We start from the raw sequence: 72,089 nt of genomic DNA, 5'->3' as shown, positions 1-72,089 counted from the left end.
TTTTGGAGCTACCCAGGAAGCAGAAGTAAGGGAGAAATGCAAAACAAAGTGTCGGGTTGAAGATGCTGAATTTAATGGTGCATGGAGTTTGAGAGCCTGCAGATGTCCCATGTCTTTGTCTATTGGTTGATGCCTTTGAAACTGATAGTCCGTCCATCCTTTTGTTCATTTTTGGTAACTAATTGATCTACCGCTAATTTCAGCTGCTGGCATGTTTTGGTCTATTTCTACCAATGCAGCCGCCTCTTTGTAATCGTTTCAACACGTTTATTACTTATGGTATCGTATCCTTTGTCATTAGCGCAGAAATTGAACGTACTCCCTTTCTTCGCCACATCTCTGTTCTCCTACTGTAGCTTATTTATACAGATTTTGACATCGTGTTTTAAGTGCCAACAATTTTTTAATGTATTTATTTGTTCATTTATTTAAATGTTATTTGTTTGTTTATTTATATGCCTTACAGATCTGCGTCTAGAGACTAGGCTTTAATTTTCTCACAAATCTCCTGTGTAATTGATATTTTGAATACCTTGATTATTTCATTATTTAAATCGCATTTGTTCACAAAGACTCACGAATATAGGAAGAGCAACCCATAGCTGAAATATTTGGTATGCAACATTTTGAAAGGGAGTGTGTCACTGTGTGAATACGGCAGATAAAATTGTCTTTGGAAATGGAACATATCTAATAGTTAATCCAAGTAAGTATATTTAATAGTTTAATATACAATAGTTATTATGAAGACTTTGACAATTTTATGTTTGCAAAAGTAGACGATTAAATTAATCCAAACAAGGGTTAACATTGCGTATGCTCTGAAATATGCATTTTAAATTCACAAAACCAGAATAATTGCTGTTTTCTCACCCGATTAATTGTATTTACTTAATATTTTCTTCATCATTTTGTTCTAGATTAACAAATTAACACATTCTTTTAGAAGTTATTTTTTTGTGAAAAATTCGTTTTGTTCCTATCTGCATGCATGCACAAGTTACCGCTTGACAATTTATGTTATTAGTAAGTATAGTATTATACCTAAATATATACTTTATTGACACCACTCCTCCACTTATAATGATAGAAACATACACAAGAAAACAAACCGTTTAAAATTAAGGAGCAGGCAGTAAAAGAAATAAATAATGTTGATGTTATTGTAATGAAAAATAAATTAAAATGCTGGAGCTGCTTCTAATGACGAGGAGCATATTATTTATATCCTTGTAACTGTTGATTTGTTGTATAATCAAAGTAATTAAATTCTCATATGTTTCATTCAATAAAGCCTTGCACATTATAATGCATTCAGAATCTGCAATCACAGTTTAAATGCCAATTGTAGGGTGGCACAGTGGTTAATAATTCTACCTGAGATCAAGAAGGTTTTAATCAAGGCGAAGCACTGTGTCTCTCTGGAGTTATTGTTCTTGTATCTTCAAATATATGTAGTTTAGGTTAATTGCACTAAACTGACGATATAAGAGTAAATGCTTGTATACATTGTTGTGCCCTGTGATGGTCTAACTGGTTTGAAGATAAGCAATAATTCATCACAATTCAGAACTGAGTAAGTAGATAACAAAATGCATTATTGAATTAATGGTTTAATTTTCAAGATAACATACATTGCGCCTGGAAAAAATTAAAAGGCATATTCTGGCAAACTTTTTTTCTTCTACCCGTTAACATTTTGAATTGATGAATGTCACTGTGTGAATACTGGGTATGATAAGCTTATATTCGGAAATGGAACAAGACTAGTAGTTGATTCAAGTAAGTACATTTCAAAAACTATTGGTGTTGGTAGCATTTTTAGTTTAAATTAAACCTTTACATATAATGTCATGATTTTAATTCAAAGTAAAAATAGTGCTGATTTTTTTTAATTGAAGTGGAAGATATGACTTTTTCATATATTTAATTGCCTTATATGTAAAATTATTGCAAACATTTTTATCATGGAAGTCAATTAAGCTATTTTTAAGACCTTGAAAGTTTCTTTCCAAGCGATTTTTAAATTTTATTAAAATGTTTCTTACCAAGATCATCCAAATTTGCATTTACTTTTACATATCAATTTAGCAACCTTAGAATTAAAAATATAATCTGTCTAAACAATATTGTTAGAATAAGTAGTGAAATTATTGGTTTGCAGTAACCCTCTGTTATTGAGTTGTGAAGGTGATTTTTTCAAACAGTATCCATCTTCTGTTTGCTAAATTTCACTTGTTGCCATCAGATTGCAGATTTAGATTTCCAAGGGTAAAGAGGAACAAATATAGTAACTCTTTCATTCCTAGAGCTTTAAACATTTTGAACTTTAGTACGGATCCTGCTGAATTCTGAATTATTATTGTGTAATGTTAAAGGTATTCTTATTTGCAGAACTCTAGTAGGTGTGTATACTGATTTCAATGAGTGTTGCCATCTGTTGTAACCGTGGCTTATTTTCTTGAATCTGTTATTAATTAATTAATCCATTAATTAATTTTTTGCACTTCCTGATGCAAACAAGTTAGAGATCCGTGACGTCCGGTAAAAACACTGAAATGAATGTCTGAAAGAAACAGTATTTACTTGATTTCTCGAGAAAATATGGCACATATGTATTTTATCATTTTCCGACTTAAACATAAAAAAGTATCAAACAATTTTTAATTCTGTTTAAAAACATTGTATATATCATGTGTTCAACTTTTTAAGATTTTTGGTTAGGTAACCTTTAAAAACATGCCAGATGTTGAAGTTATTTAACAGAGTGAATCAGCAATAAAACATGGTGCATAAATCATTTAAAGGAACATTATTGCAACTCATGTGAACACATGTATGCAAAATCATTGTAATCTGCACACATCCATCCATCATAGTTTTCAGTCTTGGGTCCCTGGATCCACAGTGACTGCAGACGTTTGTTTCAACACTTTTTTTAATGTAACTTAAATCTTATTTGCAAAGGGGACGCCTTTGATTACACAGCTTTTACCTTTCCTATAGTTTTCCTTTATTTTTGCAAACAACATGGTAGAAAACAGCTAATCAGTTTAATCTACCCTTAGCTTAATTTTCACCTCTGTGTTTTCTCATCTTTAATGACCTCTTGTTATTTAAATTGTTTTTAAATTTAAAACCTAATGATTATAACAATCGGTAAAATGCGAGGGAATATTCGACTAAATGGTATGTTCATGAAACCGAACGAATTGGTTTTTAGAAATGACTGGACCAAAAGGAGTGGGTCAGAGATAGCAGATATACAGAAACAGGGCCGAAGAGACTATGCTGAATATAGGTACTTTGGAAATGTACAATTATTTGTTGTTGAAAGCGAGATTTCCTATAAATTTTCTTTTATGGTATAAATCAACATTTTGCTATTACTGATGTATTAAGAGCCGATACATTAATGTATAAGCAATATAAATAATAACAATGAACGAGGCTTTAGTTTCTTCAGTAATGATATTGGGACAGTTTTCGTTTTGTTCTTTTTCACTGTGTGTCTCAGAGTAACTACAAGCTTATATTTGGCAACGGGACTCAATTAATTGTTAAACCAAGTAAGTTTTATCACTTATTTATCTTTATTTAATAAATTTGATTTTTTTTTTTATTTCGGGCTGTCACTGTTCCTGTGGTGTTTCAGTGTTATTCCCCGTTGATGTAGATTTTCAACGTGTACTCTGATTTCCAGTCGTACAAAAGCTTGCGTTTTTAGGTTGATTACTGATTCTACATTGGCCCGGGATTGGGTGAGTATGGGGGGTTGAGTGAGCCCTGTAAATTATTAAACTGGCATCCAGTCCCAAAACTGGTTTGAAGTAGCAATAAGTCAAATGTCATAAGAAGCATATTAATTTATTGTCTAATACTTCTCTTCGTCCTGTTAAAATACGCACGCAGAATTTGAGCCCCTAAACTACTTCAAAACGTGAGCTGCGGCAAGAAGCCTAGTAATTTAAAATACTACTAAAATTCATGCAATTAAGGAAATATTTTCACTAAAATAAAATGTAGATATTCTTCTCATGATAAAGCCAAATTATACACACCACTCAATCGTTTGGGTATTTCGATATATATATATGATTTGATATACTTTTACACATAGACTGAAACTGAAATACAGCCACATTTGTATATTAATAATAAATATAAATAGATAAGTATAAAAATAAATATATAGACATATCTACATACACACAATAAATTATTAACAAATATAAATGAATACGTTTTACCAATGCATTTATTAACAATACCACCAAGTAATTATGCTGTTTGAAGCAGCATTTAGTATTTAGTTCCTATTATTTGTCGAAGTGCTGGTTGCTGCAAGTTTACTTTGTGACAGTGAACAATTTTTTAGAATCATAAGATAAACTGAATTATTTGATTGGTTTATTTCAAATTACGTTATGCTCTGTCATTATAATGGTCTCCAAAAATGATATTATTATATATTGTTTAATTATTATATTATATATTATTATAATATTATCTCTTTATAATGAAATTGCTGTAAATGGCAACATGCACAGTTAGTAATAACAGTACGTTATTATTGTTTGTATGCAGGTTATGTAAAATATTATTGCATTCTGTAGTTAATGAATTTTGAGTGATGTGCCAAAGTATTTGCTCAACACCATTATACTGTGTGTATGACAACAGGAAAATTGTATTTGGTAATGGATCTAATGTTGTGGTTGAACCAGGTAAGTTATTTTGTTAAAATTATTAAGGTCCATTTAATACAGCTTTACAGTCTTATAATATGCATCAGTAATAAAAAAAAATTACAATAAAATAAAAGATACAATGTATGAATTAAAGCATTTGTGTTCTCAAAAATATCTAGTGGTACTAGTGAATAGTAAATGGCAATTTAAAATTGGTACTAATACACAATATTGTACTCAATTTTAGAATTGTGGATATTTTTGTTAATAGTGGGATCAAAAATCTTGACACTAATTAGTAAACTTTAACAGTATGCTGAAAACCTTATCACTGAAACGTTTGCTCAGCAGCATATTGAATGAGGGTGTGCCATTGTGTGACAGCTGGTTATGAAAAGATTGTATTTGGAAATGGGACAAGGCTGATTATTAATTCAAGTAAGTGTATTTTGTAAAGATACTAATGTAGTATTGAAATCGAATGTTTTCAGGGTAAATACGACGGTATTCCTATTCAGTGAACTTCTCTTGTAATAGTTGATTTTAAAACGTTTAATTTAATATCAAAATATTAGTAATAATGGGTAGCTTGAGCCCATTAATTGCGCCTATAACAGACTATCTCTTGTATACCATACTACTTTGTGATTTACTTACTTATTTACATCCATTCTTCCATTGTTATATCCAATACACTTACTCATAGTTTTACAGTTAATTGTTAACATTAACATCTTTGGCATAGAGGAGAAAAAAATGCATTATGTTGGGATAAACAGTGTTTAAAGAGGAAAACTAATGGGGAAAATACCTGAACTTCCTTCATTATGTGTAATAATAATTTACAAGCAGAATATTTACCTAAATCAAGCCATTATCAATTCTTCCTTGAGCTGCAAAAGTTTTCTAACTGCAGCCTTAGCATTTGAAAATTTAAATAATTCTTTGGAAAATAAATACAAATTGTTTTGTGTTCTTAATCTGTATCAGTATTAGGCTTTTTAATTATTTTCATAATTGTGGTCATTGAGATCAAAGTATATTGTAAATACAATATGAATTGGTTTTATAGATACTCAATATGTTTTAACATTTAACTTCTACTAATAAATATAATTGTATTTTGATGTTGTCTAAGAATGGACAAGATAAACCATGACACATTAATTTTCTGTGTAGATTTATTTACAGTATTTTTTCTATGAAATTTATAATGTAAACTATAGATTAGATATATGCATTGTTTGTCACACTGTGTAACGAGTGGTGGAAATTGGAAGCTTATATTTGGTAATGGAACTCAATTGATCATAGTGCCAAGTAAGTACATTTATTTGATAGTTTTTATTCGGAGAAAACCTATTTGGCTACTTGTGTATGAAATAAGGAAAAATAAGTCTGTGATATAATAACAACATTCTCAAAACTGTTTAATCCAGTTCAGCATCATGAATTGGCTGAAGCCTGTCTTGGCAACAGTGGGTGTAGGGCAGGAGAGAGCACCAGTCCATTGCATCTTTAATATAATATTCGAAATATTTTTGTTTGCATAAGTCCTAAATGAAATATGTAGATGAAGGCGTTCAAAACGTTTAATTTGGAAATGTAAATTGTTCAGTAACAAGTAAAGAAAGTTACTATTACATTACAATATGTATACTTTTTACTGCTGCCAGTTATTTATTTTTATGTTTTTGTGAAAGTTTACTATTAACGTAAAGATATTTATGTATGCAGAATTGTTTTCCGAGTGTCTTAATTTGGTAATTTTAAGTATAAAGTATAGATTATCTAATTATAATGTGTACTTTCTTTAAAAAATTCAAATTAAATATTTCCTATAAGTGCTTTCCTTAAAAATCCACTGTAATCTCAAAATAAATTTCCTATGTAGAATAATTGGTTCTATTTTAGTAAATACTATTTTTCTTTCATGGTAAGTTTCAATTTTTAGTGTGGTCAGTGATTTCACGATTATAACTGCTATCATTTAACTCAGTTAGTTTTTAATGTGACATATATTAATGTGTGAATCGTGGAGGAAATGATAAACTCTTGTTTGGAAATGGTACCAGAGTAATTATAGAACCACGTAAGTCCCCCTGTATTTTTATAGAATATTAGAATTATTATTGTTGTTGTTCTTCTTCTTCTTCTTAATGATTTTATGCTGGTTCCATTGGCAACAGTTTATAGTAAATGGCTTATTATTCTTAACAATAACATACAATAAGACTGGCTTTATTGTAAATATTAATACATTTACTTGAAATTACGTCAATGCTTATTTTAAAGAGAGATGAAGTATTTTAAAAGATGCCAGATAAATTATTCAGAAGAGTATTAAATGTAAAATTCTATTTTGCTTTTTGTTGTTAAGTATTGCATGGGTGACACTTTAAAAAATATTTTTCTATTTCATGTTCTACTACATCCTACACATATTAACATAAAATTAAATGCTGATTAATATGCATATGTTTCTAGAATTCTGTGGTCTACTGCACATTTTAAAATATATTTTCATGATATCTGGAAAAGTATTTTTTATATGACATCAGAGTAGGATCTTAAAAATGTATCTGAAATAATCTAAAATTGTTGTGATGGGGAGTATGTCTAAACAGATTTTAAATATCTGATAATTGATAGAAATTTATTGTAAAATATGAAATATATCATGTTGCATTAAAGCATTTTATATTATGGTACAGTATCTCTATGTTCAAAAACTGAAAGGTTTTTTGAAAATGTGAAAAAAACTATTTATGAAGCAGACAGTGTCAGATGTATGATTAAATGTAGAACCTATTCAGTTTATTTTAATTTTATGCATTTGTATTTTTTAAAATTCTTTTCGTATGCATAATTATATTTCATGTGTCATAAATATTATAGTTATCTGTCCATCCATTCACCAACTTCATTATTTTTTTTGTTTGTTTCCCATGTATCTTTTATTTAAAACAGCAGCAGTATAAAATTATAATTCCCAATATAATTAAAGCAATCAAAAGTTGGAAATGTTAGTTTTAGTCATATTTAAAAATGAAACCAATTCCACTGGTTTAAAAAAATATAGATTTTTATTATTTTGAAAAAGCGATTTATTCATCTTTATATAAAGTGAACACCAACGTCCATTCTATCACTGATTGTTTAAGCACAACAAAATGAAACTTTTTAGAGGCTGCAGGTAAGATTCATTATAACACAAAATCAGTTGAAACAAAACCTGCTGCTGCTGATGAGCTATTTTTTTTAAATAGGATATGTCTGTTTGTCGTTCCTTGTGAGTTTTTAAAAGCACATAAAAAAGAGAAACATTTTAAAAACTAATAAAAATAATGAACAGTGCTTCGAAACTGTTTACCATGTAACATGCAAATTTCTCACCCATTAGTTCTAAATAGTCTATGTTTATTGACAGGCTGGTTTCTCTGAATTCATCTTTAGTAAAATGCTGAAATTAAACAACCTACAGTATACACTTTTAAGAAAATATTTAAACAATGTATTTAAATTTCAGGTTCCAGCAATTAATTATTACATGCGATACAAAGACTATGACTTGTTATTTTCAGATGTTAGGAAGTTAAAGAAATACAGAAGGTTGTATGAAGTCTAATAGTAACAAATGAAAAGTTTAGATCTAAGATATGCATGTATTTGGTGTCAACGATTAGGTTGAAATTTCCAGTGGCTGATTTTTCTTTTTTTCGTTGTATTCTATTTCTGACATCAATTGTGCTAAAAGGCAGTTTATTAATACTACATTTTAACAGCATTAGTGTGTATCTTATACTATATTTGAGGTGTTATGTTCTAAGATCATTGTTAATGAAATCCATCTTGTTATTTTAGAGCATAAAATGTTGAAAGAAAACTTTTTATTGTCCATCTATCCATAAATCTATCTATTTTTTTGCTTTGCGTTTACAGAAAATCAAACTCTAACCTAACATAATTGGTTTAGAACACAATTTAAATAGAAACCTCAGCCAGAAATCAAAACAATATTAGGTATTAGATGGCACCATCCCTTCCACATTGTACCACTCATAAAAATGGGTAATGCACTAAATGTATAAAAGACTGGACCATTCGCACTATGATGTTGTTTTGTTTTCTGCCTTCATCCTAATACACTCCCCTATGATTATTTTCCAAAATCGTGTAGTAATCATAATACGCATTTTTTTGCTAAGGACAGTAACACTGTGTGAATTATGGAGGTGCAAGCAAGCTAGTATTTGGCAATGGAACACAGATTATTGTAAAACCAGGTATTGACTGATTATTATTTCTTTTCTTTTACAGTGCAGTTTTAATTTTGAAAAAAAAGGCATTTAAATTACTATAAATATGTTTGACAAACCCTTTTGTTATAGATAATGTGACACTTTGATAAAAGTCACAGAATATGTTGTCATCAGTTTATACGTTTGAAAAATATCCACACTATTCTAAACTTGATATCATGATATAATTTGTAAGATGAGAGACACTGTGTACTCTGGATATAATAATGTTGAGGTGTGTTTTACATTAAGTACATCAGTTTATATGATTATATTGGAATATTTTATAACTTGCGAATTGTGTAGTATAAATAATATTAAAATACTTACTTAATAGATAGATATATTGCCAAGTTTCAGGCTGAAATTTTCACTGGCTACTTTCTTGATGAACATCAAGCTTACTTTTTTCTTATTCGTCTTTGTTTAACACTAATAATTCCAAAAGACAGTGTGTTAATATTACATTTTTGGAGTGTGCCTTATATCTTTGGGTATTTGTAAACCTACATTCTTTATGAAACGTAGCTGGTCATTTTAGAGAAATAAAGAACATTGCCTAAAGAGTGAGAAAGTTTTAATCAGATGCATTTCACTTTCTGTCTATCCACACAATAATCTGTATACCACATTGTTTGGACTTTGACTGGGAATAGGAAAATATGTAATGGCATATCAAACAAAGGGAATTAGAAACCTCAGCCAGAAATCAAAATAATACACTGACAATGTTTGATGGCATTAATACCTTCCATACTGTACCAGTCAGAGAAATGGCCAGTGCAAAAAAATTAGTAATAGATTGGACAATTCATAATATTATATTGTTTTGTTTACTGACCTCATTCTCCACCATCATGCTTTTCCAAAATTGTCTCTTGATGCTATTACACAATTTTTGCTCTGGATGGTAACACTGTGTGAATTATGGAACTGGAAGCAACAAGTTAATATTTGGTAATGGAACACAGCTTATTGTAAACCCAGGTATTGCCTGATTAATATTTATTTTCTCTTATAATGCAGTTCTAACATTAAAATAAAAAATAAGTATTTTAAAATACTAAAAATGTGTTTGACAAAGTCATGTTCTAAATGATATTATGACACCTTGATAAAAGCTAATCAAATTTTTAGCATTATAAATTAGTATTACTTATTTTTGAAAAGGTTTGTTTTCTAAAAATTCTAAATAATCATACGAATATGGTGCATTTTCTAAGATGAAAGCCACTGGGGATTCTGATGAAATTATTTTTGAAAGTGAAAGAAAACTAAGGTGTATTTTATATTAATAACAACATTTATAAAGTAAATATTTAAAAATATATTAATTATCTAATATTTATTTGATAGCATAACTTTCTCAAACACACTTAATGTATTTCAGAATCATAAAAGGATACATTTTATTTTAATTGTGGCATACTGCAAACAGTATTAATAGAAATTTTAGTTTTTTGTTTATTAAATAACATGTTACTCTTTCTTTACCATAATAGTATAACCTTTTCTTTCTTTTTTCTTTTCATGGGGTCATTCCATTTTTGATTTACATTTTTAAATAAATACAATACCTAATTAAGTCTTTAGAAAGTTTTCCACCAAACAAAACATTTCTGAAATAGGGACTTCATGTTTGTTAATTTCAAAACATGTAGCTCTGTGGATTTTTGTCCACATACAAGCTTGAGTGTAATAGATAGTGATTCAGTTAGATTAAAATATGATCGCAATGCAAAATATGCTTAGTTGTTGAATTTTACCTAAAGAGCAAAAGTATACAATATTTGTTAAGCACGATTGCACTGTGTGAATGATGGAGGCAGGAAACTTACATTTGGAAAAGGAACTCATTTAATTGTTGTCCCAAGTAAGTAATTTATTCCAAAAAGCTATTTATGTAATTGTATCAGTGGACAGTTATATAATCATAATAATATTTTCCAGAGAAAGTTGAATAAGCTGGTTAATAATTAATTTATTAATAAATTTATTAATATATTGGATTTAGTCCATCCGTCTGCCATTTTCTGAAACTGTGTTTTTTTATTATGGTCACAGAAAAGCAGCAAAACTTTTTTTCCTTCTTCTTCTTCTTCTTCTTCTTCTTCTTCTTCTTCTTCTTCTTCTTCTTCATATATGTTTGTGTATGGAGTAATTTTAACTGTTAAAAATGAAAGCAACCTGCATTTGTTTCTTCTTCTTGCAATGGTACATTTTTATGGTGTGGCTGTTGCTGCTGCCTTACATATCCACATGTAGTTTCCAGAGTTCAGTCATGCTCTTATTTTCTGTCTTTGTAGAATTTAAACATTGTTACTTTGTCCTTTTATTATTTATTTATTTATTTCCTGGTACAATGTTTTTAAGTCAGCTTGTATTTTAGGTTAGGTGACTAAACTCCATGGGCGTCACTGGGCAAGTGACTGCTCTGTCCACTGTTGGTTTCTGCTTTTTGCTTCACACAAGCCCTGGATACAAAAAAATCTGAATTGGAATGAGTTGCTTTAAGAATATTTGTTATTTTATAGTTCTGGTGTTTTAGGCAGTCAATAATAATAATATTAGAACTAATAAATGATTCACATATAAGTACATTTTAAAGATTATGATTTAGTTAATGTTTTACATTTTTAACTGGAAATCTATGTATCAATTTATGCTCAAACTAAAAATATTTATAATTAATCAAATTAGTTTTTAGTTTTGCTTAAATACAATGTACTATTAGACAAAACGAAGGAATCCCTTATTTTTCCAGCCATACTGTTATCTTTTCATAGACCAGTTTTATTTAAAGTAGTAAGAAATTATAATTTTTGAATCTTTTTAAATAAATAAAATTAAAAGGTTATTTTTGGTTGTATTTGCAAATGGAACAAGTTGAACAGGTTTAAAAAATTTCGTTTTTATTATCTTATTGTGACATTTACATTTTTAATGAAAACAGTCATGTGCACATCAAAGTATCAGTGAATACTGTTTTAATATATTCTTCATTGTTTACGTAAAACAAAATATAACTTTCAACAAAAACCTCATTCCTTTGCAGTGTGTGTACAGAAAAAAACCTGCTTCTGATTAAAATCAGTTGAAAGAAAAGCATGCAGTAGGCTCTCATTGTTATTGTCACACAATGTGATACTGTGTGAATGTTGGCAATAAGCTAACTTTTGGAAATGGAACACGTTTATTTGTTGTCCCAGGTGAGTTTGTAAAATCACATAAAGAAGAAATTAAAAAACTTCTTTATTTTCAGGGCTTCAAAACTGAATTACAATGTGGTGCACATGCTTGTCAGTCAGTTGCCATGTCATAGTCAGAGTTTGGTGATCTTTTGTTAAATGCTAAAATTAAGCGAAACATAAAATTGCTAAAAAAAATTATTTAAATAGTTTATTAAATTTTAAAGTTCAGGTTCCAGCAAATTTAAAACATCACCAATTAATAAATAGGAAATTTAACAAAGTGAAGCAGAAACTTCAACAAAAAATCAAAACAATAGTATAACAGTTTTGAATGGCACTATACATTCCACATTGTACCATTCAAAGAAGTGGTTAATGTACTAAATGTATTAAATATTTGACAAGTCACACTATGATATTGTTTTATTTACTGCTTTCTTCCTAATATAGTCCACAATGATACTTTTCTAAAATAGTTTAGTATTCCCAATACACAATTTTTGCTATTAATTGTAACACTGTGTGAATTATGGAGGTGGAGGCAACAAGCTAATATTTGGTAATGGAACACAGCTTATTGTAAAACCAGGTATTGACTGATTCATATTTCTTTTCTTTTTCAATGACATTCTAATTTAGAAACTTATAATTTAAATTACTGTAAATATGTTTGACAAAGACCTTTTCTTATAATATAATGCCTTTATAAAAGTAGCACTTATTTTTAGAAAAGAAGTAAGTTTTCAGCTCAGAAACACTGTGCTGACCATTAAACCAAATTCAGGTGTATTTTAAAAATATTTTTAAATATTTTATACCTTGTGAATTATCTAGTTTTTTTTTTTTTTTTTGTCTTCCTATAACAACAGTTTCTCATACACTATTAGTGTATTTCAGGATCATGGACGATTCATTTGACACTAAATATGACACACTACAAATAACGTTAACAGAGATTCAGACTTCTGCTTATTAAACAATGTGTTTTTCTTTCTAAATCATGAAAGTGTGACTATTTCATATATTGAAGTTTTTGATTCACACTTACACATTGTGTGTATCAGAATAACGTCAAACTTACATTTGGGAATGGCACTCGTTTAATTATTGAACCAAGTAAGTTTAACTGTATCTTTTAAACATATGTTTTCAATAAGAGCATAATTTCCATTTTATTTCTCCAGTTTTAAGATGTATAAAATTTATAGGTAATTCCAAATGTGTACCATTTCTCAGTTTCATTTGCAAATATCCTTAAGGTAACTAATGACATATTGCTGATCTAGAGATGTTTCCAGCCAAAAGGTTCTGAGACCCTACAACCCTGCATTTGATAAGAAAGTTTAGATGATAGGTAGACAGATGGATATTGTAATAAGTATGTCAAGTAAGCAATATATATCGAATATGCATATGCAATATACTGTACATAAGTCAGAAATGCATATGCAATATGTTTTAAGAATATGTTTTGAATCAAAACACAACTGTTAAAATTGTATACAGTACATTGAGTAAACATTTGACTCTTAATTAATTAAAATGAAATGACATTATATTTTGGAAATGGTGATCATTGGTATAACATCATTTACATGTCGAATCACAAAAAAAATGTTCCAAAAAGTGTGTTGTAATTACACTGAATTCATATTTACATATTAGTTACTGAAATTGTTTAAATGAGAGAATAAATAATTACTGTTGCTAAGAAGCATTTACTGCGGTGGGTTGGCACCCTGCCCAGGATTGTTTCCTGCCTTGTGCCCTGTGTTGGCTGGGATTGGCTCCAGCAGACCCCCGTGACCCTGTGTTTGGATTCAGCGGGTTGGAAAATGGATGGATGGATGAAGAAGCATTTAAAATGTTTAGTTTTATAAACTTAATTGGAAACACTAATCAGATCTTTGAAAATGTGGAAATGTGAGCCCCTAAGAAAATATTCCTGAAATAGGGACTTCAGTTCAACTGTAATTTCAAAACATGCAGTGCCCTGCATTTATTCAAATGCAAGGTTGAGTGTAACAGGTGGCCATCAATCAGTTAGTTTAATATATTATTCAAATATTAAATGTGTGCAGTTGTTGAATTTTACCTGAAGAGCAAAAGTATTTGTTGAGCCTGATTGCACTGTGTGAATGATGGAAGCGGGAAACAGACATTTGGAAATGGCACTCATTTAATTGTTTTACCAAGTAAGTTACTTCATCTGGGAATTTGTTTATGTAAGTTCATTAATGAATATTTACATTATTAAAATGTTATGTGTTAACCCAAAAACAGTATAAAAAGCTGAGTGATTCTAAATAAACATTAAGATGAAGGAGTATTAATAAGACTTTCTTTTAATGAATTATTAATGCGTGCACAATTAAAATTTTCACCTTAAACCAGAAATCAATATAATGGATGAGCTTGTTATATTTGAAATGTATGTATATTGGATTAATTACATTTGTTTTTTCCATTCTCTGACACTAATTTTTGATTAGAGTAAAAAACAAATGTCTTTGTGCTGGTGTTTGCATGTATGTATGGAATAACTGTAAATGTTAAAAGATGCAAACACACATTTGATTCTTTCACTTAATTATAGGTGGCTGGCCTAGTTTCCCGGGTTCAAATCAACTGTTCAGTTGTGGTGTATGTGGAGTTTTCACAGTTGGTTCCTGCCTTTTTCAATATGATAGGCTCTGATATTCTGAAAATCTCAATTAGATTGAACTGGTTTGAGAATGTTGTGTTATTTTACAATTTTGGTGTTTCAGAGAGTCAGTAATGATACTAATATTAAGACTAATAGGTGATTCATGTTTATGGATTTTTAAAGATGTTGACTTAATTCAGACTCTGAATGCATTCCTAAACTAAACGGATGCATTGTGAAAAATATGACAGATTTCTTATGAGTAAAACCACATTTCAATGCAGGTTATTTCTATGATACACTTTTTATAGTAGGTTGATGTAACACACTTTTTATAACCATTTGTGACTTTCACACCAAATCAATTTCTGAATTTTATTACAATGTTTCTAGCACAAGTTATACAAGTATTTCGAAGGCTGTTTATTGAATGGATATTTGTCTTGTAATGAAAGAAAACCATTCAATTCTACATATTACATATAAGACAATTAAGTACTTAAACATTTTAAATTCTAGCTTTAAATATTCAACAGTGTTTTGGTTATAAGATTTCTTTTTTTAAAGTAATATATTTTGAATATATAATATAAGGAGTGCATTAGGGTGGTCTCCTTTTAAAATGATTTAAAATGTGAACAGCTAACATTTTAAGGTTAGTTAGAGGAGGTGCAGCCTATTCATTAGTCAAAATATCTAAGTTTGCACTAGAAAGGTTCCTCAGATTATCTTGCAGTTTTACTTAAATACTATGTAGGAGAAATTAAGGAAAACCCACATATGCAGCAGTATATCCAGTCATTTCATTTTGAAAATATGAGATGACTTTAGTGATAGAATGTTTCAAATATACATAATGCATTATATAGTCATCAAATTTTAAATATATATATCACAATTATTTAAAAAAAATAGATTTATTGTTGAGAAGAAAAAATATCAGTAGTGTAAACAATGAAATGTTAGTTAAATGTATTAGTTGATACACTGTGTGATGAGTGGTAGTGGTGCAGGATGGAAACTCATATTTGGAAATGGAACTCAGCTGACCATAAAGCCAAGTAAGTACATTTCATTTTTGTACAATCAAATCTACTTAATTACACATCCAACCAATTTTTTACATTGTAGAAATCAATCAGATAATTTCAAGTTGGACACCAGAATAGAGTAATGCTATATTGATTAAATTTATAATTAAGATGATCTCCTGATCTCTATTACTCTAAAATTTAATTCTGAGGTCATGATTTTTTTTCTTTTGTCTTAAAAAAAGGATTATGGTTTGAACTTTTTGTCTTCTTTTTTTGTGTATTGGGTTTTTGTAGTTGGTTTTGACATATCCCAAAGTGATACAAAATTAGGTCAATTGGTTATTTTTTATTGTTTCTGTGCTGATGGCTGTGGGACCGTGTCCTGTGGCAGATTGCTTTGCCATCAAATGTCAAAGAGAAATCAACTTTTCACTGAGGACAGTCAATCACATTCCCACACTCATTTACTTGGGGCCAGTTTAGACTTCAAAATTAACACACACATGCTTGTCATATAGGAGAAAACAGCATTACCTAGAAAAATCTACACAAATCTCATAGGCACATATTTATATATACACTGTGACACAATCCCTCTCTTAATTAAATGTATGTGTATACATGTATGCATGTACTTCTGTATACATGTGTGTATTTGTATGCATGCATATGTATACCTTTTAAAGTGACACCATTACATTTATCTAAAAATACAGCCATTAGACATTACTATTGTTTTAATGGCTATTACTGCTTGAATCGATTCATTTTTAATTTATTATTTACATATGACTGCAAAGTTCCATTTTCAACAGCCTAATGGTCAACAACTTTGATTATCCTTAACTGTTCATGTTAAAGGCTAATTGGTTATTAGAGAAACCTGTGTAATTGCATTAACTTTTTTCATTTCTTTCTTTTTTTTTTGTACAGATGTATTCATGTGTATTAGTTGAGTTAAACTTCTGCATTATATATTTATATTTTAAACATTATAATTCTGGTCTGTATGTTATACTATGAATACAATCTTTTTCTTTAGGCCTATAGTTATTGATTCATTTGAGACTCTGACCATTATTCATCTATCCACCCCTTTGGGTTTCGTATGATGAACCAGAATATGACAGCACTGAAAAGGGTTAAATGTAACAAATAGTGCAGTATGTATGTGCAAAGTTGTCCCACGTGCACTCCATAATCATCCTGCAAATTCACCATGTAATGTGTAGGGCCATTCTCAGAGTAGGAACCGAAATTAAATATAATTCAATGTTCAAAAATAACAAAAGACAATTGCCTTTTTTTCATTTTAATGATGTATTTTTAATCTGACTCTCTGTGCAGGTACTGTCTATAAATAATCAAAACCAAGTCCCTTTGACTTTTTACTACAAAATGTCAATTCTGAAATCAAGCTGATTTCTATCTATTGATGTATTTGGAATACAGTATTTATTTTTTGTTAAATATTTCATTTTTCGTTCAACTTACATTCATGGAATCTCCAAATAAAAACTCATAAATAACAGAAAAGAAATGTATTCCTTAATGTTGTTCTAAGTAATAAACTAAGGAAGAATTTGTACATAGTGTTAATACTGTGGGCATACTAATTCATGGAAATTAGTATTTGGCAATGGCAGTAGGTTAAACGTGGACCCCAGTAAGTAGATTTTGTCTTGAATCTGAATTTTTATTTTACATTTTCTGCATATTATTATATTTCCTATTTTTATTTATGAATATTATGAATATTATATTCACCTGTTCAACTCTACAAGTTCATAATCATATTTTTCATTTCACATATATCCTTTATTTAATGCAGTAGCGGTAATAAAATTGTAATATTTGAATATATTTAAAGCAATAAAAGTCAAAAAGGTTAGTTATAGCCATATCTGCAAATGAAGCAAACGCCACGGGTTTTAAAAAATGTATTTTTATTGTCGTACAATAAATTTATAATAGTAATGAAAAAGTATTAGTACATCTTAAAGTATTCTTGATTGCTTAAGTAAAACAAAACAGATCTTTCAACCAGATTTCAACTTTCCAGTTTGTGTATTTATAAAAAAATCTGCTTCTGATTAAAATCAGTTGAAAGAAAACCATGCAGTAAACTATAATTGTCATTATCACAAACTGTGATATTGTACGAATGCTGCCAATAAAGTTAGAATTGGAAATGGGACATGTCTAGTTGTGTTCCAGATGAGTTTTTAAAAGCACACAAAGAAGAGGAACTTAAAACAAAAATAATTAAATAAACTAAATTAAAAGGCTTATGTGTTTTTAGTACTTCAAAACTGCTTACCATATAATATTCATGTTTGACAGTCTGTTGTCCTGTCATAGAGTTTTGTTTTTTTTTTAAATAAAGTGTTTTTTCTAAATTCATCTTTATTTAAATGCTTAAATTAAACATCACACTGTTAAGAAATTATTTAAATAATGTATTACATTTTAAAGTTAAGGTTCCAGCAAATTTAAAAGATCACCCATTAATATATGTCATATAAGTTATTATTCTCATACACATTCTAATATCACATTTTGTAATAATGACAATGATAGTTTACTGCATGGTTTTCTTTCAGCTGATTTTAATCAGAAGCAGATTTTTTTATGAATACACACACTGGAAAGTTGAAATCTTATTGAAAGATATATTGTTTTACTTAAGCAAAGAAAGTCAGTTAAAATAACACTGACGTTTGCATGAAGTTCAGTAGTAACAAATGAAAAGTTTACATCTAAACTATATACATAGTTGCAGCTACATTCAAGGTGTAATTTCCAGTAGCTGCTTCTTTCTTTTGTTTTTTAATTGCCACTTTTTCTGTTTCAGACACTAATAATGCTAATAGGAAATTTGTTAATGCCACATTTTAATAGCATTTGCATAAGCCATATCTGGATTAAATATGTTATAAGATTATTGTTCATAAAATCCAACTTGTTATTTTAGAGAAACAAAATGCTGATAGAAAAAAAAAGTTTCAACCAGAAAACCTTTCACTTTCCATCTAATCATACATTACATTTTTTGCGCTGGTTTATAAAAAAAATCCGAGCATCAGAATACACACAAGACGCAATCAATTTTAGTGCATACTAATACCACATTGTTTGGACAATTCCTGGGAAAAGGAACATTTGCAATGAAAAACTTAAAAGCAAATTGAAACAGAAATTTCAGCCATTGATCAAAACAATATTCTAACAATATTACATGATCCTATTTCCCCCATTGTAATGGTTAATGCACTACATTTATAGAATATTCAACATTTCACACTATTGTTCACTTACTTCCTAACATATTCCACTATCATGTAGTAATTCTACTATACAATTTTTGCTATGGATGGTAACACTGTGTGAATTATGGAAGTTCAGACAAGCTGATATTTGGTAATGGAACACAGCTTATCGTAAAACCAGGTATTCACTGATTATTATTTTTCTTTTACAGTGCAGTTTTAATTTTAAAAAGACATTTAAATTACTATAAATATGTTTGACAGGCCCTTTCTTATGAATAATGTGACACCTTGATAAAGGTTATAGAACATTTTGAGCATCTGTATTACTTATTCTGGAAAAAAAAATCATAACATTCTAAATTTGATAAACAATTTTAGTTCTCTAAATATGATGTAATTTCTAAGATAAGAGACACTGTGTATTCTGAATATAATATTTTTGATACTTCAATGAAATTCAGGTGTGTTTTACACTAAAAACATCAGTTTATAGGATTATATGAATGTATTTTATGCCTTGTGAATTATGTAGTATTAGTATAATTGCATATTACTATTAATATAAAGTTATTTTAGTATTACTAATACCAAATTAAAAAACTAATATTTGGGAATGGAACACAGCTTATCATAAAACGAGGTATTGACGGTTTAATATTTCTTTTCTTTTTTGTTTTTAATTGTTATTTAAATTACTATAAATCTGTTTAAAGCCATTTACTTATGAATAATATGATACCTTGATAAGTCATGCAGCATTTTGAGTATCACAAATTAATTTTACTAATTTCTGAAAAAAGAAAAAAAAATCTGGATATATCATTATTTTTGTATTCTGGGTACATTATTAGTTTTGACAATTAAACAAAATTCAGATATGGTTTATATTAAAATATTATTTCATAGGATTATATTCAGAAATTTTATAACTTGTGAATTATCTGTTGTTTGTATCATACCATAAGTCTCTCAAACACGCAATGGAGAACTACATAGTGTTAACACGGATTCAATGTTTTGCTAGTAAATGATGCATGTCTGGGTGGCAGGGTGGCGCAGTGGGTAGCGCTGCTGCCTTGCAGTTGGGAGACCTGGGGACCTGGGTTCACTTCCCGGGTCCTCCCTGCGTGGAGTTTGCATGTTCTCCCTGTGTCTGTGTGGGTTTTCTCCGGGCGCTCCGGTTTCCTCCCACAGTCCAAAGACATGCAGGTTAGGTGGATTGGCAATTCTAAATTGGCCCTAGTGTGTGCTTGGTGTGTTTGTGTGTGTCCTGTGGTGGGTTGGCACCCTGCCTGGGATTGGTTCCTGCCTTGTGCCCTGTGTTGGCTGGGATTGGCTCCAGCAGACCCCCTTGACACTGTGTTCGGATTCAGCGGGTTGGAAAATGGATGATGCATGTCTCTTTTTTAATCAGGAAAGAATATATTTTTTCTTTTTTGCTATATTGAATCAGTTTTTGATTAATTATATTTATGCATTGCGTATATCAGAATAGCATCAACTTATGTTTGGAAATGTCACTCATTTAATTATTGAACCAAATAAGCTTAACTACATTTTTTAATGTACATTTTCCAGTAAGAGCATAATTTCCTTTTTGTACAAATTATAAAAGTAACTAATGGCATATTTTATTATGGCTTTTTGCCGATCATAAGGTGTTTTCTACCTAAAGTTTCTGAATCACCAGAACCCTGCCTTAGGTATCATTTTCTGACACCATTTTTTTTTTCAACTGATTTAGTCCACAGTAGAGATTGGATGGCTGGGTTGTCCATTGCAGAACAAATTTGAGCACACAATCTTACTCACTTGAATTCAGTGAATTTAAGGCTTGGTATTTGAAAATATACAGACATAATAGCAGAGTGAGATAATGTTAGCAATATATCCTGCAATTAAAAATACAGCCAATTGCATCTATTACCAAAAAGATGGTGCTTTTAACTGTATTTCTTCAAATCAAACTAATGTGTCACTCTCAGCAATACCTAAAGTCTAAAATTATTATTATTATTATTGTTTAAATAAATAAATTATATTGAACAGAGGTGCTTAATCTTAAATTGTATGTCATATTGTTTTAAGAACCATTCAGGTTAACATTAACTGTAATTGTAACAGATATTTCTGAGACTCTACAATACATTGTGCTTCAGAGACTGTGAACCATCTCAGTTTCTGATGCACAACATTTTACTGTGTGAATGCTGATGGAGGCTATAAACTAATATTTGGAAATGGAACCAGGTTAATCATTGAACCAAGTAAGTTTGTCTATACAAAATCTGAAGAATGTGTAAATATCTTTGCTTTATATATTATTAATAGACATCTGGATGTTTTCCCAACAGTGTGATGTTTAGAAGGCAATACATACAGTTTTCTTTACTTTAGTTGTAATTCTACGAAGTTTACAGATTTGTACATATTATAAAAGTAACTAATGGCATATTTTATTATGGCTTTTTGTTGATCATGAGGTGTTTTCTGGGTAGGTTTAGATAATAGATACTGTAGATGTACCTATTTTGAAGAATATTTTTGAAATACAGCAAAATACTATTAATATTGCATACAGAACTTTGATTAAGAATTTGTGTCTTCATAACTAAACTGCATTGTATTTTGAAAATGATGATAATTGGTATGACATCTTTTTCATTTGGAGTCACAAAAAGAAAGAAAGAAAGAAAAAAGAAAGAAAGAAAAGTGTGTTCTAACTTCTCTGAATAAATATTTAGATGTTACTCAGTGCGATTGTTTAAATAAGAGAACAATTACAGATATATGGATTATTACTATTATTGGTAAATTAGACTTAATTGGAAACATTAATCAGATCTCAGAAAACATGGAAATGTGAGTCCCAGTACACACTAATCAGACAGAATTTTATGTGTTTTAAGAAATACAGCAATTATTCAAGACTTTGCAAAAGTTTTCTCGAAAGCAAATATTACAGAGATAGGGACTTCAAATTTGTTAATTTCATGTGTAGCATGTAGGATTTTATTCAAATGCAAAGTTGAGTGTAACAGGCAGTGATCATATATTCAGTTAGTTTAGAACACTAATTGAAATTCTACATGTGCTTAGTTTTTTAATTGTACCTGAAGAGCAAAAGTATTTGTTAAGTATGAATGCACTGTGTGAATGATGGAAGCTGGAAGCTTACATTTGGAAATGGCACTCATTTAAGTGTTTTACCAAGTAAGTTATTTATTTATGTAATTCCATTAATGAACATTTAAATGATTAGAATATGCATTTTGTACTGTATGCATCAACCCAAAAACAGTTTAAGATTATGTCGCATTCTATGAAAAAAATGAATGAATATTAATAACATTTTACATTAATGAACTGTTAGTAATATTGCAGTGTTACAATTTTTCACTTTAAACCAGAAATCAGAATAACAAATGGGCCGAGTAATAAATACATTTGAAGTTTATGTAGATTTAATTAATTCTATTCATTTCATCATTTTCTGATTTAGTCCAAAGTAGGGGTTGGATGGCTGGGTTGGCTGCCAGTCCATAACAGGACAAACCTGAGCACTCAATCTCACTCACTTGCATTCAGGGAATTTAAGGTTTGGTATTTAATGTAAAATGCATGTGTTTAGAAGGAAAGCAAAATAAAGTCCAAGGAAAATATACAGACATAATAGCAGAATGAGATAATGTTAGCAATATATCCTGCAATTAAAAATACAGCCAATTACAACTGTTATCAGAAAGATGGTGCCTTTTACTGTATTTCTTCAAATCAAACTAATGTGTCACTGTGAGCAATACTTAAAGTCTAAAATTATTATTATTAAATTAATAAAGTATATTGAACAGGGTGCTTATATATTTTTATATCATATTGGTTTAAAACTATTCAGGTTAACATTAAGTGTAATTGTAACAGATATTTCTGAGACTCTAGAGCACATTGTGAACCATCTTAGTTTCTGATGCATAACATTTTACTGTGTGAATGCTGGTGGAAACTTTAAACTAATATTTGGAAATGGAACAAGGTTAATCATTGAACCAAGTAAGTTTGTCTATTCAAAATCTTAAAAATGTGTAAATATCTTTGCTTTATCTAATTTTTAGGCATTTGGATGTTTTCCCCACAGTGTCATGTTTAGAAGGCAATACATACAGTTTTCTTTACTTTAATTGTAATTCTAGACATATTACATACAATTTTTGCATCTCGTTTCATGTCATTTAGTATTTCAGCATAAAGCCATTTGCCTCAATATTATCTAAAGTTTATGTAAGACTTGTAATAATACAGTAATTTTTGACATCACAAATACAATTCCAGCTTACTGAGGTATTTTTAGATAAATGGTATCATTTATACACATATACATATATAAGTAAAGTAAGTATGGCAGGAAATGCTGTGCTTTTTCTGATATCCCATCTAATCTTCAATTCTGCCCTGTGCATTGTTCTGCTGAGAGGTTCAAGTTCTATGTGTCTTGTAATGGAGAAAGTATTTATTATGGATAAAAGCATCGATGAAAATATTTATTATTAAAACATCATGTATTGTAAATCGATATATTACTGTACACAATATAGATCTTAATTATTACCTTAAAATAACTTTTTTCTGATTATTCTTATACAAAAAAATGATTATTTCAAACTGTAATTTTGACCCATGTGCTGAACTGGATGAGATGCCTCTAAAGAGGTCTTTGCTTACAGTTACTTTAACTGAAATATCCATCTATTTCCTAAACCCACTTTATCCTGAGCAGGGTCATGAGTGCCTATCCCAGCTAGCAAAGGGCATGAACAATACCTGGACAGGGCACCAAACCATCACAGAGTGAACAAAACACACACACATATTCAAACTAGGGCGAATTTAGCATTGCAAAACCTCCTAACCTGTATGTCTCTGAAAAATCACATGAAACCCACACAACCACAGGGTAGAACATGCAAACTCCATATAGGAAGGACCCAGGACGTGAATGCTGGTCTCCTTACTACCAGGCAGCAACACTTTGAATAGTATAATCACTTTTTTGTACAAAATAAACATTACTGTTTTTTTTGTAGGTTGTTCATTTGATATACTTTCATCAAATCTTAAAATCATAAAACTACAAAAAATTGATATTCATATTAATAGGATGTGATGAGGGACCACATGATGGGCCAGTAGTGAGCACTGCTGTCTTACTTGACCTAGCATGCTAGATTTGTATCTCTGCCTAGGTACAGTACAGGATTTTCTTCACATAGTCTCAGTATCATTGTCCTCCCACATCCCAGTCACTCGCTGACTGTAAATAGGACCAAACTGAGTAAGTATCCATGTGAATGCGTCCTACAATAGTCCACCATTTCTTCCTTTGGGCTGACAGGATAGACTCAAGCTTCCCAAAACATTTGGCTAGATTTAGCAACTTTGAAATTAATATTTATGTAAGAAGCCGAAAGATTACAAAAGTTTGCATAATGGGTGTTTTAGCCCTGCAAATACAGATGCATTGCAATCAGTATTTGGCAATGGCAACAAATTAAACTTGGAACATAGCAATTGGGCCCTGTTTTATTTATCCGCACTATTAAATAACTGCTTCTGAGGTTGTTCGCATGTTTTATGGATATAAATGGCAAAATTGTTAGGTCAATTGTGATATTTTGGTTTGGTTTAGTTCAGACTTGTTATTTAAAATATGAAATGTTAATAAAATGTCTGTTTTCTATACCATTTAACACAAATGCAATAAAACAATCTTCGATTTCCACCCTTCTTTCTATCTGATGCAGTAATCCTAAAAGTACCTCTGTAAGGCAGGCAATAATCAAATATGAAGCACCAGTCCACTGAATTCCAAAATGATAACTACTTGCACCAGCTGATTAACTCTGACTCTCCTACACTATCAAGTAACATATTTACCTTTTGGTTGATTTGTAGATATTAATAAAAGAAACAAAAACTCATGAGATATAATTGATTGTGTGTCTTTGAACAGTTATAAAGTCAGTTAATTATTACTTTTTTATATTAATCAATTTTTAATCTAAGTTTTTATTTATATATACTCAATTTTACAAGCAACAGTAGTACAAAGTGCTATACAAAGCAATTAATAGTATTGTACAGACCAAAAAATTGCAATTGTATCATTAATAGTAATAATTTAATGGTAATAATAGTAATAATCCACTATTTGACAATAATGACAGTTGTTCTTGAAAATAAAAATGAAATGTAGCACTAATTAAACTGACATTGCAAATAGTGTTGTCTCATTGTCATCGACAGACCTGTAGAGTTTAGATGTTGGAGGTGTATGAAAAATGCATGCAAAGAGACTGACTTATTCTAATGGACAGTGTCTTTGTTAGGCATAGAAGACCAGAAATAAAAAAAAAAGAATTGGACAATATGTAAAGATGCTTTATAGAATATACCCAAAAAGAAAAATGCCTTTTAATCATAAACAGAAACATTTTAAACAACTCCCAGTTATTATAAACCATTGAAAGTGGCAAAAAATTTTAAATCCAGTCTTCGCTGTTTAATAAAATGTACCATTAATTACAATTTCGATTACAGTAGGGAATAATTGGTATCCTATTTACAGTTACATGGAGTGAGAAACATGTTCTAGAAAACTTCAGTTATTGTTAGTGAGTATGACACTGTGTGAATGCTGCAGGCACTAAGTTAATATTTGGAACTGGAACACATCTAACTGTGGAACCAGGTGAGTATTTAAAAGTGCTTAATGAGGCAGATCTTTGAAAATAACTGATTAAAAAATCTTAAATTCATTAAAATATATGTTTCAAGATTCCATGCTACAAAATCTTTAATCTTTAAAATATTCTCTTTGACATATTGTAAAGCAATTGGAGCTACATTGTTTGTATGGAAATGTGCTGTATAAATAAATGTAAAATTATTACTACCATTAATGTAGCACCCTTCATACATAAAATGCAACACAATTCATATTCTTCTTCTCATATAGTTTTACAATAGTATTAATAACATTCATTGAGTCTACCCATTTAAGCCAAAATTGCTTGATAAAAACTCTAGCACTACATAATCTTAATTATTGTAAGATAATGTAATACTGTGTGACTACTGGAGGCTACAAGCTACTTTTTGGAAATGGAACACGTCTCTTTGTGAATTCAGGTATGTTTCCAAAAGCTCATAATAAGGTACAATTTTTCAAAACAATTTTCTATTTCTTTAATACTTCAGAAATATTTATTGTATCTTGTACTTGCATGTCAAACAATACCTATGTCAACAATTGTTACTAAGAACTTTTTCATATATTAATTGCTTAAATCAAAAATTTGTGTTGAAGGTATATAAGTACCATTACATTTAGCAGAAAGTGTTTTAGTCATACATTTAACAGTTTATTGCTTAGGGTAAGTAAGCATAAAAATTCTATGTATTTGTATTAATCTTGGCTAGCCATCTAATTTTATTTATTTATTTTTGATAAATTGGAAAAAAATGATATCATGTTGCACACACTGTTGTAAATGAGATGTATGTTTGATATCATGATAGCACAGTAGTAAGTTCTGCTGCCCATCAAATGTATAGACCTAAATTTGGCTCCTGGTTCAGTGACTGTGTTGTGGATTATGCATATTCTACCTGTGTCTTCATGGGGTTTTTTTCTGAGATACTTTTTTTCACATCCCTAAAACAGAAAGTTAGAAAAATTTGCAACATCAGTCAGAAACAAATAATATTCATTCTCTTGGTAGGATGAGATATTTATTATTATTATTATTATTATTATTATTTTTAAAATCTCAATTCTTATTGTGGGTTGTCTGGATTAAATGGATGGATGGATGGATGGATGGATGGATGGATGGATGGATGAATATATATTGTTTCATTCATTTACCATTTGAAAAGAATAATTTAATATGTAATTTCTTACCATTTATTTTTTAAGTTAATCAGTAAAGTTTAAGAGTAACACAAATGGCACATTGAAAATAAATACAAAATTCCTGTGTAGTACCTAATGTTTGCTGTTTAATGCAGCCATTTAATCATTAAACTGCTTAAAAACATTAATAGCAGCAGCCCTTTTTGTTCACTCTGATACTGGATTGTTTTTGTGTTAATCTGACTGACTGTGTAAATACTGGTGGAGGAATGAGAAAGCTAATTTTTGGAAATGCCACAAAATTGTTTGTGACTCCACGTAAGTCCACAATATTTTTAAGTATCAAAGGCATGCTAAAATAGTTAATTTGCATTTTTATGAAAGCTTTGTTTATAATAGCTGAGTAAAACTGCAAAATATATGGTGTATATTTAGGTTACTTTATAAAGAATGTTTAAAATACAAATGCATTTTGGCACAGATTGTACATATTTTAGAAATGTAACTGCTTCACAACAACTACAAAAACAAAAAGAGCAATAAAACAAAAATAATTTGGATGAGAATAAAGTCTATGGTAAGGAGCTAATTATTATATTTTTAAGAAATTATCCATTTTTAACTTAAACTTTGGGGAATTATTGTTATTAGTTTGATTGTCAAATATGTATAAAAGACTTCTTATTATAAAAAAGAAGCTGATTAGATTAAAGTGTTTTGCAGGGTACATTGTATTTTTCATGGCAGGAAAGGTTTTTTCTAATCAAAGAATTTTGTTTTTGTCTCAGAAAAACACAATTTATAAATAACAGATTGGCACTGCACCTTGAGAAACAATATTAGTCTAATGATAAATATAAGACAGTACTTCTTTTCTTGATTTTGCGTAACAGTATATAGTAGAGTATAAAGCAGTAGAGTCTATATACAGTTGAGTATAAAGCAGTACATGATGTATTTTTAATTACTGTATCTGCCATTAATTTATCTGGCAACCTGTCCAGGTTTGATTTCTTTGTTTTGTCAGATGGTGCTGAAACAAGCACAGGCATCTGAAACCATGAACTGGATTAAGCAGATCTGATAATGAATAAATGGTTAATGTTTTCATTATAGCTCATAACTTACATAAGAGCAAAAGAGTCAAAACAAAAACTGAAGTAGGACTTAATTGAACATGAGGAGAACTTGTCCAGGACTCAGTAGCAGGATTAACTCTCACATAAGTAATTATATTAGCAAGTCTCTGGTTAATTTGCAGGACTGTATACAGCATATTATTAATTTGGCTCATATTTTAAATAAGTATAAGCTTAAATGATTGGGTACTACAAATTTGAACATGAGTGTCCATACAGAGCTGATCATGCTATTAGGTGACATAAGCGTCATCTGTGGAAGACACACAGGTCATCAAAGTCTAATAAAATCACCCATCCACTATGAACAAAGAGGGGCAACACCCGTCCACCTCGCCCGAGGCTCCAAATGGGCTTCGACCAACACAATGTCCATAGTACAATGTTTTCAGACGTTTTCAGTGCAGTATATTTTGACATTTCATTGTTGTTGTAATTGAACCCTCATTATTGTCAATTTAAATACAATTTGTAACTTGTAGTAATTTCTAATACAAATGGCTTAGAGCTAGAAAATGCCATCAGAACCAATGTCTGTTCAGTTTAATCTCTTTGGAAATATTCAAAGTTGAATAAAAAAGGAAAAGGAAAGTAATCTTTATGTATTTGTAAACTTGACAACTCAATAATTAAACAGTTAAGGTAATTATTGTTGAAGAGTGAATCACTGTGTGAATAGCCTAAACAAGGTCATCTTTGGAAATGGGACCAAGTTGATTGTGACACCAGGTAAATATGGCAGAAATGGTTCAAAATATTGTGTAATTCCTATGTAATATAAATTAAAATTTGCTATATGCATTTTAAACCATTTTGATCTGATTGAATGACAGTTGTGGAGGCGCAGACTAACATCTTGGCTGGGTCATCTTTAAATATGAAAGATATATTTAACTTTCTATAGGTTTCCTTTTTCTATGATATTAATGAATACTACATTTTAAGAGAGTTTTTGGGTATCCTACATGAAACACACAAAAAAAGTGCAATTTTATAACAGGCTGGGATGCATAGTGATGTAGTTGTTATTGCTGCTGCCTCCCAAGACTTGAATACTAACAGGGCTTCTTTCTTTGAAGAGTCTGTCTTCTGCAAAATCTTTCTTTCTTTCTTTCTTTCTTTCTTTCTTTCTTTCTTTCTTTCTTTCTTTCTTTCTTTCTTTCTTTCTTTCTTTCTAGTTTCTCTAGTTTCTCTAGTTTTACCTGAGCAGCCCAAATATTTCCAAGTTAGATTAATTGTCAACAGCATGGATAAGAATACCAAAAGATAGACAAGCACCAGGGTTAGTTTTTGTTTTTAAGCCAATTCTGCTAGAATAGACTCCCAACTGTTTGTGATCTTAAAACTGGATTAAGATAAACAGATATTAACTTCTTGTTAATCATGCTTTCATCTCTCTAACCTTCTTTACTTATCTTAGCCTAGCCAGGATTATGAAAGAGTAATAGTCTTTACCTAATAGTACTAGATGGAAGCTTATCTTGCTCAAGGTGCCATATCAATACAGAGCAAGCTGTTCACATATAAGTGGCAATTTGACCAGACAGCATTTGTATCCATAAAATAGTCAGGAACTGAAATGCTGTCTAAATATTGTAAGGTGCATCCACCATCCTCCACACCTTATAGAGTACTTTGGTTGTCTAAATGTATAATATGTTATTTCCAAAAATATGAATTTTATTGTGGCCGTTGGCATATTTTATTCATTAGAGAATTTCCCTTTAATGGCAAAATTTACATACTTCACAAGTGATATTTTAAAGTTTTAATCCAAATATGTAGTTTTTGTCAATGGTTATAACAGTGTGTGGATTCTGGAACAGGATTCAACAAGTTAATATTTGGTAATGGAACCCTACTTATTGTACAACCAGGTATTGTCTAATTATGACTTTTATTCTCTGGTAAAGCACTTTGGGAAGTACATGTTAAGTGCCAAGTATGGTATTTTTTAAAATAGTATATAGTATGCAGTTAAAAAAATGTTAATATGAAGATTTTTCTTTTCTTAGTAGACTTCATTGAAGGTGTCAGTGCAGATTATACATAATTATAAAACTCAACCTTTGAAAACACTGGCATGTTTGATTTGTCAGAGATGGAATCTATATTATTTTCTGATTATTTGTAAAAATTTCAATAATGATAGCTGGAGAGTTTTAATTAATAGATTGCAAAACCCAGCAATTACCCTTAAAGTCAAATGTTTGAAAAAGTAATAAAAAATTGAAATAAATGGAAATGAAAGGAATACACAGTAATATTTTTTCAAAAATTTTAGTTAATAAAATTTTTTAAGACCAAACCATTTTTCAACAACTGCTAGCAAAGTGATATTTGCCCATACCAACACATTTCCTTTACATCCTATACTGTAAAAGATAGTTTGATATTTTTTTAACATACTATAAAATTTTTAAATGTAAAGTCTCTTGTGATATTGTGCTACAGTATTTTAAGTTATGTAAATTGATCAGATGTCTGTCTGCTTTTTACAATAATAGGGAGAGGCATCCTACTCAACAGGCATAAAAACACATAAAAAAACATGAGGTATTCATTTGTTATCATGGTCACAGTTATGTAAATATTGAAATAAAGACTAAACTTTCATCAGTGTTATTGACCTAGGTGTTGACAGTAAAATGAAAAACTGTCATAGCAACCAGTAACAAAGGAAAACATCTTAAAATGTTAACTTCACTCTAAATGACTAAGAAACTCTGAAAATGTCCCAAGTGGTACTTCCAGTCAAGAAGTATTTATTTTGTCCTTATGGAAAATTTTCTGCTGTGTTTTTATTACAGTAATAAATAAGGAAATCTTCTAAAGCATAGTTAAGAAAACATAAGAAAGCATAAAAAAAACATAGTCATTGGCTTTAAAATCATCTGAAAACTTCCTTGTTTAGGATTATTGTAACATCTGAAAAAATAATAATAAATTAAAATACAGTGTATAAAGATGTAAAAAAATAAAGATTTTTCAATAGAGTGCAACAGAATATCTTTTTGATCCCAAATGGAAATCTGAGTTGGGATGCCTTTCAGATGTTTACACACCCCTTTGTGTGGATTTCACAAAGACAGCACTGTGAAGTTCACCATTAAAAAACATCAATGGTGCTGTATATTTTCTTTCTTCCTTTTTTTCTTTTCAAATTTCAGTCATCCATCCATTTTTGGATCCAGCTTTTACATTTGGTAGATGTAGGACGTCAGTGGCTTATCTTTTATTACTAGACAGAAAGCACAAACTAACCCATAGACAGAGAAACAGTCCATCACAGAGTACACTCATGGATATTCATTCATACTAGTGCCTAATTTATAGCTCTGTGAGGTATGGGAAGAGAACTGATTTACAAATCATACACAGACACGCAATCCAATATAAAGTACACCCATGGCAAGAAAACAGACTAACTGTAGAAAACCGTAACCTTATTTATGAAGAACATGAAAACTTCATATATACAGCTTCAAGGTTCAAATGGTAATTGAACACAAGTCTCTTTAGGTGTGAGGCAGCTGTACTAACACTGTACCACACTACAACCCCTTTCTATTAGTATCTTATTTTGAAGAAAATTGCTGATAATTGAAAATATAAAATACTTAAGCATTCAATCTATCAGTTATAATTTGAATGAATGATTCTGATGTGTAGTTTTTATTAAACATTCTAACACTGTGTGAATGTAGGAGCAAGCAAGAAAATATTTGGCAATGGAACACAACTTTTTGTTAACCCAGGTATGCACTGACCATTACTTATACATTTGTCTTTATATATATATATATATTTTTATTTTTTTTTTAATTTAAAATAACAAAATTTCTATGAGAATAATCTGCTAATCTGATTGATCTTCTAGTTACCATTAATAGCATTCTGTTACTAAATGTTTAAAATCTTAAGTATGGTTTGTGCAAAAAAAATATTTTGAATAAATTTCCATTGAGATTTGTATATGCACACATACTTTATTAATATTCTGTCATTACTTAATAATTAAGTACATTAGTTAGTCTGAATCTCAAGTTATTGCTAAGACTAGAAACACTGTGTGAGTTCTGGATATAAGATTATATTTGGCAATGGAACAAAACTTACTGTATTGCCAGGTAAGGTATGTTTTTAAGAGTGAATAATGGTATTATTAGTGTCCTTTATGCAATATTTTGATTTTTGCAGTTGCAAATGATTAAGCACCATACATGTAATTTGGCATTAAACTGATTATTATCTTAAGAGATATTTAGGAATACAGTACATCAATGGGCAAAAGTATAATTTGTCTATTAAGTCATTATTATCAGCATTGTGTCTACTGCAGTTTTACTGAAGTGGACCGACGACCCACTGAGAGTGCAGGCAAATCAAGTAAACGATCAGCTCTGACTCACTAATAATCGCTACAGTTGAATAACAGAACAAGTTTCAGATGCGCAATAGACTGATGGAGAACTGAAAAGTGGAATTTATAGATATTCCATTGGTAAATTGCAACATACTTACATTGTTGAATTTTTGATTTATATAAAAAGATTGATGTAGACATACCTGTTCAGTATATGTATGTACACTATGTTTATGTGTATATGTGCTTACATAACAAACACACACACACATAGTTACTAAATTTTGTTTTTCAAAATAGATTCTTACAATGCAGAAATTATTGCAAATCTTTTGAGAAGGTAAAAACAATCTCCTTAAAAATAAAACAACACATACCGCCTATCTTATTTGGTATTCGTAAATTATTAATTTTTAATTACTTTAAAGCACCTATGAACAACAAAAAATCAAACTACGCTTCAATGGTTTAGGGATAGTGATAGAGCATACCTGAAGTTAAATATGAAAACAAAGAAAGTTACAAAAATGCATTTTTAACAATAAACTGATCAATAATGTTGAAGATCTTGAGTAGGACATAAAAGCTGCAAAATATGCCAGGAAATTCCAAGACACTGAAGCTCACAGTCCCACACTAACGTAGGAAGCCCACTTTAACTGTGTATGTCTTTGGAATGTTGGAAGAATTCAAAGTACAGAAAAAGTCTGGATAATATGTGGACTTCAAAGAGGTAAAGGATAGGCTGGGAATGTGTCTTAAACAGACAGGTGATGCAGCAATATTGAGTTAAAAAAGGAAAGCAATTTTGTTGCATTTTTATACATGTCCAAAGGACAAGTAGAAAGTTAAGGTAATTATTGTTTGAGGGTGAATCACTGTGTGAATAACGTGAACAAGATCATCTTTGGAAATGGGACCAAGTTGACTGTGACACCAGGTAAATGTAATGGAAAGTTTTCAAAATATTGATTCCTATGAAATGTTAAATTTAAAGTATTTTCGATCTGAATGAGTACCATAGCTTATCAGCTCCAGAGTTGCAGGATGACCACTTAAATTGGATGTCTTTCAGTATTCAAGGTATATTTTAACTTTCTTTACATTTTTTTTTCTACAATAATAATGAAGCCAGACTATTAGAAGTTTGAAAACAGTTTGTCGCTATTCTACATAGGTCAAAAAAATAAATAAAAAATAAAAAAAAGTAATAAACTACAGATGTAGTAGTTATTATTGCTGCTTCCCAGTTCCAAGAGTCAATACCTGAATACTGGCATGGCTTCTTTCTTTGAAGAGTTTGTCCATCTACAACATCTTCTATCTATCTATCTATCTATCTATCTATCTATCTATCTATCTATCTATCTATCTATCTATCTATCTATCTATCTATCTATCTATCTATCTATCTATCTATCTATCTATCTATCTATCTATCTATCTATCTATCTATCTATTTTCTCTCCATTTGCTCTACTTTTACCAGAACATTTCAAAGATGTTTAAGGGAGGTTAATTGGAAATTCTGCAATTCTGCTTTGGCACGGCATGAATAGGATTGGCACCCTGTGCAGGGTTAGTTAGTGTCTTAAGCCATTTCTGTTACGATAAACTTTACCAATTTGTGATCCTAAAACTTGATTAAGCAGATTCAGTAAATTAAAAGGTGGATACAAACAAGCCATAGAATTATGAACAGGGAATAATTTATTGTTTTTTATCCCTTCATTCCTCTACTTTATTTACCTTATCCTATGGGTTATGGAAAGACTGCACCTTCTCTTGAGATGGATGGATGCTTATCTTGCCTGAGATGCCAATTCAATACAGATCATGCTCATTCACATAATGTGACAATTTGTCCAAGAGTATTTGAATTGAGTGTGAACCTAAAATAGAATTTCTGCCATAGTATGGAAACTGAAATGTTATCCAATTTGTCTTAAGTGTCACTAGCATCATCGGTATCTTGTCACTTAATTCAGTCAACTAATTTTGTACTATATTAATTACAAAATATATAATTGTGTCCATTCCCATTTTTTATTCAGAGAGAAACCCCTTTTTATTGCAAAATTTAAGTGCTTCACAATTCACATTTTCGTATTTAATCCAAATATAAAGTTTTTGTTAAAGGTAATAACAGTGTGTGAATTCTGGAATGGGATTCAACAAGTTAGTGTTTGGCAATGGAACACAACTTATTGTAGAACCAGGTATTGTCTAATTCTTACTTTTATTTTCCTGTAAAACATTTTGGGAAGCACATGTTACTTATTTATAGATATAGTAAATATTCTTAGTATATATTTTAAATATGGTGGGATTTTGTTATGATAGTAAAACAAAGAAACTTTCTATTGAATACATAGTATATATAGTTAACTCTTTAGCGAAACATATTCACTGGGTATGGAAGGATCTGAAAGACTTCCTTGTTTTGGATTAGTGAATATTCTGGTTGGACAAAATAATAATAAGTGAAAGGACAGTGTATAAAATTCTTAAAAAAAAATTCAAATGCTATAAATATTTTCAATAGTATTACAACAAAACATCTTTTTGAACCCAAGTTGAAATCCGAGTTGGGATGCCTTTCAGATATTTAAACAACCTTTGTATATTTGTGTGGTTTTCACAAAGATAGCACTTAATAGTGAATTCATTGGTGCTTTAAATTTTCTTTTTGTTATTATTTTTTTCTCTAAATTCAGTCATCTATCCATTTTTCGATCCAACTTTTACATTAGAGAGATGCAGGGAGCCAGATTCTTACTGTATCTATTATCACTGGATACATACCATAGACAGAGAAGCAATTACAATATAAAGTACATTCATGGATGCTAATTCAGATATGGCAAGAAAACATACTAACTGTAGAAAACCTTAGCCTGATTTATGTAGAATATGAAAACTTAATACAAACAGCTACAAGGTTCAAATGGTGTTTGAACACAAGTCTCTGTAGGAGTGAAGCAGCTGTACTAACACTGTACCATACTACCACCCCTTTCTATTAGCATGTTATTTTGAAGAAAATGTTGATCATTCAAAATATAAAATACTTAAGCATTCAGTTTCTCAATAATAATTTGAATGAATGATTCTAATATAGAGTTTTTATTAAACATGGTAACACTGTGTGAATGTAGGAGTAAGCAAGATAATATTTGGCAACGGAACACAACTTTTTGTTAACCCAGGTATGCACTGACCATTACTTATACCTTCTTCATTAACAATTAAATAAATATTTAAAATATTTGAATTTAAAATAACAAAATTTGTGTGAGAATGTTGGTAAAAATGTTCTTGATCTGCAAGTTACCATTAATAAGAAACATTGTATTAGTAAATGATTAAAATATTAAGTATGATTTGTGAAAAAATATATTTTGTATACTTTATGAACATTCTATCATTATTTGATAATTAAGTACATTAGTTAGTCTGAAACTCAAGTTATTGCTAAGACCAGAGACACTGTGTGAATTCTGGATATAAGATTGTATTTGGCAATGGAACAAAACTTACTGTATTGCCAGGTAAGGTATGATTTTAAGAGTGAATAATGGTATTATTAGTGTCATGTGTTTAATATTTTGATTTTGCACTTGCAAATGTTTAAGCACCATACATGTAACACAGTATTAAACTGATTATTATCTTAAGAGATATTTAGCAAGCGGTGGGTTGGCACCCTGCCCAGGATTGGTTCCCTGCCTTGTGCCCTGTGTTGGCTGGGATTGGCTCCAGCAGACCCCCGTGACCCTGTGTTCGGATTCAGCGGGTTGGAAAATGGATGGATGGATGGATGGATATTTAGCAATATATCAATGGGCAAAAGTATCATTTGTCTATTATGTCATTATCATTATCAGCATAAATGTTGAAGATCTTGAATAGGGCATAAAAGCTGTAAAATATGCCAAGAAATTGCAAGACACAGAAACTGACAGTCCCACACTAACGTAGGAAACCCACTTTAACTGTATATGTCTTTGGAATGTTTGAAGAATTCAGAGTACACAAAAAAGCATACACAAAAAGTTTGGATAATATGTGGACTTCAAAGAGGTAAAGGATAGGCTGGAAATGTGTCTTAAATAGTGAGGTGAGGCAGCAATGCTGACCAGTTCATCGTGATGCCTGCCCTCTGGGAAAGCTGGCAGGAGTGGTAGCCCTAGTCTGCTGAAATGTAGTGATTGCTAGTTTTATTAAAATTAGTTTCTTCATTAGAGGGTTATCTTTGCTGTTAAATAATCCTCTCCAAAGGCTTACCTCAATTCTTTGCAAATTTGACTGTCCATAATGCAATGTTCTTTGAAATATGTTCAAAACAGTATAATTTATTATTTCATTATTATTGAAATTGTGCCCTCAACATTTTAAAATGTAAATACAATATAAAACTTTTAAATTTATAATAAGAATGGCCTACAGTTAGAAAATGCCAACAGAAACAATCTTTGGTTAATGTAATCTGTTTGGAATGTTTCCATTTTGAATAAATAAAGGAAAAAGGAAAGCAATTTTTTGGGATTTTTATGCTTGTCCAAATATTTACATTTACATTTACAAATAACAATTAGAAAGTTAAGGTAATTATTGTTTGAGGGTGAATCACTGTGTGAATAATGCAGGCAAGATCATCTTTGGAAATGGGACCAAGTTGACTGTGACACCAGGTAAATGTGGTGGAAATTTTTCAAAATATTGATACCTATGAAATGTAAATTTCAAAGTATTTTGATCTGAATGAGTACCATAGCTTATTAGCTCCAGAGTTGCAGAATGACATCTTGAATAAAATGTATTACAATATGAAGGGTATGATTAACTTTCTTTACATTTGTTTTTTTTTTCCTACAATAATAATGAAGCCAGACTATTAAAAGTTTGAAAATAGTTTGTTGCTATTCTACATAGGTCATAAAAATAAATAAATAAATAAAAAGTAATAAACTACAGATGTAGTAGTTATTATTACTGCCTCCCAGTTCCAGGAGTCAATACTTGAATACTGCCATGGCTTCTTTCTTTGAAGAGTTTGTCCATCTACAACATCTGTATTTATTTAATTATCTATCTATCTATCTATCTATCTATCTATCTATCTATCTATCTATCTATCTATCTATCTATCTATCTATCTATCTATCTATCTATCTATCTATTTTCTCTCCATTTGCTCTACTTTTACCAGAACATTTCAAAGATGTTTAAGGGAGGTTAATTGGTAATTCTGCATTGGCATGGCATGAATAAGACTGGCACCCTGTGCAGGGTTAATTAGTGTCTTAAGCCAATTATGTTAGGATAAACTTTACCAGTTTGTGATCCTAAAACTTGATTAAGCAGATTCAGTAAATTAAAAGGTTACTGAAAACCTGAAAGACATAGAATTATGAACAGAGAATGATCCCTTCATTCCCCTGTTTTATTTACCTCATCCTATGGGTTGTGGAAAGGCTACATCTTCTCTCAAGAAAATGGATGGAGGCTTATCTTGCCTAAGATGCCAGTTCAATAAAGGTCATGCTTATTCACATAGTGTGACAATTTGTCCAGACAGTATTTGTATTGAGAGTGAACCTAAAAAAGACTTTCTGCCATAAAATATAGAAACTGAAATGTTATCCAATTAGTCTTAAGTGCCACCAGCATCATTGGCATCTTGTCACTTAATTCAGTCGACAAAATGTGTACTATATTAGTTATGAAATATATAATTGATTCCATTCCATTTTTTATTCTTAAAAAATTTCCTTTTTATTGCAAAATTTAAGTGCTTCACAATTCACCTTTTTTGTATTTTAATCCAAATATAAAGTTTTTGTTAAAGGTAATAACAGTGTGTGAATACTGGAATGGGATCGAACAAGTTAGTGTTTGGCAATGGAACACAACTTATTGTAGAACCAGGTATTGTCTAATTCTTACTTTTATTTTCCTGTAAAACATTATGGGAAGCACATGTTACTTATTTATAGATATAGTAAATATTCTTAGTATATATTTTAAATATGGTGGGTTTTTGTTATGATAGTAAACAATGAAACTTTCTATTGAATACATAGTATAGTTAACTCTTTAGCGAAACATATTCACTGGGTATGGAAGGATCTGAAAGACTTCCTTGTTTTGGATTAGTGAATATTCTGGTTGGAGAAAATAATAATAAGTGAAAGGACAGTGTTTAAAATTCTTAAAAAAAAATTCAAATGTTGCTATAAATATTTTCAATAGTATTACAACAAAACATCTTTTTGAACCCAAGTTGAAATCCGAGTTGGGATGCCTTTCAGATATTTAAACAACCTTTGTATATTTGTGTGGTTTTCACAAAGATAGCACTTAATAGTGAATTCATTGGTGCTTTAAATGTTCTTTTTGTTATTATTATTATTTTTTTAAATTCAGTCATCTATCCATTTTTTGATCCAGCTTTTACATTAGAAAGATGCAGGGAGCCAGATACTTACTGTATCTATTATCACTGGACACATACCATAGACAGAGAAGCAATTACAATATAAAGTACATTCATGGATGCTAATTCAGATATGGCAAGAAAACATACTAACTGTAGAAAACCTTAGCCTGATTTATGAAGAATATGAAATTTCATACAAACAGCTACATGGTTCAAATGGTATTTGAACACAAGTCTCTGTAGGAGTGAAGCAGCTGTACTAACACTGTACCATACTACCACCCCTTTCTATTAGCATGTTATTTTGAAGAAAAATGTTGATCATTCAAAATATAAAATACTTAAGCATTCAGTTTCTCAATAATAATTTGAATGAATGATTCTAATATAGAGTTTTTATTAAACATGGTAACACTGTGTGAATGTAGGAGCAAGCAAGATAATATTTGGCAACGGAACACAACTTTTTGTTAACCCAGGTATGCACTGACCATTACTTATACCTTCTTCATTAACAATTAAAAAAATATATAAAATATTTGAATTTAAAATAACAAAATTTGTTTGAAAATGTTGGTAAAAATGTTCTTGATCTGCAAGTTACCATTAATAAGAAACATTGTATTAGTAAATGATTAAAATATTACCGGTAAGTATGATTTGTGAAAAAAAATATTTTGTATACTTTATGAACATTCTATCATTATTTGATAATTAAGTACATTAGTTAGTCTGAAACTCAGGTTATTGCTAAGACCAGAGACATTGTGTGAATTCTGGATATAAGATTGTATTTGGCAATGGAACAAAACTTACTGTATTGCCAGGTAAGGTATGATTTTAAGAGTGAATAATGGTATTATTAGTGTCATGTGTTTAATATTTTGATTTTGCACTTGCAAATGTTTAAGCACCATACATGTAACACAGTATTAAACTGATTATTATCTTAAGAGATATTTAGCAATACATCAATGGGCAAAAGTATCATTTGTCTATTATGTCATTATCATTATCAGCATAAATGTTGAAGATCTTGAATAGGGCATAAAAGCTGTAAAATATGCCAAGAAATTGCAAGACACAGAAACTGACAGTCCCACACTAACGTAGGAAACCCACTTTAACTGTATATGTCTTTGGAATGTTTGAAGAATTCAGAGTACACAAAAAAGCATACACAAAAAGTCAGGATAATATGTGGACTTCAAAGAGGTAAAGGATAGGCTGGAAATGTGTCTTAAATAGTGAGGTGAGGCAGCAATGCTGACCAATTCATCGTGATGCCTGCCCTCTGGGAAAGCCGGCAGGAGTGGTAGCCCTAGTCTGCTGAAATGTAGTGATTGCTAGTTTTATTAAAATTAGTTTCTTCATTAGAGGGTTATCTTTGCTGTTAAATAATCCTCTCCAAAGGCTTACCTCAATTCTTTGCAAATTTGACTGTCCATAATGCAATGTTCTTTGAAATATATTCAAAACAGTATAATTTATTATTTCATTATTATTGAAATTGTGCCCTCAACATTTTAAAATGTAAATACAATATAAAACTTTTAAATTTATAATAAGAATGGCCTACAGTTAGAAAATGCCAACAGAAACAATCTTTGGTTAATGTAATCTGTTTGGAATGTTTCCATTTTGAATAAATAAAGGAAAAAGGAAAGCAATTTTTTGGGATTATTATGCTTGTCCAAATGACAATTAGAAAGTTAAGGTAATTATTGTTTGTGGGTGAATCACTGTGTGAATAACGCAGGCAAGATCATCTTTGGAAATGGGACCAAGTTGACTGTGACACCAGGTAAATGTGGTGGAAATTTTTCAAAATATTGATACCTATGAAATGTAAATTTCAAAGTATTTTGATCTGAATGAGTACCATAGCTTATTAGCTCCAGAGTTGCAGAATGACATCTTGAATAAAATGTATTACAATATGAAGGGTATGATTAACTTTCTTTACATTTGTTTTTTTTTTCCTACAATAATAATGAAGCCAGACTATTAAAAGTTTGAAAACAGTTTGTTGCTATTCTACATAGGTCAAAAAAATAAATAAATAAATAAATAAAAAGTAATAAATTACAGATGTAGTAGTTATTATTACTGCCTCCCAGTTCCAGGAGTCAATACCTGAATACTGGCATGGCTTCTTTCTTTGAAGAGTTTGTCCATCTACAACATCTGTATTTATTTATCTATCTATCTATCTATCTATCTATCTATCTATCTATCTATCTATCTATCTATCTATCTATCTATCTATCTATCTATCTATCTATCTATCTATCTATCTATTTTCTCTCCATTTGCTCTACTTTTATCAGAACATTTCAAAGATGTTTAAGGGAGGTTAATTGGTAATTCTGCATTGGCATGGCATGAATAAGACTGGCACCCTGTGCAGGGTTAATTAGTGTCTTAAGCCAATTTATGTTAGGATAAACTTTACCAGTTTGTGATCCTAAAACTTGTTTAAGCAGATTCAGTAAATTAAAAGGTTACTGAAAACCTGAAAGACATAGAATTATGAACAGAGAATGATCCCTTCGTTCCCCTGTTTTATTTACCTCATCCTATGGGTTATGGAAAGGCTACATCTTCTCTCAAGAAAATGGATGGAGGCTTATCTTGCCTGAGATGCCAGTTCAATAAAGGTCATGCTTATTCACATAGTGTGACAATTTGTCCAGACAGTATTTGTATTGAGAGTGAACCTAAAAAAGAGTTTCTGCCATAAAATATAGAAACTGAAATGTTATCCAATTAGTCTTAAGTGCCACCAGCATCATTGGCATCTTGTCACTTAATTCAGTCGACAAAATGTGTACTATATTAGTTATGAAATATGTAATTGATTCCATTCCATTTTTTATTCATAGAAAATTTCCTTTTTTATTGCAAAATTTAAGTGCTTCACAATTCACATTTTTGTATTTTAATCCAAATATAAAGTTTTTGTTAAAGGTAATAACAGTGTGTGAATACTGGAATGGGATTGAACAAGTTAGTGTTTGGCAATGGAACACAACTTATTGTAGAACCAGGTATTGTCTAATTCTTACTTTTATTTTCTTGTAAAACATTTTGGGAAGCACATGTTACTTATTTATAGATATAGTAAATATTCTTAGTATATATTTTAAATATGGTGGGTTTTTGTTATAATAAACAAGGAAACTTTCTTTTGAATACATAGCATAGTTAACTCTTTAGCGAAACATATTCACTGGGTATGGAAGGATCTGAAAGACTTCTTTGTTCTGGATTAGTGAATATTATGGTTGGGGAAAATAATAATAAGTGAAAGGACAGTGTATAAAGTTTTAAAAAAAATTGAAATGTTGCCATATATATTTTCAATAGTGTTACAACAAAACATCTTTTTGAACCCAAGTTGAAATCCGAGTTGGGATACCTTTCAGATGTTTAAACACCCTTTGTATATTTGTTTGGTTTTCACAAAGATAGCACTTAGCAGTGAATTCATTGGTGCTGTAAATGTTCTTTTTGTTATTTGTTTCTTTTAAATTTAGTGATCTATCCAATTTTTGATTTAGCTTTTACATTAGAGAGATGCAGGGAGCCAGAAACATACTGTGTCTATTATCACTGGACACAAGACACGAACAAACCATAGGCAGAGAAGCAATTCCAATAAAAAGTACACTCATGGATACTAATTCAGATATGGCAAGAAAACAGACTAACTGTAAGAAACAGCACGATTTATGAAGAACATGTAAACGTCATACATACAGCTACAAGGTTCAAATGGTAATTGAACACAAGTCTCTGTAGGGGTGAAGCAGCTGTACTAACACTGTACCACACTACCACCCCTTTATTTTAGAATATTATTTTGATGAAAATTGTTGATAATTCAGAATATTAAATAATTAAGCATTCCATCTCTCAATATAAATTTGAATGAATGATTCTATATATATAGTTTTTATTAAACATGGCAACACTGTGTGAATGTAGGATTAAGCAAGATAACATTTGGCAATGGAACACAACTTTTTGTTACTCCAGGTATGCATTGACCTTTACTACATGAGCAAATCTGGAAAATTTTAAAATAAATTTTTATGTGAATGTTTATTAAAATATAACAATTTTCCTAATCTGCTAGTTACCTTTAATAACTCATATTATGTTATCTTAAAAGAAGTATTCACAGACTAACTTTAAATGTTTAAAATAGTGTACAAAATTAAATATTTAAAATAGTGTGCATTTTGTGCAAAAATGCATTTTCATTGAGGTTTTTATTGGTATCATTATTATCAACTTAATACCTGAAGTTATTGCTAAGACCAGAGACACTGTGCAAATTCTGGATACAAGTTCATATTTGGCAATGGAACAAAACTTACTGTATTGCCAGGTGATGTTTTTAAGAATGATTAATGATATTTTAAGTGTCATTTGTTTTAATTTTTGATTTTGCAACTGCAAATGTTTAAACTGTATTTGTGTTTTTTTCTTTTCTTTTTTTTTTAATCCTAACAATGTCAATATATCCACATATATGTTCACATCCAGTTGTGCTATTTGCACACAAAAGAAGAAATAGTTATATAATACAGCATTAAACAGATTCTTACTTTAAGAAACATTTAGTAAATAAATGAACAAATCATTATCATTATCAACTTTAGGTTTACTGAAGTTTTACTGAAGTGGACCAATGACCCAGTGAGAGTGCAGGCAAGTCAAGTAAAGGATCAGCTCTGACTCACTAATAATCTCTACAGAGTAGAACAGTAAATGGTGCATATGCTCAATAAATAGATGGACAACTGAAAGCTATAATTTAATATTTTATTGGTTGCTTGCAACATACTTACATTTATGATTTTTCATTTCAATAATAACTGTTACTGATAGTATCTATCTATCTATCTATCTATCTATCTATCTATCTATCTATCTGTCTATCTATCTATCTATCTATCTATCTATCTATCTAACCACACACACATAAACACACACACTGTATATGTTTATGTGTACAATATACACACATATACAGTCACTAATATTTGCTTTTTATGTATTTTTTTACATTGCAAGTAAATAATATAAAATTGTTTGCTTTAAAAAATACATCAGATTCTCTCAGCCGTATTAGATGAAAGGCAGGATCAAAATTTAAATGGAGCACAAGCTTGTCACATCACCCAAGTTTTCTTTTAACCAATGTACATAAATAAAATAATAATTGCTTAGTACAGTATTTCAGTACTCTAAATCTATTAATGCCTACAGTCTTTGATTTTATCACTTTCTTTTACGTACAGTCTTTAGAAAATTCTATTTTTTATGTTATAGGTTTGGTGTTATAACCATAATACAATTTTATTGTTCTCCATTTGAAAACTTAGAAAATTTCAAAATTAAAAATAAATAAGTGCCTTTTCTCTGCTTTAATAAAAGTAATGTGTATTTTTTGTTAAAGGTGATAGTTATGTGTAATTATAGGATTCAGCAAGTTAACATTTGGTAATGGAGCACAACTTACTGTTAGCTCAGGTACATTTAAATATTGATTTTATATTTGAAAATTTATATCAATTATATTTTTTATACTGTGTTTTATGGTTAAATAAGCATGTTTACAAAACAGTTAGAAGTGGTTTTTATTCTTGTTGATTAAATATGGTGAAGTAAGTTACAGAGCATAGGATTTTTATAATTCAATTAATTATTATTAAAATTAACTTGCACTTACCAATTAAGTCATTAAGTCACCAATTAAGAAATATTAGCTTGTTCCAATCATGGGTCATATAAATACTGTATAATATGTGTATGTGCATTTTATTTTCAACATGTCAAACCACTTATACTTATTTAAATGGTATCACGAAATGCATTGTTTTAAAAACCAAGAACACTTGCTTATGGTTGATTAATGGCAAAAGTGTTCTGAAGTTAAACCAAAATTAAAGTTATTGCTACGATCTTAGACACTGTGTGAATTATGCAGGCAAGCTTTTCTTTGGCAACGGAACAAATGTTATAGTGATGCCAGGTATGTTTTTCTTTTTTATGGAAGTGATTTGGAAAGAGTGTTATCATTTATTTGCAAATTGCTTAAAATGGCAAGCATGTTTATCTCTGCCAAGTTTTTCTACATTCGTGTTTACATGTGCATTTACCTAATCAATTAAGTAAAAAGTGAAAAAGTAACACAAATAAAAAAAAATGAAACAGTAGAATGTAAAAAAACAGATTTTAGCTCATATACAAATATGACTGTAACAAACTAACAAAAATATAACACACACAGATATAGCAGTATCATCCATGATAAAACCTATTAAGTTTTTCAAATTTAATTAATAAATTAAGAATGCCAATGTTCAAGCAAATAAAATGTGTCCTAGTTCTAGTAGTAACAGTGGCCAAGGAACACATTTAAGAGAATATATGAAATACTAGATAAATTCATAACAAAAGAGAGAAGAATAGGATAACTTGCAGATTTTATTAGTGGAGAAATACCCCAAGTATCTTTATTTTGACAATAAAAGAACAGTTAAAGAGGTAGTGAAATATATTAACAGCACAGGGAGAAAATGTATCATGCAGATCAACAAATAGTTCATAAACTGAGTTTCCTCTTTCTCTGAAGTTTTAATTTAAAATGCCAATAAGATACTGTTAATAGAGAGATTATTCAGGTCATTCTAAAACAATTAGTAGAAAGTTATCTGATAGCATGTAAGGGATTAAAATATTAAATGTTCATACAAGCTGCGGTGGGCTGGTGCCCTGTCCAGGGTTTGTTTCCTGCCTTGCACCCTGTGTTGGCTGGGATTGGCTTCAGCAGACCCCTGTGACCCTGTGTTGGGATATAGTGATTTGGATAATGGATGGATGGATGGATGTTCTTACAAGACAACATTTATTCAAGGTCTCGAAAAAAGCTGGTAATTATATGTACAAGTTTTACGTATTTTTGGAAATCATACTGGGTATATTTCTATAGAGTAAAAGTTTGTAAAAATTTGTAATAAAATGACCTGGAAATTACAGGTCTTTAATTATGGTAAATAAAGTGAGACGATGTTAAAAAAAACCCAAAAAACAACACGATAGAGTTTTATGATCAGAAATATTTTTAAAAATATATAGTCAGCATGTGTTTAGTCAATGAGATTTTGGCTTTCCTAATCTATTGTTTTGTAAAGCAACTAATACACTGAGCAGCACCAGAATTTATGCTAAAACTGTAGAAATATGTAATAAGTAGTAGTGTACAGAAAAGGGACCTTGAAATTGTCATTATTTTTTTAAATTTAGGTTAAATAGGAACTAACAAGGTGTTTATGACTGAAAAATTTGTTCTTGTCACAAGTATACTTATGGTCTTATCATTTGCTCTCATGTGTGCCCACTGTCAAACTTTTCACTTTACTTTACTTCCTGTGATGTGAAGTGATGTCCCATCCTTGACAAGCTCATACTTTGTGTCCTGCATCTGCTAAGAGAGGTTTTAAGTAACCCTGCTGAGCCTTGGATTGCTGAATACAGACAATGACTTTCTTTAAGTATCCATCTATTATCCAACCCGCTATAGTGCTAATAACAACAGCTGAAACATTTTAAAATCAAAATTGAAAATATAAAATTATAATTTAAACAAGAACTGCCACAATTTCCATATTGTATATATTTGTCACAATTTGGAATATTCACATTCTGTGTCATTTGCTACAAAATGATAATTTATTGTTTAAAAATAAACAATGATGATGTTAACGGAAATAAGACAAAAAGAATGTGTTATCATTCATTAAAGTATCTACTCTTTTTAAATATTTCAGTCCCATTAGAGGCTCATACTGACTCAGAGCTGGCTGTTGCACCACAGTCACGAAACCATGCCAAGAAAAAAAGAAATGCAGGAAAGAGGAAAAATTAGGTTCCCAGAACTCAAGGGCAGCAGTGCTGTCCACTGTGCCACCTTTAGAATAAACTTAATTAGAGATTAAAATATTATCAGTATCTGTTAAAATATCATGCTCTTAGATAATGCAATTTTCACTTTCCTGAATGCATAAAATATTTAAGCACCCCCTCTCCTGTTAGTGCTGTTGCTGCCACACAACTCCAGCATCCTGAGCTCATAATTTGGCTTGAAAATTGTCCATGTGGAATCTACACATTATACCCATATTTGTGAGGGCACTCCAGGTACTCAATTTTTGCCAAATCCCAAAAACATATAAATATACAGATGATGCCAAATTCTCTCAGTCTAAGTTAATGTTGGCATGTGCAGGAACATTGCACTGCCCAAAAACAGGTGCCCATTCTAGGCTTCGTTCCCATTTTATCTCCAGTCCCACCAGTTAGGCACTGGCTCTTTATTATCCTAAACTGGATTTAGCAGCTTTGATAATTAATAGATTAACAGATATTTTTTAAATGATTCATCCATTCTAATGTGCAGTTTTTGCTGAAGATAATATCAGTGTGTGTATTCAGGACTCAGCAAGCTAATATTTGGAAATGGAACACAACTTTTTGTGGAGTCAGGTATCCATTTATTTTTTCTAGCATATGCTTTTCCAACATGAGAAGTAATTAAATATATGTTAGACACTTTTGTTAAATATTAAAATGTATAGAATATGTTTGCTGTTGTTATTAGGAAACAGTACGCACATAAACAGCTATGCAAATACACTTTCTTGATGACCAACATATATTAACATACTGCATATAAAATGTTTAGAATATTTAACTCTAATGAGGAAATTGTGTAGTTAAAGCGATGCAAACATGGTGTTGACAACTGATTACTAATAAAAGTACTGAATTCACTCTGAAATTAAAAATTATTGCTAAGGCCAAAGTCACTGTGTGAATCTTGGAGTTAAACTTGTCTTTGGTAATGGAACAAAATTAACTGTGATGCCAGGTAAATTATGATAGTTTTATAACTTATTGTGTTTTAATAGAAGTACTTAATTCATGTAAATCCCTTAACTTTTAATGTATTTTAATCCTTATAAAAGGAAGACATCTTTACAGCAATACAATTTTCAATGTGTTTATTTGTTTATTACTGTTAACCTACTTGTACATAGTATTTTCATTGATTAATAATATAATTAACAATTTAGTAAATTAAATATTGAAATATATTAATGTGAAAAAAAAGTTGAATAAATGTGGCATTATAATAGTATGTGATAAAGGGAATTTTAATAGTAATACAACCAGGTTTGCCTCAAGGGTTGAAGGGGGATTTAACAGGGTGGAAAGTGGGCCCATGGGCCAAGACCATTGTTCTCGGAGTAAGTTTTGATATGAATGGATAAAGTAAAAGTGTTAGTGAAAATAGGAGCTTTGTCCATCACTCTATTAAAATATTTACAAATGTATATATTTATATTTTTATGTGTGTTTGAAAGGGGTTGCAGATTGTGGAGTGGGTGTTTTGCCTGGTGTGGGGCCCAAGACACTTGCCTCCTTAGTCCCCCATCCCCTTACAGACAGCTCTAAATACAAAAAAACATTAAATATTATTTAAATATCAGCAAAGGTATGCCTTATTTTCTGTATTATTTTGTGCAGTTTCTATTGTACTGTAGTAGTTTGACAGTGGACTGCTGTCCTATCCATAATGTTTACATACTGCAAGGAGACATTGATTTAGTGCTATGCTCTAAGTTCATACTACTGTAAATATGCAGAAGAAACACTGATATAAAGATAAATGTTTGAAAACTATACATTAGTGAAATGCTTGAAAATACTGTATATCATTTGTTTGATTTTTGTTGAAATATTAATTAACTTTTGGTCTGTAGTGCTTAAGTGATTGCAAATAACTGCAAAACAAAATACTATCCATCATCAGACAATCTAGTTTAGGGATTTAATGGCTGAATCCTGTCCTCAGTTGTATTGTGCTCAGGAAAGTAGCTAGTGCTAGTGAGTTGTTAGACTTAACCCAGACTAAAAGAATTTGAAAGCACAACATGTCATAAGTGAAAGTTTTAAAACATAGAACTAAAGTTTTTACTTTACCCAGTTTTGTGATGAAATGCAAAATAAATCTGTGTTTAGTTTATAAACTGAGATAATTTCACAGAATTATTCCTTGTCACCATTTCACTACAATTTAGGCTTTTATCTTTCTGGTTTTCAGAAGAATTTGTAACTTGTCTATTTATTCATTTTCTGATATTTTGTAGGCTATATATTAAATGAATACAGAATGCCCTGTCCATTTATTCACTCATTTTCCAAACTTGCTTTTTCCAGAACAAATAACAAGCTGTCAGATTTAACTGTGATACCATCAGGCTTAGGCAAGAAACATTCTTAGACAAGGCTCCAGTCTTTCATTCACACAATTTAATATCTGAATGTCACCATTTAGTCTATGTGAATGTTGGAGAAAAACAGTGTAGAAGAAAGTAGACCGTGCCATCTTTATGAAGATTGGGACTAAACTCTAATTCTGGAGATGTAAGGCTTTAGTGACAGGCATTGTGCCATTCTGCCAACATTCCCATTCAAAGAAAACCTCAAATAATTAAGCATGTCATCTTTCATAAATCTTTTTTTTTAATTGATTCTAATGTGCAGTTTTTGTTGAAGGTGGTAACAGTGTGTGAATTCAGGATACGGCAAGCTTATATTTGGTAATGGAACACAACTTATTGTAAAACCAGGTATATTCTAAATCATTCTTTGGACTAATTTTATATTGAAATAATACTGATTTTTAAATGTATAGGAAAATGGCAATAATGTGTTTGTTATTATTTATTGCAAACAGTGATGAATAGTTACAGAGAAGTCTGAGCACAAAAAGTAAAGTAATTATATATACTCATCGTCTTCTTTTGGCTGCTCCCGTTAGGGGTTGCCACAGTGGATCATCTTCTTCCTCCAGTTATTTAAATAAAGAATAGTCATTGTTCTATGATTATTAGATTAAGAACTCTTTATTCCAATATTGGTGTTCCGTCTAAACACAGAGTGACTGTGTGTACTCTAGAAACAAGTAAATATTTGCCAAACTCTAATAAAGCTGATTGTGATGCCAGGTAACTTACATTTAATTTTCAGCAATATATAAAATTACAGTAAAAATGCATTTAAAATTGTATTATTAAGCTCCTGTGATGAACTGACATCCTGTCGAGGGCTGTTTCCTTACTTATGCTCAATGGTGCTGGCTCTAGCCTTCATGATTCTAAATTGAATTAAGCACGATCAAAACATTTACATTATGTTATGTTAAAATCTGCTTATGTTAAGTATAAAAATCAATTTATTGGGTCTCAAACCTTTACATATGCATATATACACAGATGACATTCTCAGACCCCCTTAATTCAATGTAAGTTAACAGTAGTCCACAGTCTATCCTACATCAAACACAAGTCAAGATTGAATCTAGTAAGAAATACCAGAGCATCACTCACACAGAGGTGTTGCCAATCAACTTAACATGAATGCATTTGTTAATGTGAGAAGAAAGCCAAAGTGCCTCAAAAACTTCAAATAGACAAAGGGATAACATGCAAAATCCACACAAACAATAATTAGGCAAGGGATAGAACCAAGGACATAGGATCCAGATCCATTAGGCAAAAGTACTGACAACTCCCACAATTTATACACAAATTATACTTAAACTCATCTCTTTGAAGAGAAATAGAGCTCCAATTAGTTAGTTAAAGTTAAAATGTGTCAAATATGTACAATAAAAAAAATATTTTACTGTCTAGTAGTAAATTGATTTAATCTAAAAAGTGAAAACCTAAAATTCTTAAGTGTTATATGTATCATTTACATTTTGTTTATAAGTCTAGTATGTAGTTTTTGCTAACAAAACGTGTGGTAGTTTTGCAATGAATAAGTTCATATCTGGTAATGGAACCTAAGCTAAACACTCAGTAGTACATCTTTTCTTTTTATATTTTTTTAATTTATATATTTTTTTGATTGAAATATACATGAAAGTGTGAATTTGTCAATTAAAAACAGTTATATACGTTACCTAGAAAGACAGTCACTAGTTACTATTAATTCTGGTTCAGTATAGTGTACATGGCTCTTGCAACATTATAAAACTAAATACACTTATATCAAGTAAATTTAATGGTTATTTAATTCCATCTAAATACACAATCATATCATTATTATTCCACCTGAAGCCAAAGTAATTGCTAAGAACAGAGCCACTGTGTGAATGATGCTTTGAAGATGATATTTGGCAATGGAACAAAACTCATTGTGATGCCAAGTGAGTTTTTTGTTTATTTGTTTTTAATATTGTCTTGTAGGTTTATAAGACAAGAGGAATTTGCTTGCACATTTAGTAAAACTAGTAGGAAACTTAAAATTTCCTTAGAGACAAGTTGGTGATGAAGTTAATTTTTCATCAAAATTATCTAGTGTTTCTTTGTTTATATTGCAATAGTTCAAATTTCTAAATATACTCCTAAAATGTAATTAACAAATAAAAATAAGAAACCTGACAGCTCTTGTGATATAGTTACAGCGAGTACCGCCAATTATATTATATATATATATATATATATATATATATATATATATATATATATATATTAATATATATATATATATATATATAATTACAAAATCATTGTTTAAACTGCAATTTATAAATATACACATGAACAGAATATGGTAATAATTAATAATACTATATTTGATTTATTACATGCTCATTTTAAATCCAGAGTATTACATAATGTCAAAAAATAAATAAAAGTCAAAAATCAAGTTGCACTGATTTTAATGGATTTGACTTTATTATTTTTGTATGCTCCATATTTTGTTAAAACAGATTCCTTTAAATCAAAACTTGCATTCATCCCAACAATTAAAATGTAGTAAAAAACATATTCAGTTTGTTATGTTAATACTTTCATAGTTCTTATATACTGGACAGGCATGGACTACAGCACAGATATACAAAGTAGTACCAATAGAACACAAATCAGCTTTCAGCATTTAGACTTCAGTGTCTTTATACATTTAAATCTACACATTTATTCTATTAAAGTAAATTTAGTTCACTTGACACCAGAAAAATTACAGATGATACTTATCATGAAGAAAACAGCTTCTGGAAACAAAGTCTTTAGGGAAAGGACAAGTTAGACTTGAAACCGAAGACTGTTTTTTATTTCACCCACCTCGCCTATGTGTAAGTGGTTGATTAGATTGAAATTTCTTGGCGAATAATTGAAAAGGGCCATCAGTTTATTTAATTAGTTATTTTTTTCAGTCTGATTGTCAGAGTAACTTAATTTGGAACAAAATTAAATACAATTTATATAATATACATTAAAATACTGCTATAGCCACATATATATTAAGGTTCATGTTAAGATATTGGCAGAGATGCCTCCTGCATAACCTGTGGTTCCTTCTCAAAAATTTCACTCTGAGGCTTCAAATTTTAACAAGGCATCTGTGTTTTGTCTAGAACATTTTCCTTCTAAACCCTTAGTAGCATACATTTAGCATTTACTAAATTTAACATAGGTGACACAATACTAATTTATAATTTAATGAAGATTTTTGTGTCTAATAGAATTTTTGTATTAGTCATATATAGATGTGCAGTGTTTTAAAGTTAAAGAAAAAATAGAATATAAAGATTAATACTAACTGGTAACGAACCACACGTTACTGTAAAATCAGTTATGCATTGAGCATAACACAGTTTTTTTAATTCAAATTGATTAAAATATAACTATGTCTGTTAGTACTATTTACAAACATTACAGTAATAAAAGATTTTGAAGGACAAGTTAGTACATGTGCTTTTTTTTAACAACTGTATTAAACTTCATTACAGTGGTTAGCACTGCTGTCTATGAGCCCTAGGAGACTGAGTTTATATCTTCTCTCAAGCTCTACCTCTATGTACATTGCATATTTTCTCAAATCTGTACAAACATCTCTTGAGATGCTCATGCAGGTTTGCCATTTGGATCAGAAAGATACAGTATGTGAGTTTGGTTAATCCATCATTCTAAATTGGCTTGATGTTAGTGAGTTGGGGAGTACATGTGTGGGACTTCAGCTGTACTGTTACCTTGTTCAGGGTTGATCTCTACCTGTTGAGGTGGACTCCTACTACTACAACTTTAAACTGGATTCAGTGGGTTAAAAATGAACAAATGAACAGATGGAAGGATTGAAATTTATGTAACTATTATAATGAAGTGTGTATTTTAAGCAAATACAAACATTATATTATGCTTTGATTAGGCGATTGAAGCATATTAGACAGTATGACATTGAAGTTATTGCTAAGGTCAGGGCCACTGCTGCGTTACTTCTGAATGGTAGCTTATCTTTGGCAATAGAACAAAACTCATGGTGACACCAAGTAAGTTGTGAATTTGACAGAATTTTACAAGATAACATTAACTTTTTTTAACTGAATCTTTTCATTTCACTCCTACTAAAATATAGCCTTATAATGAATTTTGTTTTTATTCATCAACACATTTTTCTGTATCAATTTAGTTTTAAACAAATATTTTAATAACCAATTAAATTTACGGGTGGCATGGTGGCGCAGTGGGTAGCGCTGCTGCCTCGCAGTTAGGAGACCATGGTTCACTTTCCGGGGTCCTCCCTGTGTGGAGTTTGCATGTTCTCCCTGTGTCGGCATGGGTTTCCTCCAGGTACTCTGGTTTCCTCCCATAGTCCAAAGACATGCAGGTTAGGTGCAGTGGCGATTCTAAATTGGTGTGTGTGTGCCCTTTGGTGGGCTGGCGCCCTGCCCGGGGTTTGTTTCCTGCCTTGTGCCCTCTGTTGGCTGGGATTGGCATGTTGGCATGACCCTGTAGTTAGGATATAATGGGTTGGATAATGGATGGAATTAAATTTACACCCCTAAAATTAGGTAACATGACACATTAGGACAATCAATAGAATAATTCACAGTGATTTATTACTTAGATTTCAAAAACATACAGGTTTACTTTTAATTTAATGAATTTAAAAGATATTTTCATTTTAAACAACTGCAGAAATGTTTGTATCAATACTATGAGCTGAACCTGAAGCTGCAGGATATTTTCATATTGCTTTTAAAGTTTTCAGATGTGAAATCTTCATAATACAGAAAGATGACTGATGTGGTAGTGCTTAGGTTAACAAAGTTTAACAAAAATATAATATATTGCCTATGTCATTAATAAATCACAAGTCAGATTATTGTATTGAAGCAATCACAATAATTTTTGACACTTTTACCTGGGGATGTCAGAGCAGTTAGGTTTATAGTTTGAGTCTCTGAGATTGAACTCACACCAGGCAACTGTCTGCAAAGAGTCTACATATTCTGAATATGCCTGTTGGGATATTTCCTCCAATATTTCAGTTTTCAAATTCTGAAGATATTCATAACAAGTTCATTTGCAATTTTAAATTGGTTGTGGGTATATGAATGGGCCTTCAAAAGACTGGTTTAGGATAGTCATGGGTGCCCTGCAATCTCAAACTAGATTAAACAGATTTATGAATGTTCATTTAATGTTAAATCAGTCTTTAATCATTGATTCTGTCTGTTCTTTTGGCCCTTTTCCTTCTCTGTACTTGTGTTTATACATATAGATAATCATCCATTTTAGGGTGACAAGGATCCTCATCCTATCAGTTGTGTGTAATATAGAAATCATTCCTGGATTAGATCCATAGCAAGGAACATCAGACAAGCATTAATACACACTTAAAATGTTGTAAATTCATCCACGTGTATCTTTAATAATATATGACAAAACACTGTGCAAACATTTAGGGAAACTGCAAAAAAGGCACTTAATTTCAACATTTAACATTTTCAACCTCTCTGATTGCCGATTTCACTCCATCTTGCAAATATAATTTTTTTTTTTTGGTATTCTACTGAATAGTAGTATACTGCGTTATATTCATGGAATGTTTCCTCATATATCCCAAAAACGGGGATTTGGTTAAGGGTGACTGTGAAGTGGAAGTGAATGTGGATGATAGTTGTTGCTTTGACTAGAGACACTGTGTGAATTATGGAAGCCAGTTTATCTTTAGCAATGGAACTAAACTTATTGTGATGCCAGGTAAGCTTTACTTTTATTCAGCGTTATTTACTGTATTGTATTAAAAGTGCTTTTGATTTCAGTCATTAATTTTACTTTTGCAAGCCCATGAAGTGTCTAATCTGCATGTTTATTTTTTAGTAAAGTAGAAACAATACATCAATGCAGCATTTTCCCTTTGTTTTTTGTCCCTTTCATAATTGCAAAACTATGCAGTAAATTAATTTCCAAAAATAAATATTTATGAAAAATGACAAGAAAATATCTTTTAAATAGCTTTGACTCCTGCCAGGTTGCAGATATTTTTTGGCTATTAGTTGAATTGTTTTCAGTGCTGAAGTTTGATATTATCGTTGTTTTGAAAATAAAATAAATGAATAATTGTACTAACTTGTTAAATCAACAATTATAAATCTTATACACTTTTATTATTATTACAGATTAATAATAATTGTAGACTGAAAAAGAATAATACAAAATTATGGTAGTACCTCCACCATCTTTAGAATATTCCACAGTTCCAGGCTCTGTTTAAGCCCAAATATATAAGTGGCAAAACTACGAAGGATACTGTACAAATATATTACATTAACTGTTAATAATGGAGTAGAAGCAATTTTGTAACTAAATAACTAATTTTGTCTATTAATTTACTAATGCTGGGTTACATTAGAGAACACTAAAAGGAGCATAAATATTTTACCTTTAACAATAATGGGAAATAAGTCCCTTGTTATATGCGAATAAAGAGGAAGTGAAATAAAGAAGTAATTGAATTTTAAAGATTATTGGACATAAGAAGTACAGTATAATATAGTTACACTTTGTAGGTATTATAAATTTGTGATAATTTTATAATTATGTAATTAACTTACTTATTTTATCATTAATGTATTAGTTCACAAAGACATGTTAGTTCAAGCTGTTATGCTACTGTGAGGCCATTCCTCTTCCTGGCCATTTCATTAGCTTCAGGCCTTTTCTGTACTGTACTGAATAAATGTGAGACTGTGATCAAAAGAACCCATAACTGCTAACACTTTATATTACATTACTGTAATTTATTAGATCTTTTCAAATTTCTGATTGTAAAAAGTGTATCATGTCATATTTCTATAAGATGTGGATAAAAGTCGGGTTGCCGTTTCACAAATGAATGTAGCCCAGTTGTCTAAACGATCAGATATCAGTATACAAAAAAAAAGTCAAGATTCCTTCAATATAAAAGTAGATAAAGAAATAAATACATGAACAACATTGCTAATGAGTCCAAATTCTTTTTTAACCTCTGAGGCACCCCAGTACCAAGTTTGTTCAGGTAAGATATCGGCCATATTCAGAATTATTAAAACTGAAATACATTAAATATAATTATACCCACTGGAGCGTGAATGTGAGATACAAAGTAGTATTTAGCAGTGGAGCAAAATGTTCTGTAGGTGTTTCTTTACTGTAAATATTGATTGCAGGGCCTACTTTCCTTCAGGGGTTATTTGTATTATTTTTTGTTTATTTCCATTAAGTTATGTGTTCTCAAACAGTTTTTAAATAACTCATAAGTGAAATAATGTACTAGGTTACATACTGAAAAACATTAGCACACTTTTCAGAAATTAAATATATTATAAATATATTTTATATATTCCTGACAAATGGATTTTTTGCTAATATTTATTTCCCCAAACTCTTTGAACAATGGTTCCTTATATTTTTCACCTCTACAGTAATACAGTAGTAGTATGGCCTTTTTGCTAGTTGTCTCTGTGAATTTTGTAACCTCATCTCAACATATATTGTGTATTTTTTAAATATCTATAGTGGTGAAGTAGTTAGTGCTGCTGTTTTGTGGCTTCTGAGTTCTGGATTCAATCTGGATTGCCAGTTAATGTATCAAGTTTCCTCAATGTGTGTTAAGCAGAAACTCAACACTGATTTTCAGATATGAAACTTTGGTACCTTAAGAATTACCCTTGTGGAGGACAAATCTGTAGTGTAAACAATTAGCATTTCATACAACACATTCACTGTCCACTTGTTGCAAGATGCAAGATTCTGTTGTTTTCATTGCTCTTATTATTGTTACAAGTATAATTTTAAATGCATTCTTGCAAAATAAACTTGAAATATATAAGAAACAATACTAGAGGTATTATGCATTTCATGTTAAAAACAATAATTTGCTCTAACTCATTTTAAATTATATCATTTTGTGTATTCATGCAGTATATTAATATGAAATTTCAGAAAGGGACAGCACAGTTACATAGTGGAAAAGATTACCTAATATGTACTATCAATTGTTTTATGTTTTTTAAATGATCAGGTCTGTACATTCCCTTAAATTTCCTTAAAACGAAGAATACAAAATAAATGTAATTATTAAAATATTGAGATATGCAATGTACACATATTCTGTTACAGATGGTTAGCTTGTAACAAATACTGTAAGATTGATTTCATCCTCTTAAATGCTAATTGAAATATTGTAATTTTTTCCTGATCAAAAAATCTGAGTAAAATATATCATTTTTTTACTAATAGCATGTATTACTAAATTGTCAACTAAAAAAACATACACAGTAGTCTTATAGGGGGTCATGATTGTCACTTGTGAAATTCTTACTACAAATATCTAACAAATTGCTGTTCTCTGGCTCCATGAATATTCCCTCACATCAAAACTTCTGTTTTTTCTTACCTGAAAAATCTGGTAAATCTGTCGCTGAATGCTTTTTTGATCATTTTAACTTCAGAAACCTGACATCCCAACTCCTGCAATGTTTGTATTTACTGTATTTGTGTCTTTTTGGTATTTGTCTTACTACCACACTTATGTTGTAATTACATCCATCCATCCATCCATCCATTTTCCAACCCGCTGAATCCGAACACAGGGTCACGAGGGTCTGCTGGAGCCAATCCCAGCCAACACAGGGCACAAGGCAGGAAACAATCCTGGGCAGGGTGCCAACCCACCGCAGTGTAATTACATCAATTTTATATTTTACTTGCCACATAACACTTACAGATTTAATATATAAGGAATAAATAATTATGCAGAATATAAAAAAAAATCATTGGTATTCCTTTAGGTAATTTACCAGTCAGTAATTTAGCTACAGAAATATTTACAACATAGTTTCTAAACTATGAAAATGGTGTGCATTTCCGAAGAGCAATGCAACCCTGAGAACATTGTAGACACCATCTTTGGACTCATAACAAACAAGACTCATTAACTAACAAAATGTTCCTAAAATGCATGACTAATGGTAATTGATCAGGGTTATATTTGAATTCTGCATGTTCCCTTACCCGCTCATTAATTGTTAAGTGCTGGCTACCTCTTGTCCCAGCCTTAGTAACAGACAGCGTTAATCAGATAGAACACATTAAAATGGTACTACGACCATTTTCTGAAAATGTACAATACTAATATCTGTGGTCATATGAATGATATCATATTTATGACTAAATACAGTAGAACATTTGTTAGGTTATGCTAGTGAAACACATTGACCCACAGTTCTAAAATAAAAGACAAGTAAAAAAACAAGTTAAAGATAAGGAGCTGTGATACTTCCTATGTTTTATAAATAGATACTTCTTTTAACTCATCCAGAAGTTACAATGTATTTTATTACTTCTGCTGGCTAATTTAACACAACAAGTGGAACTTTTCTATTTTGGCAACATCTTTTGTGTTCACCATAAAATAAAACGGCTAGATATTTTTTACACTGCTGATTTAACTTTGCTAAGGATGTAAAAGCAATGCAATCATATGCTAGGAAGTTTTGACTATTTGATGATCTTCTTGATTATCTCTGTGCATTTGTGTCTCTGGGGCATTCTCGCATTCTGTATCCTGGACTTTGTCTCGCATGTCGATGAGCAATCATATTTGTGTGCTGCTCAATTGCTTGTCTGTCTATGCATCTCAGCATCTTCACTTGTTATTCTTCTCATCCTTCATCACTTAATCATCTTCTGTGATTTGCTTGATGCTCAGCAGATGTTGACACTCTTTTTTTTCTTCCTGCCATTATGATGGCTTTCATTTGTTTTTTACAACCACTTTGACATAAACATGAGACCATAGGTCACATTGCTGTCCTTTATGGTCACCAGGTTGGTTTTACCTTTTTTTTTATTTCTAGAACAGTGCTTTGCAAACTCAGTCCTGGGGAACCACTGTGGCTTCATGTTTTTGCTTCAGCCAGATTCATAATCAAAGACAACAAGTGATAACACTGATCTCATTTAATTAGGTGCTATTTTTTCTCTTATTCTACATCCAGAAAAGCACTGCAGGATTATTTTTACATGTATAAGACATTTAGAAATATTTCTATTTTTGCTATAGATTTCAAAGCTTTACTCTCTTTTGCAGATTTCATTATATTGTACCCTTTCTCCATGCAGTTTTCTCCCTTCATTACATCTTAATAATGACAATTAAAAATTAGCTGAGCAAACACCCAGGCAAACAACACTGAATAATGAAAGGCTGCAACTACTTTAGTGTCAGACCCACTAATTAGTAAATAATGGATTAGTTAAACAATGAGAACACCTAGAAAAGTAGAATGAAAATCAAGATAAAAATATTGCTAAAAGAAAAAAAATATTCCTATTTAACTGTTTAGTACATTTATATATTACATAATTTTCTAATTTATATATTGTTTCAGAACACAGAATCTGGGAAATAACAGTTCACTTAATTCCAGTCCAATTCACAACAGAAGCAAGTTGGAACAAAAACCTGCAGCCATAGTGGGTCCCCCAGGATCCTTATTCCAGAACATATCAAGTCATAAGCTTTTGATTAAGGGCAAAATCAAGGTCCTAGCTTGCAAGTAATCATGTGACAGACAAACAGACTTTAGCATTTTATATATATATCGATAATGGAGACAAAGTTATTGAGTTTATTTAAATAAATCCATCCATCCATTTTCCAACCCGCTAAATCCAAACACAGGGTCACGGGGGTCTGCTGGAGCCAATCCCAGCCAACACAGGGCACAAGGCAGGAACCAATCCTGGGCAGGGTGCCAACCCACCGCAGGACACACACAAACACGCCCACACACCAAGCACACACTAGGGCCAATTTAGAATCGCCAATCCACCTAACCTGCATGTCTTTGGACTGTGGGAGGAAACCAGAGTGCCTGGAGGAAACCCACGCAGACACGTGGAGAACATGCAAACTCCACGCAGGGAGGACCCAGGAAGTGAACCCAGGCCCCCAGGTCTCCCAACTGCGAGGCAGCAGCGCTACCCACTGCGCCACCGTGCCGCCCATTTAAATAAATTCTAATATTAATTATTAAAAATGTATAAGTTGATAATATCTTTATGATCATGACATAGTCTGAAAGAGTATGGAAATTTCAAATGCATAATGGAATTTGCTAATCTTGATTTAAGAATTGTTGAAAAATAAAATATTATAGAAATAAATATAAACAAAAACAATGTACACCATCCCTCGGGCTGCCTAGGTAATATCTGTGTGCCTAAAAATGGAATAAAGTTATTTTTCTTTTTATCTCACTTCTGTTTCTTCTCACTATAGGATAGCTGTTGTATGAGTTAGTAAATCGTAATATTGTACAGTCATCTAAAACAAGAACAAGTAAAAAAAAAAATGCAAAACGACCTTGTACATTATGTGCATCTATTATAGCAGTGCTAAATAACCTGTAAGATTCATTGTTTTTGGGAAAGACATCCCAGGTTGCTCTATTGTTGAATATTATACTTTAAACTTGTTTGAGGCTCAGTATTATTTACCAACGTCATGGATTAATAAAAACTAAAACCATTTATTAAAATAATAATGTGTAGAAGATTCAAAAAGAGTGCCATCATAGCTGAGCTGCAAGTAACTTTTTTTGCATGCAAAAATGCATTTTTTTCTAAATTTAAATGTTGACTTATTGTGTTCCATTAGACTATGGATGAAGCATCATTATTTTTTTAGTAATTTATCTGATTGGGGTTACTTGTCTGTAAGTCAAAGCAATAAGGTTAATAAAATGGATTGTGGAGCTTGTTGAACATGTATTAAGTCTCTTAAAATGACTTAGTATAATACATCAATCTGGTCACGCAAAGATACTGTATAAAAGTAACACAATGCCTATCATTTTTATAGATTATCTTTAATGATATATTCTGCATTCCCTTACTAATTTGGTTGATATTATATATCAATAGATCTCTTGTTTGTATTATTAACATTCTTGAAAATGGTTGGCACTTTAGATAGACTGGTTATTGCCTTTAATCGATCCTGAATCTCAGGTTTGAATCTTATAGACAGTACCCATCTTGTATGAGTATGAGTGTGGATTTGTAGGCCCTGTGATGGACTAACACCAGGCATAGCAGGAAGAAGATCCCTATATAAAGTTTATATGTTTTCACAATGTTTGGATAGGTTTCTCTGAGGACTCCATTTTCCTGTCAATGTTTAAATATATCAGAATACTTTCATTGGAGTTTTTAAATTGGCTTGTTCCCAATATGTGTGGGAATGTGTCCTAGCCGTCTCTGTTTGCTGTAGTGAAAGACTCTATCATCCCATGACCCATTGTTGGAAAATGCAAGTTCAGAAAATAGATTCATTAGTTGTGTTTTCATATATACTCTATATACTTTATTTAATATATTTTGACCAATTGAAAAGTTTAAAAAATATCACATAATAAGAAATGCAAAATATTTTTATTGTATCTCAACAGGACATTACTCCAAACCTTCTGCCTATATTTTGAAATCAAACAAGGATGGGAAGGCAAAAGCTTGTCTTGTGGATACCTTCAGTAGTAGTAACCTTACAGTAGAACTGTCTGGTGAGAAGGCTGAAATAGATCCTTCTATTGTGGACACAGAAACACTGTTCAGTGCAGTGGCTATTCCTAAAGAATCAAAGGATAGTCTAAATTGCACAGTTAAAGGCAATACTGAATCCGACGTCATTGCAGCTGTTGATGAAGGTGAGATATTTTGTATGCTTCATTTTTCTGTGCTGAAAAATAGAACATTTCATGAATTGTTAGTTAGATTGTCAAGAATAAACAAATGCCAAGATTAATTCTTAAAAAAAGAACCCATTAAAAGAAAGACTCTTGGAATGTATTTTGTTAAACCCAAAGCCACTATGGCAGTTTTTTCTTATTCTGGATTGCTAAATTGCACTAGTTAACAGCTGTATTGTAATGTTGCTATATTATGCTTTTTATTTAAGGTAAAGATATGTATTATTCTATTTGATAATTTCAGGGTAACCAGTTAGCTCAACTTCAAGGTTTTATGTGTTATAACATTTATTTACATGTTTATTTTCAGAAATTAATATATGCAACGGTGACATTAATACAGGTAAATACTCTCTTATATACAAAGTATTTTCTATCTTTGTCAAAAGTAAACTGATTGTTATTTTACTTAAAAATGTAATTTACTTAAAAATGTTATTTTACTTACTTTTTGTTCATGCAATAAATATTTATCTGATGACTGAACAAACTATTCAAACTTATTCCACACTGGTTTGATTTACTTTCTAGATGAAAATCTTAATACCTTGACTTTGGCTGTTTTGGCTTTAAGAATTATTTTTATTAAGAGCATCGTGTTCAATGTCCTCATGACAGCACGAGCATGGATGAGCTAGGTAAGTAAAGCCCTGTAAATTCTGAATTTTAGCAACACTGTGTAGATCTTATTATATAAAAATTTCTGGTTGCTCTGTCAAGCTTAAATATGTTTATAAAACAAATAAATAAATCATCTATTTAGACTGCCAGGTGAACTTATTGAGGAGGATTATTGCACTAGCATCAACACATAAGATTTGCACAACCCTTACTTTCAACAGTTTGAAGAGGTATTATATACAGTATTTACCAAGGGTTATATTTGACAAGGGTGTCACACTGCTTTTAGCTCTTCTACTACACCGATCTGGGATCCTAGGTTCAAATCTTATTAAGGTCATTTTTCCGAGGAGTCACCCATATATTCATAATTACTATAAGTATAGCTTCTCCCACAGTATATTAAAGGTACTGTATGCATGTTAGATTGGTCAGTGACCCTAACTCGGGGTATCTTTAATAAGTGTAGGTGTATGGCTGAGTGTGCCTAATAATGGATTGATGCCTTGTCTAAGATTGGTTTCTGTCTCTTGCCTATTGCTGTCTGGGTTAGGTTTCGGCCTTTTGTGACCCTAAAATTGAAATAAAATGAATGACTGACAATGAATGAATGTATATGTTAATATTTATGAGGATTGATTTTGTGTTTGGTTGATTTATGAGACTTTAATTTGAATCACCACACTTGTTATGAGATATTCTTTCAAGTTAAAACAGCTGGAAAGATTATGTTTATTTTGGGAGACTAATTGTTAATTTTTAGGATTCAACCAATGTTGAAAAAAAAATGAAAAAAAATGAAGCTATTTTAGAAATATAATTAGTTAAATACAATCATTTTTAACTATGTTAAGTGTTCATCTGCTTTTCCAAAGTAACCAAAAACTGATTCACAGAAAATGGAAAGCATGCTAATTGATTTTTTATACCTTAGCTTGACTGAAGTGATCTATTTTTTCATGTTTATAGGCAATCTTCTTCATTTTAATGTTCCTGTTATTATGCACGTTCACAGCAATAGTCCTCTTTAATAAGAACTTTATAGATTTTTTTAACCTTTGTTGATTTCCTATATATTCGATTTTAGATTCACTATTTTAGAAATAAAATTTCATTACATTAATATATTCAGTATATTAAAAATATTCAGAACTGGTCTAAACAGAGCTTATATTTTTCAATCAGCACCGCATCTTGAATTTTAGTCATAGCACATGTGAAATTGAAAAGCTATGATACAAAACTGGAAAACAAAATAGAATAATATCAGAAGTTGAGGCAATTCCAATGGGTTTTGCATTTGTCAAACAGAAAAAATTCAATAGTGAACAATAACAATATTTTGCTATCTTTTCCGTTATTTTTTTAATCTCCTTCTTCACAGTTTAGAGTTTTAAACTTTCAGACACGTGTTTGTCCATACTTCCTGAAGTAATCTGAATTTCAGCTGCCTATGCTGATTGATGCAGCAGTGTACAGTACTGTAGAAGATGGATTTTGTTTTAAATATGCCTGTAAATTACATTTAATAAAGCACCATAGTATGTCCTACATGTACTTTGAGTCCAAATCAACATGGTTTCATTGTACCTAACAGATACTCTGTGTATCTGTGCTATTGCTGGATTTGGGAATCCAGGAAGGAGTTCACAACCATCTTCTTTTTCTACTTTTTATATATTTAATTCCATTTAAAATATCTTTGAGAAAACATTAGCTTCCTCAAGCAACACTGACTCTTTCTCTTGTAAGCTAAATCTTCTATATGTTTTTGCTAAGAATCCATCCGGTAGCTAATACATTAGCTAATATTCATTTTTATTTTAAAGTGCACATTGTTTTATAATAGGTAACAGCATACTTGTGTTAATAGCATTTGCAATACTGTTGTAATTATTATTTTTGCTTAGTAGTTAAAAAAAAAATTTCCTTGCAGTAATTTTGACTGCACTAAGAAAATTTCTTGTCACGTTTATATTTTGCAACAGTTAAGAATGAAGTGGAATATATTGTGGGGAAAGCATACACTTCCCTCTTATTTAATAAGACATTTCAATTCATGTATTTGTTTGTTTATTTATTTATTTTGGGAGTATACAGTCTGGTTTTAAAGCAGTTTTAATACTTTAGAACAATACAGTGTATTCAAAAAAACACAATGAGTTAAAATATTTTCATGAGAAGCAAATAGGGTAACAACTGTAGTTGATAATCCTGTCATATTTTAAAAAAAAGTATCAATTTTTTTTTCATGCCATTGGAATAGTTTTTTACAATGTCAAACTCATTCCAGCAATGAAGGTGGCATATTAAAAGACTGAATTACCTAAGAATCTAATACTGACAGTGAAAAGTAAGTGGTCAGTTAACAGTAGCTAGAACCAAATATGAATCTCAGGTAATGTTAAGTGAAAACAGCATTTATTTATGTAGCACATTTTCATACAAATCATGTAGCTCAAAGTGCTTTACAAGATGAAGAACGAAAACACAAAAAAATAAAATGAAGATTAGGCAATACTAAGTAACAAAGAATAAAGTAAGGTTTGATGGCCAGGGACGACAGAAAAAAACAAACAAAAAAAAAAACTTCAGAGGGCTGGAGAAAAAAAAACTAAATCTGCAGGGGTTCCGAGGTCACGAGACCATCCAGCCCCCACTGGACATTCTACCTAACATCAATGATCTCAATCAGTCCTCGTGGTTTTTGGGCTTAACATGGAAGAATTCAATAACGATGGTCACGTGGACAGCTGACCTTTGATCCATCAAAGTAAGGACTGTATGGTGCCTTGATCAGGTGGTGGTGGCGCAGATCGCCATCACAGCAAACCAGAAAAAGAACAGCAGAGAAAGTAGGGGTTAGTACGGATTGTAGAGCCATGATTCTTCTTCTTCTTCTGTTGGCTGCATGTCCTCTTTCACGACATCCATAAACCTTCTCTTAGGCTTTTCTCTTTTCCTCTTGCCTGGCAGCCCTATCTTTAACATCCTTTTCCCAATATAAAAAAGATAAATAAATGCATATACAGAGTATCAGGGTTACACTAAAATTAAGCTATAAGAAAGCTTTATTAAAGTAATGGGTTTTTAGCAGTTTTTCAAAATGCTCCACCATATTAGCCTGGAAAATTTCTATTGGTAAGCTCTTCCAGATATTATGTGTATAACAGCAGAAGGCTGCGTCACCACTTCGTTTAGTTCTTGGAATTATAAGCAGACACTCATTTGAAGATTTAAGGTTACGATTTGGAGTGTAAGCTGTAAGATATTCCGAGATATATGATGGAGTGAGATTATTTAAGGCTTAATAAATCGTAAGCAGTATTTTAAAGTCAATTCTAAATGACACAGTTAACCAATGTATTGACATCAAAACTGAAGAGATGTGCTTGGATTTTCTTTTCTGAGTAAAGATTCTAGCAGCTCCATTCTGCACTCATTGCAATCAATTGATGTCTTTTTTGGGTAGTCCTGAGAGGAGTGCGTGACAGTAATCTAGCCGACTGAAAACAAAAGAGTGAGCTACTTTTTTAGTGTCTTGCAAAGTTATAAGGGATGTAATTTTTGCTATATTGTATATAATGTGTCAGTTAAAGCTACACTGAATCAAAAAGAATATTTATAATAGGTCGTCATAAATAATAAATAATATCTAAAATAATGGCAATACTGTTAACAGTATTACAAACTATATATGCTTACTGAAACCACTTGAAGAAGGTTTGCTTAAAAATAAAACTATTAATTAAATATAAACATACTGTATTACAACACTAACGTATGCTTTACATTTCTGATTGTTTTGTTTTTGTTTTCTTTCTTGCAGGATCACTTGTTTTTTTTAACAATGTCAAGTAGAAATACTCAACTGAAAAGAAGAATCTTTAGCCTGCATTATTACAGACATATTTCAATAGGACTGATTTAATCAAAGTATATCTGGGCATTGTTTATTGTTATTGCTTTTGTTATCTATATTCATGTTTTTCAACAAATGTATGCACATGTTCAGATTTAATTTGTGTTATCATTCCTTTCTGGAAATACATTAAAATACTTTGCTGTACTCTTGGATTTATGAAAACATTTTATTTTGGTGCAAGGTTATTTAGCAGAGCTCTTTATTGAAAATGTTATCCTGTTCTCTTTTCTTGATATGTAATCTTTCTCTAAGTAGTTCTGAAATGTGCTAGTTGTAAATATATATCTCTATATATTCATTATTAGAATAAAGATGCACATACTTACCTGAATAATTTGTCACTTAGTATATTTTAACAATGGTGTCTTTGTTATAGTAGTGTTTTATTTTGCATTGGTGGAACTGACATTTAGTTCTGCAGCGGGTCTTAATTTATAGCTGTTTGGTTTTCCATTTTTACCAGAAATACAGATGATATTTCTGGGAAAAAATTCACTAAAAATCCTAAAATCCAAAATACCCTGCAGAGGTCACAGGTCAGCCAATAATGTTCATGGGTGAGCATAATCTAACAATAACCTTGGGTGCGTATGTATATCAGGAATGCTTTTAACAAGGCTGTAAAGATGTCACGTTCACTGATTGATTTCAACATGTATTGTTATTGTGATGAAACCAAATTTTTGACATTCATAAACCAATTGTTTTCATTTCTATACATTTTGAATGTTTATTTCACATTTTTTATTACTTTTTTATTATTCAGGCAGTATGATTTTTTTATATAGTTGCCACTAGTTTGGGACTATCTTTTCATGGCTATGGCCATCTTGTTTAAAGGTTGCTATGTCAGCTGTCAGTCACATGACACTGAAATCAACTGACATATTAGGTGGTGTTATTTTCCTTTTAAAAGATGGTGGGCCAAAGCTTCAGCCATATGAGTAATGACTCAAAGACAAAAAAACAAAAAAAAAAACAAATCTCCAATATAGTGTGATTTTCCATTAAACAGTCAGGCTACAACAAGGAATTATTCTATATGCTTTCAGCTGTTTTGGTTTTGATGATTGGTTTGGATGGTTATTTATTTATTTTTGACAAAATTTTGCTTTTAAGCGTCATTGATATTCTGGTCAATTTTTCCATTGTTCCTAATACTTTCTGAGCTCCTATTTTCTCATAATAATCATTAGACAAAAAAAAGAAGATAAAACTAGTACAAGAGTTGTTAATCTGCTTTCCATTTATAATAACATTACCTTAATTTGTCTAGGTTAACGTGTTTGGTTTGATGTGTAATACTTCTTTCATAAAAAAAGGATTTATGAGTGCACTGGACCAAAGAAAAAGCTCATGCATTTATTCAATTCTGGGCTGATAACAGTATTAAATGTAAGATTCAAACTTCATCTTGTATCATGAAAGTATATAGAGAATAGTCAAAATGCTCAATTCAACAGTCTTCATGTCTTCATTCACAGTCTAAAAACAGTGCTGAGAAAAAATTAAAACAAGAGCATAAAAAGAAAAAAAACACTACTACACTAATTAACTCAATATAATATAATATAGAGTGGCGCAGTGGTAGTGCTGCTGCCTTGCAGTAAGGAGACCTGGGTTCGCTTCCTGGGTCCTCCCTGCGTGGAGTTTGCATGTTCTCCCTGTGTCTACATGGGTTTCCTCTGGGTGCTCTTGTTTCCTCCCACAGTCCAAAGACATGCAGGTTAGGTGCATTGGTGATCCTAAATTGTCTCTAGTGTGTGCTGGCTGTGTGTGTGGGCTGGTGCCCTGCCTGGAGGTTTATTCCTGCCTTGTGCCCTGTGCTGGCTGGGATTGGCTCCAGCAGATCCCTGTGTTAGGATACAGTGGGTTGGAGAATTACTGACTGACTGAATTTAATCCCCACTCTTAAATTATTGTAAGTATGATACTTTTGTTATCTCCAACCACACTCCACTCCACTTTCGTTCTTTGGAGGTACACCATTATTGGCTTTCTCTCTCTCTCTCTCTCTCTCTCTCTCTCTCTCTCTATATATATATATATATATATATATATATATATATATATATATATATATATATATATATATATATATACTGTAAAATACATATAAAGACATATAAATAATCTTGAAGGATTTTATTTTTATAATTATAAAGTACAAAGTAGACTGATTCCCTCAAATTAACAAAAAAAATGTGCATGTTGAGTACTCATGGTGCATGTGTGTTCTTGAGAGTACTTAGGAGATTGTTTAGTTGACTAATTTCAGACAAAATATTTAGGAACAATTAAGGAGTAAAAATAAATAAACTGGAAATTCTTCTGAATGACTGAGGAAATACATTTTCATTATAATAATCCTTCCAATTATTTTTCTGGATAAATGAGAAACATAGGTGGCAAAGTGGTAGTGCTGCTGTGTTACAACAAGGTGGCCAGAGTTCACACCTGAAAGCACCCATCATGGAATTTGTATATTCTCCACATGTCTGTGTGAGTTGCTCCAGATGCTCGAATTGGGAATTGGTATTGCTAAACTGGACCATGTGCATTCACTTTGCAATAGACTGATATTCTGTCCAGGTGTCTTTACAGCTATAAAGGTAATGTATATATTGCAAGCAATGCAATAAAAATGTTAAACAACAGACTGTAGACCTTGCTTTTTCTACAGAATTAACACTACAGGAGATGTATGGATGACACTGGGCATCAGTAACACAACATTCAGGAGGTTATGGATGAAAGAAATCAAAATGTTTAGCATAGATATGTTGGCATTTATTAAGAAGACTTTTTAAAAATTGAAATACAAGTAATGTTTTACTAGTAAATAAAGGAGCAAAACCTCTGTTCTCAAGTTGCTATTAATCAATGCAGGAGTATAACATACTATCTGTCAAGAAAGTATTTACATACAGGCAAACAATAAATTCTAGAGTAAGATACATACACTCAATTGGAAAATTATTAGGAACAGTATTACTGATGCTGGATAGGGCCTCCTCAGTTCTTTATTGCATGGATTACACAAGATGTCAGAATCATCTCTTTGAGATTCTGGTCCATGATTACATCACACAATTTCTGCAGATTTGTTAGCTGCACATTCAAGCTGTGAATTATCAGAAATTGAGATTCGTCAGACCAGGCTATGTTTGTCCAGTTTTGTTCCGCCTGTGCCCACTGCACTGAGTTTTCTGGTCTTGCTGACAGGAGTGGATCTTGACATGGTCTTCTACTGTTGTAGCATTCCCCTCAAGGTTTGATGTGTTGGGTATTTTGAGATGCTTTTCTCCTCATCACAAGTGTAGTTACCTGAGTTACTGTAGTCTTTCTGTCATCTTGAACCAGTTATGTCCACAGAACTGCTGCTCACTTGTTTTTTTCTTTTGCACCATTCTGATTAAACTCTATAAGTTATAAAGGTAAGCAGTTACACAAATACTCAAAAGAGACTGTCTGACGCTAATAATCATACCATGATCGAATCATTCAAATCAGTTTGATGTGAACATTAATTGAAGCACATGACCTGCATGATTTTATGCATTGCGCTATTGCCACATAATTGATTGATTGGATAATTGCATGGAGAAGCAGGTGTACCAGTGTTCCTAAAATTATCTCAGTAATTGTATATGTTAATTTTTTTTCTCATCCTTTGTGTCATTAGAAATATACATATTTATAAGACTAATAGGATACTATAGAAGATTCTGTTTTATTCCTTACAAGCTAAAATGTTAATACAATATTTTGAAGTCTCTATTTAAGTTCTAATGTATGTATTAATGCAATTAGTAATGAAAACATGCATATACTGTATAAAAAAAAACTTGTATAAAACTTGAGAGTGGAACTGAGGGTAGGAACTTTGAATGTTGGCAGTATGACTGGTAAGGGGAGAGAGTTAGCAGATATGATAGAGAAAGAAGGTTGATATATTGTGCGTGCAAGAGACTATATGAAAGGGGAGTAAGGCCAAGTGGCTCGGAGGTGGATTCAAATTGTTTTATCATGGTGTGGATTGGAGGAGAAACAGGGTAGGGGTTATTCTAAACGAACAGTATGCCAAGAGTGTTTTGGAGGTGAAAAAAGTGTCAGACAGAGTAATGATTATGAAGCTGGAAATTGGAGGTGTGATGATGAATGTTGTTAGTGCATATACCCTGCAAGTTGGGTGTGCGATGGATGAGAAAGAAGATTTTTGGAGTGAGTTGGATGAAGTGATGAACAGTGTACCCAAGGGACAGAAAGTGCTGATTGGAGCAGATTTCAATGGACATGCTGGTGAAGGGAACAGAGGAGACAAGGAGGTGAAAGGGTAGGTATGGTGTCAAGGAGAGGAATGAAGAAGGTCAGATGATAGTGGATTTTGCCAAAAGGAAGGACAAGGTTGTGGTGAATATGCATTTTAAGAAGAGGGAGGAACACAGGGTGACGTACAAGAGTGGAGGAAGATGCACACAGGTAGATTACATCCTATGCAGAAGAGTTAATCTGAAGGAGATTGAAAACTGCAAAGTTGTGGCAGGGGAAAATGTAGTTAAGCAACATAGGATGGTGGTCTGTAGGATGATGTTGTAGATCAAGAAGAGGAGGAGAGTGAGGGCAGGGCCAAGGATCAAATGGCGGAAGTTGAAAAAGGAAGACTGCAAGGTTGAGTTTAGGGAGGAGATGAGACAGGCACTGGGTGGCAGTGAAGAGTTACCAGACAGTTGGGCAACTACAGCAGATGTAGTAAGGGTGACAGCAAGAAGGGTGCTTGGCGTGACATCTGGACAGAGAAAGCAGGAAAAGGAAACCTGGTGCTGGAATGGAGGAAGTACAGGAGAGTATACAGAGGAAAAGGATGGCAAAGAAGAAGTGGGATAGTCAGAGAGATGCAGAAAGTAGATAAGGAGCAAGGTGAAGAGAGAGGTGGCGAAGGCTAAAGAAAAGGCATATGATAAGTTGTATGAGAGGTTGGACAGTAAGGAGGGAGTAAAGGACCTTTACTGATTGGCTACACAGAAGGAACAATCTGGGAAAAATGTGCAGCAGGTTAAGGTGGAAAAGGATAAGGATGGAAACATACCCACAAGTGAAGAGAGTGTGTTGAGCAGATGGAAAGAGTACTTTGAGAGGCTGATGAATGAAGAGAATGAGAGAGAAAGAAGGTTGGATGATGTGGAGATAGTGAATTAGGAAGTGCAACGGATTAGCAAGGAGGATGTAAGGGCATATATGAAGTGGATGAAGAATGGAAAGGCTGTTGGTTCAGATGACATACCTGTGGAAGAATGGAATTGTTTAGGAGAGATGGCAGTTGAGTTTTTAACCAGATTGTTTAATGGAATTTTGGAAAGTGAGATAATGCCTGAGGAGTG

General features: G+C 31.1%; 1 gene segment (V, D, J or C); it reads left to right on the top strand.

Moving 5' to 3' along the window:
• Positions 1-15,781: 15,781 nt before the first annotated feature.
• On the top strand, positions 15,782-67,042 carry LOC114658024 (M1-specific T cell receptor alpha chain-like). The segment is given in 5 exon segments: positions 15,782-15,891; positions 61,866-62,120; positions 62,473-62,505; positions 62,694-62,800; positions 66,613-67,042. Coding segments are annotated over 4 exon segments (462 nt in total).
• The last annotated feature ends 5,047 nt before the right edge of the window (positions 67,043-72,089 follow it).

The sequence above is a fragment of the Erpetoichthys calabaricus genome, chromosome 9 (assembly GCF_900747795.2).
Source record: "Erpetoichthys calabaricus chromosome 9, fErpCal1.3, whole genome shotgun sequence".
Classification (NCBI taxonomy): Eukaryota; Metazoa; Chordata; class Cladistia; order Polypteriformes; family Polypteridae; genus Erpetoichthys; species Erpetoichthys calabaricus.
Note: the sequence above shows the minus strand (reverse complement) of the source record. Positions and strands in the feature narration are given on the sequence as shown.